The sequence below is a fragment of the Phascolarctos cinereus genome, unplaced genomic scaffold, assembly GCF_003287225.1.
Source record: "Phascolarctos cinereus isolate Bilbo 61053 unplaced genomic scaffold, phaCin_HiC Scaffold_9;HRSCAF=440, whole genome shotgun sequence".
Classification (NCBI taxonomy): domain Eukaryota; kingdom Metazoa; phylum Chordata; class Mammalia; order Diprotodontia; family Phascolarctidae; genus Phascolarctos; species Phascolarctos cinereus.
Window position 1 is genome coordinate 264,285,107 of NW_027556402.1, and position 70,344 is coordinate 264,355,450.

General features: G+C 50.7%; 1 protein-coding gene across 1 annotated transcript; it reads right to left on the bottom strand.

The window, feature by feature from the left end:
* Positions 1-18,443: 18,443 nt before the first annotated feature.
* On the bottom strand, positions 18,444-53,483 carry LOC110197177 (mucin-5AC). Its single transcript, XM_078148896.1, has 45 exons — positions 53,399-53,483; positions 52,863-53,127; positions 51,634-51,748; positions 50,645-50,735; positions 50,371-50,480; positions 50,012-50,225; positions 49,769-49,894; positions 48,895-49,012; positions 48,180-48,318; positions 47,187-47,297; positions 46,598-46,667; positions 46,316-46,453; positions 46,065-46,229; positions 43,794-43,888; positions 42,633-42,759; positions 42,030-42,285; positions 41,888-41,940; positions 41,297-41,397; positions 40,082-40,233; positions 39,481-39,619; positions 38,800-38,913; positions 38,375-38,557; positions 37,361-37,600; positions 36,929-37,085; positions 36,452-36,580; positions 35,386-35,530; positions 34,574-34,617; positions 34,283-34,474; positions 32,426-33,533; positions 29,785-31,985; positions 29,131-29,405; positions 28,314-28,491; positions 27,313-27,563; positions 26,540-26,723; positions 25,852-26,062; positions 25,035-25,213; positions 24,213-24,309; positions 23,853-23,965; positions 23,483-23,517; positions 22,138-22,260; positions 21,942-22,040; positions 21,333-21,452; positions 20,857-20,911; positions 20,463-20,580; positions 18,444-19,480 (listed from the first exon to the last, which is right to left on the bottom strand). Exons 1-45 carry the CDS (start codon positions 53,481-53,483, stop codon positions 19,189-19,191), a joined length of 9,513 nt encoding a protein of 3,170 aa, XP_078005022.1. The 3' UTR covers positions 18,444-19,188.
* Between the last annotated feature and the right edge of the window lie 16,861 nt (positions 53,484-70,344).

The window sequence follows — 70,344 nt, forward strand, 5'->3', positions numbered from 1 at the left end:
ATTTAATGTAATCAAAATTATCCATTTTGCTTTTCATAATGTTCTCTATCTCCTGTTTGGTCATGAATTCTTCTGTTCTCCATAGATCTGATAGGTAAACTATTCCTTGTTCTCCCAGTTTACTTATGGTATCAGCCTTTATATCTAAGTCTGAACCCATTTTGACTTTTTTTGGTATATGGTGTGAGATTTGGGTCTATGCCTAGTTTCTGCCATACTCTTTTCCAGTTTTCCCAGCAGTTTTTTTCAAAGAGTGGGTTCTTATCCCAGAAGCTGGGGTCTTTGGGTTTATCAAATAATAGATTACTATAGTCATTGACTACTGTGTCTTGCATATTTAACCTATTCCACTGATCCACCTCCCTATTTCTTAGCCAGTACCAAGCAGTTTTGATGATTGCTGCTTTATAATACAATTTAAGATCTGGAATTGCTAGGCCACCTTCCCCTGCATTTCTTTTCATTAGTTCCTTTGATATTCTGGACCTTTTGTTTTTCCAAATGAATCTTGTTATTATTTTTTCTAACTCTATAAAATAATTTTTGGTAGTTTGATTGGTATGGCACTGAATAAGTAAATTAGCTTAGGTAGGATTGTCATTTTTATTATATTAGCTCGGCCTACCCATGAGCAACTGATGTTTTTCCAATTATTTAGATCTGATTTTATTTGTGTGAAAAGTGTTTTGTAATTGTGTTCATAGAGTTCCTGGGTTTGTTTCAGGAGGTAGACTCCTAAATATTTTATAATGTCTACAGTAAGTTTAAATGGGATTTCTCTTTCTATCTCTTGCTGTTGGGCTTTGTTGGTAATATATAGAAATGCTGATGATTTATGTGGGTTTATTTTATGCCTGCAACTTTGCTAAAGTTGTTTATTATTTCAAGTAGTTTTTTACTTGATTCTCTAGGATTCTCTAAGTATATCATCATGTCATCTGCAAAGAGTGATAGCTTTGTTTCTTCTTTGCCTATTCTAATGCCTTCAATTTCTTTTTCTTCTCTTATTGCTAAAGCTAAGGTTTCCAGTACAATATTGAATAACAGTGGTGATAATGGACATCCTTGTTTCACCCCGATCTTATTGGAAATGCTTCTAGCCTGTCCCCATTACATATAATGCTTGCTGAAGGTTTTAGATAATGCTATTTATTATTTTAAGGAAGACTCCATTTATACCTATGCTTTCTAGTGTTTTTAATAGGAATGGGTGTTGTATTTTATCAAAAGCTTTTTCTGCATCTATTGAGATGATCATGTGGTTTCTGTTGGTTTTGTTGTTGATATGCTCAATGATGCTGATAGTTTTCCTAATATTGAACCAACCCTGCATTCCTGGTATAAATCCTACCTGGTCATAGTGTATTATTCTTGTGATAAGTTGCTGCAATCTCTTGCTAGTATTTTGTTTAAAATTTTTGCATCTATATTCATTAGAGAAATTGGTCTATAATTTTCTTTCTCTATTTTGACTCTTCCTGGTTTAGGTATCAACACCATATTTGTATCATAAAAAGAATTTGGTAAGACTCCTTCTTCATTATTTTCCCAAATAGTCTATATAGTATTGGAATTAATTGTTCTTTAAATGTTTGATAGAATTCGCATGTAAATCCATCTGGCCCTGGAGATTTTTTCCTAGGGAGTTCATCAATGGCTTGTTCAATTTCTTTTTCTGAGATGGGGTTATTTAAGTATTTTACTTCCTCTTCAGTTAATCTGGGCAATTTATATTTTTGTAAATATGTATCCATTTCACTAAGATTGTCAAATTTGTTGGCATATAGTTGGGCAAAATAATTCCTAATTATTGTTTTAATTTCCTCTTCCTTGGTGGTAGCTTCACCCTTTTCATTCTTGATACTAGTAATTTGGTTTTATTTTTTCTGTTTTTTAATAAATTAACCAAAGGTTATCTATTTTATTGTTTTTTATAAAACCAGCTTTTAGTTTTATTTATTAGTTCAATAGTTTTCTTAATTTCAATTTTATTAATTTTTCCTTTGGTTTTCAATATTTCTAATTTGGTGTTTAGTTGAGGATTTTTAATTGTTCTTTTTCTAGTTTTTTTAGTTGTATGCCCAATTCATTAATCTCCTCTTTTTCTATTTTATTTATGTAAGCATTTAGAGATATAAAACTTCCCCTAAGAACTGCTTTCGCTGCATCCCATAGGTTTTGGTATGTTGTCTCATTATTGTCATTCTCTTGAATGAAATCATTGATTGTTTCTATGATTTGTTGTTTGACCCAATCATTTTTTAGGATTAGATTATTTAGTTTCCAATTATTTTTTAGTCTATCTTTCCATGGCCCTTTATTACATATAATTTTTATTGCATCATGATCTGAAAAGGATGCATTTAATATTTCTGCCTTTCTGCATTGGATTGTGAGGTTTTTATGCCCTAGTACATGGTCAATTTTTGTGTATGTGCCATGTACTGCCAAGAAAAAAATATATTCCTTTCTATCCCCATTCAGTTTTCTCCAGGGGTCTATCATACCTAACTTTTCTAATGTTCTATTCACCTCCTTAACTTCTTTCTTGTTTATTTTGTGGTTAGACTTATCTAGTGCCAAGAGGGGGAGGTTCAGGTCCCCCACTAGTATAGTTTTGCTGTCTATTTCTTTCTGTAACTCCCTGAACTTCTCCTGTAAGAATTTGGATGCTATACCATTTGGTGCATATATGTTTAGTAATGATATTACTTCATTGTCTATGGTGCCTTTTAACAGGATGTAGTTTCCTTCCTTATCTCTTTTGATTAGATCTATTTTTGTTTTTGCTTTGTCTGAGATCAGGATCTAGGCTCTTTTCTTGATCATGGCTTTCAGATGGTCCAATAATTTTTAAGTTTTCTCTTCTGGATCTATTTTCCAGGTCAGTTATTTTTCCAATTAGATATTTCACATTCTCTTCTATTTTTTCATTCTTTTGGGTTCATTTTACAGTGCCTTGATTTCTCATATAGTTGCTAGATTCCAATTGCTCCATTCTAATTTTTAAGGAAGTATTTTCTTCAGTAAGCTTTCGGACTTCCTTTTCCATTTGGCCAATTTTGCTTTTTAGGGCATTCTTCTTCTCATTGGCTTTTCGGACCTCTTTTGCCATTTGGGTTAGGCTATTTTTTAATGTGTTATTTTCTTCAGTATTTTTTTGGGGTCTCCTTTAGCATTACTCTCAGTTTTTCCTCTACTTCTCTTACTTGCTTCTCAAAATCCTTTTTGAGTTCTTCCATGGCCTGGGGCCATTCATATTTTTCCTGGAGGCTTTGGATGTAGGAGCTTTGGTTTTGTTGTCTTTTTCTGATTGTATGTTTTGATCTTCTTTGTCACCAAAGTAAGATAATATAGTCTGATTCTTTTTGCACTGCTTTTCATGATCTCAGCCAATTACTTGAGTTATAAACTCTTTGTTAAGATTGGGATCTCTTTCCAGTGTGGAGAATGTAGTGTCCCAAGCTTCAGGGGTTTTGTGCAGCTGTTTTCAGAGATACTTCTAGGGACCTGTAAATTTTCAGTTCTTCCAGGGTGCTATGATCAAGAGCGAGGTGTTTACTCCTTTCCTGGCCTATGTTCTGCTCTATGAGTGACCACAAGTACTCTTTTCTGTCTTGGAACTACTAGGGGGATTTTCTCTACACAGCCACTACAAGCTCCACCGCACCAGTGCTCCTTCTTGCCCCAGGACTGTCACCCAGAACTGTGATCCAGATCCAAGCAGAGGCAGAGCAAGAGAATCCTGCATCAGCAGAGAGATCCCTGCAATTCCCCTCTGATCAGCCACTCGATTCCCTCTCAGTCTGTGGGCTGGAAGCTCAGGAAGCAGCCACTCCCCCGGGACTGAGCTTGGGGACTGGAGCTGAGACCACCCCGCTTCTCTCTCTCACTGCAGAAACAGACTTTTCCCACTGACTTTCTAAGTTGTCTTTGGTGTTCATGGGTTGAGAAGTCTGGAAACCGCCACAGCTGCCCATGATCCAGTCCTCTGAGGCCTGCTCCAGGTTCGCTGTGGCCTACATGCCCACGTTGAACTGTGTTCCTCTCCCAGCCTGGCACAATATACCTTTCTGATCAACCATCCGGTTTGTCTTGGGTTGGAAATTTGTTTCACTTTGTCTTTTTGTGGGTTCTGCTGCTTTAGAATTTGTTTAGAGCCATTTTTGTAGGTATTTGGAGAGGTTTGGGGGACAGCTCAAGCAAGTCACTACTTTTACTCTGCCATCTTGACTCTGCCTATTTTATTTTTCTGTCATATTAGCCAATCTGACAGGTGTGAAGTCATACCTCAGAGTTGGTTTAATTTGTTGTTTGTCTAATAAATAGTGATTTAGAACATATTTTCATATATCTATAAATGGCTTTGATTTCTTCATCTGGAAACTGCCTGATCACATCCTTTGACCATTTATCAATTGGGGAATGACTTGTATTCTTGCAGACTTGACTCAGTTCCCTAGCTTTTTGAGAAATGAGGCCTTTATCGGAGAAACTTGATATAAACATTTTCCCCACTTTCTTGCTTCCCTTCTAATCTTGACTGCATTGGTTTTGTTTGTGCAAAACCTAATTTAATGTAATCAAAATTATCTATTTTGCATTTTGTGATGTTCTCTATCTCTTGTTTGATCATAAATTCTTCCCTTCTCCTTATATCTGACAAGTAAAATTTTCCATGCTCCCCTAATTTGCTTATGATGTCCCCTTGTATGTCTAACTCACATACCCATTTTGACCTTATCTTGGTATATGGTACAAATGTTGGTCTATATCTACTTTCTGCCAAACTATTTTCCAGTTTTCCTAGTAATTTTTGTCAAATTGTGAGTTTGTGTCCCAAAAGCTTGAATCTTTGGGTTTATCAAACACTAGATTACTGAGGTAATTTACTACTATATATTGTATACCTAATCTATTCCAGCAATCCACCCCTCTGTTTCTTAGACAGCACCAGATTATTTTAATGATTAACACTTTGTAATACAGTTTAAGATCTGGAATGGCCAGGCCACCTTCCTTTACATTTTTTCCATTAATTCCCTTGATATTCTTGACCTTTTGCCATTTTTTTTCCTACCTCTATAAAATATTTGTTGATAGTTTGATTGGTATGGCACTGAATAAGCAAATCAATTTAGGTAGAATTGTCACCTTTTTTATATTGACTCAGCCTACCCATGAACAGTTCATATTTTTTCCAGTTGTTTAGAGTTGACTTTATTTATGAAGGAAGTGTTTTGTAATTGTGTTCATATAGTTCCTGGGTTTGTCTTGGCAGATGGACTCTCAAGTATTTTATATTGTATGCAGTTATTTTAAATGTAATTTCTTTTTCTATCTCTTCCTGATGGACTTTGTTGGTAATATGTAGAAAAATTGATGATCCTGCAACTTTCCTGAAGTTGTTAATTGTTTTAACTAGTTTTTAGTTAGTTAGTTCTCTGAGTATACCATCATATAATCTGCAAAGAGTGATGATTTTGTTTCCTCATTGCCTGCTCAAATTTCTTCAATTTCTTTTTCTTCTCTTATTGCTACAGGTGGCACTTCCAGAGCAATATTGAATACTTGTGGTAATAATGAGCATCTTTGCTTCACCTTTGATCTTATTGGTAAAGTTGATAACTTATTCCCATTGCAGACAATGCTTACTGATGGTTTTTGATAGATACTACTTATCATTTTAAGGAAAGCTCCATTTATTCCTAAGGCAGCTTGGTGGCACAGTGGATAGAGCACTAGACTTTCAATCACGAAGATTCATCTTCTGGAGTTCAAGTCTATCCTCAGACATTCACTAGCTCTGTGACCCTGGGCAAGTCACTTAATCCTGTTTACTTCAGTTTTTCATCTGTAAAATGAGCTAGAGAAGGAAATGGCTAAACCATTCCAACATCTTTGCCAAGAAAACCCCAAATGGGGTCATGAAGAGTAGGACACAACTAAAACAACTGAATAACAACAACAACCATTTATATCTATGCTTTCTAGTGTTTTTAATAGGAATGGGTGTCATATTTTATCAAAAGCTTTTTCTCAATTTATTAAAATAATCATATGATTTTTGTTGTTTTTGTTATTTATATGGTCAATTATACTGATAGTTTCTCCTAACATTGAACCAGCCCTGCATTCATGGTATAAATCCCACCCAGTCATAGTGCATAATCATCGTGGTATATTGCTGTAATCACTTTACTGGTATTTTATTTAAAATTTTTGAATCAATACACAATAGGGAAATTGATCTATAGTTTTCTTTCTCTGATTCTACTCTTCCTGGTTTAGGTATCAACACCATAGTCGTGTCATAAAAGGAATTTGGTAGGATTCTTTCTTTGCCTATTTTCCCAAATGGTTTATATAGTACTGGAATTAATTGTTTATGTGTTTGGTGGAATTCACTTGTCAATCTATCTGGTCTTGGGGACTTTTTTCTTAGGGAGTTCATTGATGTCTTGTTGAATTTTTTTTTCTAAGATAGAGTTATTTAAGTGCCCTATTTCCTTTTCTGTTAATCTGGACAATTTATATTTTTGTAAAGATATATATCCATTTCACTTAGAGTGTCTGATTTATTAGCATATAATTGGGCAAAATAGTCCTCAATAATTGCTTTGATTTCCTCTTCATTGGTTATGAATTCACCCTTTTCATTTTTGATACTGGTAAATTGGTTTCTTTCTTTTTTAATCGAATGAACCAAATGGTTTATCTATTTTATTGAATTTTTCATAAAACCAGCTCCTCATTTTATTAGTTCAATGGTTTTCTTACTTCAATTTTATTCATCTCTCCTTTGATTTTCATTATTTTCAATTTGGTGTTTAATTAAGGATTTTTCATTTGTTCTTTTTCTAGTTGTTGTTTTTTTTTAGTTGCATGCCCAGTTCATTGATCTGCTTTCTCTCTATTTTATTGATGTAAGCATTTAGAGATATAACTTCCACCCTAATTACCACTTTGGCTGCATCCCATACATTTTAGTATGCTGTCTCATTGTTGTCATTCTCTTTATTGAAATTAATTATTGTTTCTATGATTTGTTCATTACCTACTCATATTTTAGGATTAGATTATTAGTTTTCAACTAAGTTTAATGTGTTTTCAAGGTCCTTTATCAAATGTAATTCTTATTGCATTATGATCTGAAAAAGATACATTTAATATTTCTGCTTTTCTGCATTTAGTTGTGGTTTTTATGCCCTAACACATGGTCATTTTTTCTCTCTGAAGGCACCATATACAGTTGAGAAAAGGTATACTCTCTTCTATTGCCATTCAATTTTTTGCAGAAGTCTGTCAAATCTAACTTTTCTGAAATTCTATCCATCTGCTTAACTTCTTTCTTGTTTTTTTTTTTATTAGATTTATCTAATTCTGAGAGGAGAAAGTTGAGACCACCTACTAGTATATTTTTACTATTTCCTCCTGTAACTCATTTAACTTTTCTTTCAATAATTTGAATATTGTGCCATTTGGTACATATATATTTAGTATTGATGTTATTTCATTGTCTATGGTACTTTTTAGCAAAATGTAGTTTCCCTGCTCATCTCTTTTAATTCGATTTATTTGTTGCTTTTGCTTTGTCTGAGATCTCTACCCTTGGTTTTTTTTTTTTACTTCAGCTGAAGCACAATACATTCTGCTCCAACCTCTTATCTTTGCTCTCTGTGCATCTTTCTGCTTCAAGTGTGTTTCTTGTGAACAATATATTGTCAGATTCTGTTTTTTTAATCCACTCTGCTATCTGCTCCCATTTTATGGGTGAGTTTGTCCCATTCACATTCACAATTTTGATTACTAACTATTTGTTTCCCTCCATTCTGTTTTTCCCCTATTTACCCTCCTCTTCCTGTCTCTCTCCTTTCACCCTCCTCAAAGATCTGTTTTGCTTCTGATCACCACCTCCTGCACTATGCCCTCCCTTTTATCAGTACTCCCTTCTCTTATCCCCCTCCCCTCCTACTTCCCTGTAGGGAAAGACAGATTTCTACATCCAACTGAGTGTGTATGTTGTTCTTTCTTTGAGCCAGTTCCAATGAGAGTAAGGTTCAAGCATTGCCTGCCTGCCCCCACATCTTCCCTTTCACTATAAAACTCTTTCTTTCACACCTTTTTTATGTGAGATCATTTACCCCATTTTACCTCTCCATTCCCCCTTCTCCCAGTGCATCCCTCTTTCTAACCCTTTAATTTAATTTTTTGAAGTCATCCCATCATAATCAACTCACATCTATGATGTTACCGTATACAATGTTCTCTTGGTTCGTCTCATTTCTCTCCTCATTATTTCGTGGAAGTCTCTCCATGATTTTCTAAAATGATTGAGCTTATTATTTCTTATAGCAGAGTAAAATTCCATCATGAACATAAACCACAATTTGTTTAGCCACTCTCCAATTGATAGGCATCCCCACATTTTCCAGTTCTTTGCCATCACAAAGAAAGTTGGCATAAATATTTTAGAACATGTAGGTTTGTCTCCATTTTCCTTAACCATCTTGGGGAACAGACCTAATAGTAGTATGGCTGGGTCAAAGGGTATAGGCAGTTTAATAACTCTTCGGGCATAATTCCAAATCTCTCCAAAGTGGTTGGATCAGCTCACAGATCCACCAACAATGAATTAAGGTGCCAATTTTTCCACATCCCCTCCAACATTTGTCACTTTCCCATTCTATCATTTTAGCCAATGTGATAGGTATAAAATAACATCTCAAGATTGTTTTAATTTGCATTTCTATAATCAATAATGATTTAGAGCATCTTTTCATGTGACTACAAATTGTTTTGATTTTGCCATTGGAAAACTGCCTGATCACATCCTTTAACCACTTATCCATTACGTGATGGCTTGCATTCTCATAGATTTGACAAAGTTCTTTATGTAGTTGAGATATTAGACCTTTATCTGAAGAACTGTCTATAAAAATTTCCCCATTTTCTGCTTTCCTTATGATCTTGGCTACCTTTGTTTTATTTATACAAAACCTTTTTAAATTTAATATAATCCAAATTATCCATTTTACATCTCACAACACTCTCTATCTCTTGTTTGTAAATTGTTCACCTATCCATAAGTCTGATAAGTAATACCTTCCATGTTCTTCAAATTTTCTTGTATTATCTCCCTTTATATCTAGGTCATATATCCATTTTGACCTTATCTTGGTAAATGGTATAGGATACTGGTCTATGCCCAATTTCTGCCAGACTGCTCTCCAGTTTTCTCAACAATTTTTACCAAATAATGAATTCTTATCACATAAACTTAAGTCTTTACACTTTTCAAACACTGGGTTACTATATTCATTTGCTGCTGTAGATTGTATATCTACTCTGTTCTGTTGATCTACCTTTCCATTTCTTAGCCAGTGCCAGATAGTTTTGATAATTACTGCCTTATAATATAGTTTAAAATCTTGTACTGCTAAACCTCCTTCCTTTACATTTTTTCCATGAGTTTCCTTGATATCCTTGACCTTTTGTTCTTCCAAATGAATTTCATAATATTTTTCTAGCTCTATGAAATAATTTTTTGGTAATTTATTTGGAATGGCATTGAATGTATAGATTAACTTTGGTAAAATTGTCATTTTTATTATATTGCCCCTGCTGACCTATGAACAATTAATATTTCTCCATTTATTTAAATCCGATTTTACTTGTGCACAAAATTTTTATGGTTTTGTTCATGTAGATCCTGGGTTTCTTTTGGTAGATGTATTCACAGGTATTTTATACTGCCTGGAGTTATTTTAAATAGGATATCTCTAGCTATCTCTTCCTGCAAAATCCTCTTGGTGATGTATAAGAATGCAGATGATTTATGTGTTTACTTTATATCCTGCTATTTTGCTGAAATTATTAATTATTTCAATTAACTTTTTAGTTGAGTCTTTAGGATTTTCCAAGTATATCATCATATTATTTGCAAAAAGAGATAGTTTTATCACCTCATTGCCTATTCTGATTCCTTCTATTTCTTTTTCTTCTCTTATTCCTGTTGCTAGGATTTCCAGTACAATATTGAAAAATAGTAGTGACAGTGGGCATCCTTGTTTCACACCTGATCTTACTGGGAAGGTTTCTAGTTTATCCTCATTGCAAATAATGCTTGCTAATGGCTTTAGGTATATGCTTCTTATCAATTTAAGGATAAGTCCTTTTATGTATATACTTTCAAGTGTTTTTAATAGAAATGAGTGTAGTACTTTATCAAATACTTTTTCTGCATCTACTGATATTATCCTATGATTTTTGTTACTTTTATTATTGATATAATCAATGATGTTAATAATTTTCCTTATGTTAAACCATCCCAACATTCCTGGTATGAATCCTGTTTGATCATAATGTAATATATTGTAATATATTTGTAATATATTGTTGTAATCTTTTAGCTAGCATTTTATTTAGGATTTTTGTATTGCCCCAGGGGCCAAGGGGCTGGGACTAGAGCCTGAACATGTCTCTTCCAGGGTATATCCTCCCTCAATGTTCCCTGCAGTGGAGGGCAGTAGTACAGAGCCTAGTGGAGAGGTCAGACCACGGTCCCAGAGTCCCCTTGTTCTGAGGCGTGCACTGGCCTCATTTCCTAGTAGAAAAAATTGGGGGAATTGCTAGCCACTTTATCCTGGGTCATTCAGCCAATGAACACATATTAAGTGCTTATTGTATGTCAGGCACTGCCCTCCTTTCACCAGCCTGTCTCCTCCTTGTGTCTCTCCAGGTCTGACCAAGCACAGGGTCTCTGTGTGGGGGTCAGCTTGGCAGTTACAAGAATAGCTCACCCAGGGAGCAGCAGACCTAGATTCAAATCCCAGCCCAGCTGTGTAGCCCTGGACACATACGCCCACCCCAGGCTTCATCAGTAAAAAGGAAGGGCAGGGCTAGATAAGTCTAAAGTCTCTTTGGACTCTAAGAGTTCTCCTCTTGTCTCTTCTTTGTGCTTCCTGAACTCCCTCTACCCCTAGACTTCACTGCCCCCCATCCCACAGAGGAGCCAGAGTGAAGATGGGGGCTTTCTTTGACCCTGAATGCTGAGCACCATCAGTAGGACTGACTGGCTTGTTTCCCTGGGATTCTCTCATTAAACCATTAAACTCATGGGGGTTGGGCAAGCTAGGGCTGGGAGATCCAGGATGTCCTTCCCTGCTCCTCTGTGGCATGTGGCCCCATGGGACAGTGGGGGAATGGCTCCAGACCCTTGCAGAAGAAGCTAACAGGGACAGGAATGCATCTCCTCATTTTAGAGATGGAGAGACTGAGGCTTCTGGAGAAGGAGCCTCTTGCCCAAGGTCACACATGAGAGGCCAATTGTTGGAGCACCAAGAGTGGGCAGAGACCTGGGGTTGAGTCCTCTTTTCAGCAACTACTGACCATGTGACCAGATCTAATGCATGGCATCTGGGAGCCCATTTCCCCTATTCAAAACAGGGCTAAGCATTTTCCTCCTTTTTGCCTCCCAAGGCAGCACATTTAGACTTAGATGAGGCAATGCAGCGTCTGATGCTCTGGGCCTCAGCTTCCTCATCTGCCAAACGAGGTATTGGACTTGGTGACCTCCGAGGGCCTTTCCAGCTCTTGGTCTGAGGGTCCTGCAGTAGCCATTGCTAGCTAAGCTAGTCCTGCCTTCCCACTGCAGGTCCCAGGCAAGACTGGGAGAGGTCCAAGCATGGGCATGCCCTTCTCCCTTCTCTGCTTCTCCCTCTGAGTTTCCATAACTCTTCATGTTAGCTACCTATACACAAGTCATTCCCTCTTTGGGAATATGAGCTCTGTGAGGACAGGGATGTAGGTGACTCTAGTGCCTTGCATAGAGGCTTGTATGACAGTAACTGTGTGCTAGATCATTGAATGAGGGGGCAAAAGAACAGATGGATGGAGAGAGAGAGGGATGGGTTGGGTATAGAGGTGGATGGAATGGGATGAGATGCAATGGAAACCTGGACCTCTAGAGCAATCAATCAATCAGTAGACATTTATTAAGCAACAACTATGTGATTAGCACTGGGGATTCCAAAAGAGCAAAAGATAGTCCCTGTCCTCAAGGAGGTTCCAATCTAATGGAGAAAACAGTTGGAAGGAGCTGGGTGGTATAGTTGATGGGGTGCTGGGCCGTTAAAGTTGGAGTCAATAAGCCATGAATTCCAATCCTGCCTCATAAATTTCCTAGCTATGTGACCATGGGCAAGGCACTGAAACTCTTTCAGTCTCAATTTCCTTGTCTATAAAATGAAGATAATAATAGCACCTACCTCATAGAGCTGCTGTAAGGGTCAGGTGGGTTCATATATCTAAAAGTGATTTGTAAGTTTCAAAGCATTATATAAATGTAAGCTAATATCTTCATCTTCTTCTTCCTCCTCCTCCTCAACATCATCATCATCATCATTAGCAGCAGCAGTAGTAGTAGTAATATTAGTGAGGAATAGAGGGCTGGATGGAATGACAGAGGGAGAGATTGATGAGCAGAGGGAACACTGGATGGATGGACAGATAGTGAGGACTGGAGAGATGAATGGAAATGACAGATGGAAAGTTGGAAGAATAGATAAAGGAGGGATGGATGGATGGATGGGCAGATGGAAAATTGGACAGAGATAAGGTATAGAAAGATGGAGGGATTGATGGATGGAGGGAGGGAGGGAGAGGGATTAAAAGAGTGTTGGAGGGAGGGATAGAGAGATATACAGAGGAATATATGGATGGACATATGAATGGAGGAATGGATGGCTAGAGAAAGGAAGAGAAAGATGGGTGTAAGGAGGAAGGGATGATTAGAGGGAAGGATGGAGAGATGGACAGATACACAAACAGATTAATGAAGGGATAGATGGTTGAAGCAAGAAATGGAGGGAGGGAGGGATGAATAGATAAAAGGATGGACAGATGGGAGGGTGAACCAGGTGGATGGTTGGAGGGAGAGATGGAAAGATGTATGGATGGAAGAATGATGGATAGAGGGATGGATAATTGGATCATTGAGTGGACAGAAGGAGGGAGAGACATATAAAAGAAAATTAAATGGTTAAATGGAAGGAAGCATGGGGGGAGAGATGGAGGGAGAGAGGGAAGGATGGTAGGAGAGATGGGTAAAATGATGGATAGAGGGAAAGAGGTATGGATAGGAAAGGATAGATGGGTAGATGAATGAGCAGATAGATGGAAGGAAAGATGGTTGGATGAATGGGTAGAGGGAGAGATGAATAAATAGATGGAAGTATGGAGGGAAAAAGGAAAGAAAAAGAGAAGTGGATGGAGGGAGGAAAGAGGACTGGCATGGATGAAGGGAAGGATGGACAGATGGATAGATGAACAAAGGGAAAGAAAATTGGTTGGAGAGGTGAATGGACACCTCTGCAGAAATCCCCTTTGGCTTCTATCCCTTGGGGCCACCAGCGCTGAGCTGCTGGAAGTGCCCCCGAGGTCCAAGAAATCATTCCTTTGCTCCTAGCCCCAGCTCCCCTGGGGTCAGATTGCCTCATGGAGTTGCCAGTTTGTCCCCTGAATGTGAGAGGTCTCACTTGGCATTCATCCTTCCCCTCCATCTTCCTTGGGTGAGTCGTGGGTCTTGGGGGAGTTCTCCATTTTCCATTCTTTTCCTCCCTATAGTTGGGTTTGGTTTCCACAAAAAGGAGCCCTCCCATTCCCCCCCACCAATTCCTTGGTGACTCAATCTGGGAAACTTGCATGGCTCCCTCTGTGACTCAGAGGTAATCACTATGGCTAACCTTTCAGGTAATCCTCCCTGGCAGGGCTTGGGCCAGCTGCCCAGCCTTAGGGGTCAGGAGAAGAGCCTGCAGTGAGCCCAGATCAGCTTTCCACCACTGAACAAACCCCTAGATCTCTTTTTTCACTTCCTGCCTCTTGCTCCAGGACAGCTGATGAGTTTGTGAAGATATATCCTGGCCCACCTGGGCCATGAGGAGGGCAGAGGACTTTGTCTGCTCACTCAGGTCTTGGAGCAGGATGGGAGAGACCACCTGCTAAGCCTGCTAGCACCTGGTCCTAAAGGGAAGACAGTGGGAATGTCTGTTCTCTGAATGGCCTGGCCAAGAGAGCCTGGGAGCTGGTCTAGGGACTGGATGTGGGCGTGTTGAGGGGAGCCAGGAAGGCTCCAGCATAGTGACAGACTGAGAGAAAGTTCCAGACTGGGGGTCAGGAGAACTGAGTTCTATTTCTCACTCTGTCACTACTTTGCCATGTAACCTTGGGCAGGACTCTCCCCCTCTCTGGGCCTCAGTTTCCCCATCAATAAAATGGGGAAAGGCTAGACTTGATTGTTTCCCATGAAAGGTCCTTTTCAACTCTGGTGCTCTTTGCCCTAAAAATCATTGTCATCTGTCTTTGAAAGGCACAATTCTCAAGAAGGAAACTTGCCTTGGATACCTCACCAAGCTCTGTCTCAGAGCCCCCTAAATCCCTGGGCCACCCTCACCTTCATCCGGGTGTCCAGACCATCTGGCTCAACCTTCTTGGTGGACAAAAGGCAGAAGTGAGGACAGAAGTCTCACTCCTGGTCCGTGGAGAGGCCAGCCAGGATGGTTTCCCCATGGTTCATCCCCTCAGGTCTCCTTCACACCAGACCCCCCAGTCCCAGGGCCCAGGCTAAAACACGTATTTTAACAAGGCCTTCTAGAGACAGCGGCCCCACTCATGGGAGCAGTTTTCATTGTGGAAGTCCAGGGCACACACTGTGAAGGGCTGGGAGGGAGAGTTGGTGGCAGGTGGCCAAAGCCAACATGGCCTTTTTTGAGGTTGCTGTCCCTTTGACTGACCTGGGGGCCGTGGTTAAGGAGGGTGAGTGATTAGGAGGAAGGAGCCAGGTTTCCAGAGCTAAAGCCATGTGGATGGGGTTGGGGGAGGGAGGCACCAGATTTGTCTCTGTTTCCTGCAAGTCTGACTTGCGTAACTTTGGCTGGCAGGCAGAGGCGAGCTGGGGGACCTGCAGGGGCCCTCTGAAGGTATTACCTCGATCCAGTTACTCCCTGATCAATCAGATCTTTGTGTGGGCCCCAGGCTGGGCCCAGCTCTTCCCAGCTGACAAGAGGCCAATGCAAATAGCAGGTGGGGGCCCAGGCCTCTGGTTGCCCAGAGACAGCCCCTCCCCCACCCATGCTCCCCCCTCCCCGGGTGGACACCACCTTGGCACAGACCCTTTGGCACATCCTACTGTGGGGTCACAGAGTGTCAGTGATTCCATGCCCCGGCTCTCCTCTGCCCATGGTCTGGGGAGACAGAAGAGGAGACAGCGTCAGGCCTACACTGGGTCACCTCTGCATGGGGCCAGGCTTGGCAGGGAGGAGGAAGATTACCTGTTCTCTCCAGCACAGCCCCTGGCACAAGGTGCCAATCACCCAGAGGCCTCCTTTCCTAATTAATTGTAGGCTGCCTGTCTAAGGAGAGGTGTGACCCCTCCCTGGGGCCACAGGACCCTTCAGATTGCAAGCAGCCTTGGGGGAAGGGGTAAATCCAGCTGCCCTGGGCTAAGCTTCAGCTGTCTTATTCCTGAGATATGGGAGGCAGCCAGACCTTCCACCCCCAGGGGAAGATCTCTGCCCTTAAACAGCCAGGGAACACTGGGGCTCAGGCCCACAGTCCCACACTGGCTGGGCCCCCAGAGCTTTAGCTCCTCTGACAAAGACTCCAGGGGCCCCAGCCAGGGAGTCTGAGTGATTCCTGGCACAAACATTACCAGAGTAGCCTTGCTCACCCAGGAGATGGCAATGAATAAAAGACACTTCGCACCTCTAGTGGCCAGTGGGGGTCTCATGATTTCATGGGCTTCAGGAAGCTGAGGCCTGAAGTGGGGGAGGGACTTGGAGGGCAGGGAGCAATGGGAGAAGGTGCAGACGCAGAGCGCCACTTAGGATTCAGGAAAGAGAAGTGATAAAGACTTCTGAGGACAGGATGGCAGCCTTTACTGGGAGTTTACTGATTCCTCTCTTACATATAATGCTAACCAGCCCGGCTGTCTGATTTCCTAGCCCACAACAGACCAGAAGTGGCAAGCAGATGGGCGGTAGGGGGAGTCCCGGCTGCCAAATCCTGACGAGGCAGGAGACAGACCATGGGCACTCAGAGCACAGCAGCCTGGGTTACTCACTGCTGAGACAGCCCGGGCAGTGGCTGCTGTTCCCTGTGGGGACCCCGAGGTTGTGCTCAGTCCCCTCTGCTTGGGGAGGTAGAACTGGAAGGAAGCTAGGTGCTCATCAAGCCCAATTCCTCATTTGACAAAAGAGGAAACTGAGGAAGCCCCCATCACCTGGATGTGAGCCCAGTTCCTCTGTACAATACACAATCCCACCCAGGAATGAGAGACCTTTCCTCCAAGTCCTTATCCCATACCCTCAAACCCTCTTCTGTGAAGGATTTGCAACCAGACGATTAACATAAAAACCTTTTGGTGCTTAAAGGGGGGAACCTGACCCAGCCCTGGGAATTCCAGCCACGGTGACTCATTCATTCATGCATGCATTCATTCATGTTTTCATTCATGCATGCATGCGTGCATTCATTCATTCATGCATGCATTCATTCATGTTTTCATTCATGCATGCATGCACTGACTGGCCATGCCCCGAGTCCTTCTTGGGTTACTGGTCCTGTATTCTCAACTATTTAACCTGAGGGAGGTGCAGGGGACAGGAGAAGTGCTCTGGAAGCCTCTGCCAAGTCCCAGCAACAGCAGTAGCGCCCCCCACCCCGACCCTGGCCCCAGCTCAGCATTTGTCCCAGGCAGATGTAGGCAAATATCTGTGTCTTCTCCCACCTCAGAGGGAGCACCCAGCCTAGCTCTGCTCTACACTTTAGGCCGACGCTTTTCCTCGTCCCCTGCACCACTGGGACAGACCAGTGACCTATGGGAAGAGGGCCACCCTGGCCCTCCCATCAGAGCCGTCGCTGAACTCCCCTCCGGGAGCTGCTGAGAAGGAGGACTCGAGGAACAGCAGGCAGGCATAGACTCAATGACAGTGGGTCCTGTCCTAGGCCTTGTCGGTCCCTGCCTGCCTGCTACCCGGCAAGGGTTCTGAGTACTGGTGCTGCCACCCCCCAAAGCCAATGAGAGGTTCCAAGGCCCAGCTCTGAAGTCCCGGGGGTCAGGGGATGACAAGGAGGGGTGCTGCTGCTGCCCCTCCTGCTCTGGCGTCCCCCTACCCCCCACCCCCACCCCAGGTGTCAGACCATCATGCTGATGGGTACCAATCTGGCCTAGCTGGGCACCCATGCCCCCAGGGAGGGCTAAGGGACAGAGCTACCCTCCTTAACAAAGGCCGGGAAGCCAGGCCTGCCCAGGCTAACTAAGGGCTCATTGCCCTCTAGTGGCCAGTGGGGACCCTGCAGACATCCCAGGCACTGCCCTTCCAGGCTCTCACCGCCAACCGGTGACCAAGCCCCTTTCTGCAAAGGAGCTAACCAGAGAACTCTTCCCCCGAGTCTCCCGGCCCCTTTCCCCGTGGGACGCTGCATTTAAAGACTGGAAAGGCTTGGCCTGGACAGCTGGGACCTCTGCCTTCCCAGACCCAAAGGACTAGGACCCAGCCCCAGCCCTCTGAGGGCCAGGGAGTGACAGAGGGCAGAGCTGGCACCAGCAGGGGGACAGTCAGGGGCACAGGCAGAGAGAAGGCTATTGGGATGGAGTCATCAGACCAGGAGGCCAATGCTGGGTCCACACAAGCTGCCCCTTCCTCGTCTCTGAGCCTCTATTTCCTCCTTGGGCCCAGAGAGTCATAGTCCATCCCCCTCTCTAACAATTAGAGTGCTTCCTGTATAGGTTATTTGGTGAGGTAGTGAGCTCCTTGTCCTTAGCGATGTTCAAATGGAGGCTGGCTGAACTCTGCCGGGGGAGTGGGGGTAGAATTCCTGCTTGGGATGCCCTTCCAGCTCCAAAATTCTCTCTTTACTCTACAAGGGCAGATCCTCCTTGCTTTCTCAAGGGTGGGTCTCCTGTTCACCTGCCTCCCCCTCCTTGAAAGTTCATGGCTCCATCTGTCCCAAGTCCCTGCAGCTAAACCAGGGCCAGTTTCCAACCACTGTCCAGCCATGGCCGCCTGTGTGACTCAGGGAGCTGTTCACACTCTGAACCTCAGAGGCTCCAGAAGCCCTTCCCTGCTCCCCCGTGGTGCCCAGGGCTAGCAGCTGGCCTGGAGCAGTGATCCAGGCAGGGGGCAACTCACTCCTTCTCAGCTTGGGGTAAGCTTGCCCCTCCCCGCCAGACACTTTGCTGCTGTCGTGGGCATGGGCAAGTGAGGCCCTGGGTCTCTCCCTGTGGCTCCCCGGGGAGAGATGGGGCAGTGTGGAGAAGAATACCCCAGGGAGATTTGCTCACTGGACATGGGTAGATCAGGACAGGACTCAGACTGCAAAATGCCAAAGGTTTATTTCTAATCAACCAGATGAACATTTTTGGATGAGGAGAAGGAGCCTGTTGGTGCCTGTCCCCAAGCAGAGCCCCAGCCAGGCCAGGGATGAGGGCAGGGAGCAGAGCCATACCTGGCACCCCACTCCCTTGAGGAGAAAGAGTCCAGAGCCAGATACAACCCAGGCCTCCCAAAGTCTGTTCAGAGACCCCCCTACTTCTGCTACCTGACTTCAAATGGGTCTCAGAGAACCTTTCACTTTGGGCTGCGCAGACGTTGGCCAGCAGCTCAGGAATAAGGCTGGACCATGGCGGTGTGGTGGTGGGGCCCGGTACAAACAGAACAGCTGTGCACAGGTGCTGGGCAGGGGAGGGAGGGGCCGGGCCTTAGGGGCTCCAGAGGGGATTGACCAGCGCTTGTGACAGTCAGTGCTGTTGCGCCTAGTAGCGGACACATGGAAGCCCAACTGGCGAGCCATGGGGAAAGCCCAGAGCAGTGTGGCTGGTGCCAGTCAGCCGCAGACACCCAGACAGCATCAGCTTCCCCCGTCGGATGCCCAGGAAGCTAGCACACAGGTCTCATCCTGCCAGCCACTTGCCTACGCTGGCATTCTAGCCAGACAGGGCCAGCTGCAGGTGGCAAAGGGGGAAGCTGCCAGTGACTCTGGAAGCATCCGGGAGTGGTCCCAGAGAGGCTTAAGCTATGTCAGTAATGGAAGTTGAAATGAGGAGGAAACAGAGATGTCTAGGAGGCTGGGCCTGGGGGCCTGGGGGCTTTGTCCCCAGCCCTCACCCAAAGCGGTCTTGGGGCCCTTTTATCTCCGGGGCTGGGAGCTGGGTGCAGCTCTTCGCCGGTGCAGGCTCTGCTCATCCTGGTGCACCAGGGTTCCCTGCTCTTGGCTCGGGGCTGACTCATCCTCCTTGTCACTACTCTTGATGTCTAGACTGTCACACCGTGAGCTCTGGCAGCCACACTCCTCCACCTGGGTGAAGGCAAAGGCCAGGTGGGAGCCATCTGGGCAGCTCAGAGACACGTTCCTCTGACTGGTCCTCAGCTCTCGGCAGCACTGGCAGCGATGTTCCACCACGTTGGCCTCGAAGGAGTAGCTGCCGGGGAGAATCGGGAGAATGAAGCTGGGGTCCTGGGTGCCCAGGGTGGCCCCCAGCTGAGCCCTCTGAGCCAGGTCTGTGTACCTCTGCATTCCCTCCATCTTCTCTCTCTCTCTCTCTCTCTCTCTCTCTCTCTCTCTCTCTCTCTCTCTCTCTCTCACACACACACACACACACACACACACACACACACACACACACACACACACACACCTGGTCTGGCCAACATGGGGTATGAGGAAAGGTACAGCTCTTGGAATCAGGAAAGCCCTGGGTTCAGACTCCATCACTGACACCCTCTATTGTGTGCCTTCCAACCCCTTCTCGGCCTCAGTTTCCTCATCAGTAATATGGGCATGATAACAGCTGTAGCGACTCCCTCCCAGAGTTTTGTGAGGTTCCAATAAGATCATGTCTATAAAGTGCTCTCCAAGCACCACTGTGACCTCTCTCACTACAGCCACTTCTGGGCACTCTGTGTCTGCCTGCTTCTCTCCATTCCCACAACACCTAACTCCTGGGTTGAGCAGATCAAGCTAGAATTGACCTGGGAGACCACCTAGCCTAGGCCCCTCCTTGTACCAAGAATGAAACAGATCTGGAGAGGGGAAGGGACTTGGAGAGGGGAAGGGACTTGTCCAGGGTCACGAATCTGGCACCAGAGCCTCTGGCTCTTCCAGTGCCACTGTGCCTTGCTAGCCCGTGGGCTCTGACCTACCCAGGGGGACATTCGAAGCTCTCAGCCCCTGACCCCTTGCCTCCTCCACTCTCATTTCCCAGCTTCTCTCTGGCCCTTCACTCCTGTCCTCTGCCCAGGCCCTGTTTGGCCAGCCCATTAACACCCTGCAGGCCTGAGCCATCTGCTCTCCCCTCAGGTCCTGGGTGGCCTGCTACCAAGGCTCCTGGGTGACAGAAAGGGCGCCATGCAGCACAGAGCCCAGCGATGTGAAGGTTGGCAGGAAGGGCACCGGGCACTCACATGGACATTGTGTCTCCGCAGTTCCCCTGGCAGTAGGTCACTTCCAGCGGGGTGGAGGAGTTGCAGCTGCCCTTCCGGATGACTTGAGTATGGCGACCCATGGCACAAGGATAAACCTCTGAAGCAGAGACAGAACATTCGAGGTCACAACCCTGAGGAGCAGATGGGGCCGGTCAAGGGGCTGTGTCCAGGTGGACAGAGCCACAGGGGTGGGGCAGGGGCCCACTCCCAGGGCAGGCTCCTGGGTCAGGTCTGTGCTGCTCTCCTGTCTGGCTTCTCCAGGGTGATTTTGACCCTCCACCTTCCCTCCCAGCCCCTGCCTCAGCCTCTCCTGGGGGAACCCAGATTTCCAGTCGGGTGGGCAGCCAAGAAGGAAGGATCAAGGCTCACTTACGGGACGGTGATGGGCACACAAGGCAGCAGCCATCTTCGCTCCTTCTGACTTGGTCCTGTGTATGTGGGGAGACAACAGTCATTCATAGCCAGTGCCCAGTGGGACAGTGGGACAGTGGACAGGAGCAGGCTGGCCTTGCCCTCTGCTCAGCCTCCTCTGCCCTCCTCTTCCCCAGAGTCTTGGCCCTAACAGGACTTCCTTTGGCTGTCTGGAGATTCAGAAGTGAGGAGGGGAGGGGAGACCCCACCAACCTCCAGGAGAGGACAGAACAGGGCAGGCTGGGGTCTAGCCCAGCCTCCAGGGAGACTCAAGGGAAGGAAGAGGCTTCTCGTAACACCCAACTCTAGACACCCCCACCCCACTTGGCCATGACAGGACCCAGGTCTTGGGCCGAGGGGGAGGCCCTGGTCATCATCTACAGATTCCTTTGCTCCCTGGGGGAGAAAGAAAGTGAGCCCTCTCCCCCCTGAGCTTACCGGGGAGCAGAGGGTAGGGGGACAGGCCTTCTTCACAGTCACCAAAATGAGCTGGCCATTGACCTCTTCACACTCATACTGAACACATTTATTCCCAGGCCTAGACCAGGTTTTTCCTGGCTGAAAGGGACAAGAGAAGGGGCAGGGAATGACAACCCAGACTTGGCCGTACTCACACCTATCCAGTCCATAAGCATTTCTCTGTGAAGCCCTTCCTGTGTGCCCAGCCCTGGGTCCAGGGCTTCCCTACTGTGGACGGCAGCACTGGACAAGGCCGCCCCACCCTCCCCTCTCCCCTTGGGCATTCCTCTAGGGCATGGACCCTCTTCCTTCATCACCCCCTTACTGAGCCCCAACTGACTGGCTGGCACAGCACAATCGGGAGGGATTGTGGGGATGGACAGGCATGGGCCCTGGCTCAGGTTTGTGCAGGGGCATGATCGGTGGGTGGGCTTCTGCCTCTGAGCTTGGACCTTACCCGCCCTGCCACTGAAATATGCCCACCCGCAGAGCCCAGGCAGGGGAGGGCACTTCTGCCTGCAGAGAAGGTTTGCTGAGTCTACAGCTGGGGGGAGAGAGGGAGGAGTGCAGCGGGCCTGGCTCACTCACCTGGACCAGCTGCACCGAGCTGTCATTGACTTGCACCACACAGGCCACCTGCACACATTCACCACAGCACTGGCCCGACCTCTCTTGGTACTTGGAGCCCTAGGGCACAAGGGGCAAGGAGATCCAGGGTGAGATTCACCCGGCTATGACCGCTCCCTGCCCCCCAGAGGAGATGCCTGGGCAACAGGACACTCACCACTGGACAGTGGGTGTCACAGACTTTGGCCTCACACTTGATGACATAGGTCTTGGACTCTGGGTTGCTATCAGGGACACAGCTGCACGTTTCACAGGGACCAGAGGACACTGCAGCTCCAGGCTAGAAGAGGAGGCAAGAGGCAGGGCCGAGGTTAGTGCCGGTGGGCCCCATCTCTACTCTCTCCTGCCTGAGTGGGCACTGGCCAGCTGTGAGGGTCTGCAGCTTGCCAGGGGTGCCCGGCCATCCTGGAGAATGGTGCAGCCCCCGCCCACCCCATGTCCTCACGGAGGACAGCAGGTGGAAGTGGGCAGTGCCTCCAGGCCAGCCTGAAAGGCCACCGTCTTCCTTCCTTGGAGGGCCACTGTCATTTCTTGCTCTCTCCTAATTAGATTAAATGAACATTGACTGTCTCCCCTAGGCAAGGTCAGAGAGGAGCCTGGGGGCAGGTCCTCTGCCTTTCTCCAGACTGTCCTCAGGGTGCCTCAGAAGGTGGAGTGAGCCCCCAGCTCAGGGTCCTATCTGATAAGTGACTATGCAGCCTTTGCCGGCAGGCCCCCAGGGAGGGCAGCCCTTTCCACGCTGGGACAGCTCTCCGGGCTGGTGTTCTCCAGGGCCTCTCCCTGGAAGGTCCTTCCGCCCTGCGGCCCCTCCTCCCACAGCCTCCATTTTGAGAAGGACCCAAGCCAATCAGGCCTCGTTTGTCCCACGCCACACTCCTTTCTCTCAGGGCTTTGTCACTGTTTTCCCACGTAAGCACTTGCCCCTCTCAGCTGCCATCTTCCCCCCATTAGAATGGAAGCCCCCTGAAGGCAGCTTGTCTTTCTATCAGCTTGCATTTGTGCCCCTAGAACTTAGCCCAGTGCCTGACACACAGGAAGCACTCGTTGACTTGGCCTGACTCAGAGACACGCCTGCATCTCTGGCCCAGAACAGAAAGTCCCCATGGGCCAGGCTGGCCAAGTACGAAGGCAGCTCCAGAGGCCTGCACCTTCCAGATCTCTGCTATGCAAGTCCTAGTCACAGCCTGAGGAAGGCAGAACCACCGTCTCCCACACACACCCCGGACCCCTGGAAATGCCCTCATTGTTAGCTCGGAGGGCACCAAGCCCAGAGCAAAAACAATGGGAAGAGCTGCCCCGGGCGGTAGGCCTGGCAAAGGAGGCAATGCAATCTGCAGGCCGGTGATGGTCCTTCAACTCCTCCCTTATCAGAGCAGAGCAGAAGGCTGGGGCAGAGCATGGCCAGGAAGGACTAGGAGCCCTGGGCACCCAGCAGCTCCAGGCAGGAGGAGTTTCCCCAACCTTCCTTCCTTGGGCCTTCTGCCTGGCACAGAAATACTCACCTCCACAGGCTCTCCACTGGGGCCCGTGCACCAGGCTGAAAGACAGGAGAAGAGAGGCAGGCTGTAGGCAAAGGCCTTGTTTTCAGAGGGCAGCCCTCGACCTCCAAAACATCCACTGGCTTGTGGTGCTTGGGGAAGAAGAACTTCACAGAAGCACCCCAGTGGGCTAAGTGGGACAAACCCCAGGGCTGGCTGGCACACACGCCTCCTGGCCAGGGATGAGCTCATTGGCCCTCTCATGCACCCAAAGCCACCCTTCCAGAGACCAACCACCTTCTCTGGAAACCACCAGCTGGTCCAGATGCCCTTTTGAGCCCCATCTAGTTGGGATTCCAGGATTATGCCACAGGAGTGCAAGCATATCACTTACTGTGGCACTCAAGTGGTGTGGCTGGCACACAGATGTTGGAGTTGGAGCTGAAGAGTGTGGTGCCATTGGGGCAGAAGCATCCTTCTGTTAACAGGCTGATGTCATCAGCAATGCTAAGGGAAAAGAGAATCAGATCTCGACACAATCCTTCTCAGTCCTGGTTCCATCCCAGGGCCAGTGGGGAAGCCAACAGCCTGTCTGGATTATCTCGGGTGGGAGTGGGTACCAAGGGAAGCAGACAAAGGCTGACCACCTTCTCACAAACTCTAAATGGGGACCCAGGGCCGAGGAGTGTTCCACATTCGAAGTTAAAGAACCAGGGTAGAGGCAGGTGTCCATGGACCTAATTCAACGACTTACATCAGGCTGGTGTTGATGCTTCCCTGAGGATTTTGGCAGGTGTGCGGGTAGATTGGACCACATGCCTGGTATGCTTTGTTACCAGGACAGGTAAGGGCTATATGAGAAGGGAAAAACTGTACTCAGGAGGCATAGCCTTGGAGCACTAACTCCCTCAAGAGCTGAGCCCTGACTCCTTCCAAGTCCATGCCTTATGTGTGGAGCTCCAGCCCAGTGCCCTCTACCCATCCTGTGCTCTTCCTAGAAGATAATGTTCATCATGCCAACCCCAGCTCCAGAGCTCTCAACCCCAAACTTCTGCCACAGCCAGAACCCTCACTTCATTTTCTTCTCTCTACTCCCCAACTCTATGTTCAGTCAGAGAAGTATTGGGTCTGGCACTTCCTAGCCGTGAGATCTTTATTATCCCCATCTATAAAATGAGCGGGTTGGACTCTAATTTCTGATCTTGATCTTATCGCCACATCCTATGTGGTAGCCGCTGCCTCTCACACATCTCTGTGTTTTAGACTCATGTCCTTGGTAGATGCCCAGTTTTGAAGGACTAACTGAGTCAGAGATGGGGAGGCTACTGGTGTGGAACTTGGAGTCAGACAAGCTGAGTTTGAGCCCAACTTGGCTATCTAGGACCATGTGACCTTAGACAAGTCCCTTCCTTTATCTCTAAATGGAGGGGATTGGAACCAACAACCATTAGAGCTCCTTCCCCTTCTATCTAGTGATGGGATGGACTTCCCAAGCCTTCCACCTTTCCTCAGGCCCCCAGGTCAACTTCATCCCATTTCCTGTGCCGGGCCAAAGAAACAAAGCAGGATCACTCACAACATTGACCCTGGGTCTCGTGCCTCCACTCGATACACACGCCTTGTGCTGCACAGAGGGATGCATACAGCTCCAAGCCTGAGCACCATACTCTGCCTTCAGGGATGTGGCATTGGTCATACACACAACCCTCAAAGTAGGGCTCTGGTGGTATGACATGATGACATGCTTCAAAGACCCTTTAAAAATAGGAGCCAGAAGTCAGCAGTTGATGGTGTCCCAGGGGTGCCCAGGCAGCCTAGTCTGGGCTCATCTGGCCCTGGCTTGGGCCATGCAGAGGGAGCCTGGATCTCAGAGCCTTCCCACAGCCCATAGAACCAAGCCATCGGAACCAACACCTCTTGGCCTCAGTTCCCATGTGTCAGACTGACTTCAGGGTTAGAATGATGGGAACTGTCCAGCAGCACACTTCGCTCTCTTCCCTGTTCTTCCTAAGCATCTCCTCAGGACTGTCACGGCTCTCAATAAACCCTTTCTAACTTCCCACTAACACCTGGCGGAGGGCCCTGCTCTGTAAGGAAAGGATTATAGAATCTGCTACTGTGAGGCACATGGAAGCTCAGTGATCCCTATCCACCTGCCACTCCCACCCGGTGCCCAGCTCCCCTCTGCAACATCTGAAAGCTTCACCGTGGAGACTGCTGGTCACAGAGGGCTCACTCCCTCACCAGACAAATCATTCTTGTTGGGGAGCCCCAGGTTTTAGAGAGCTCCTTCCCAAGGGGAGCTGAAATTGAACCCCTGTTCATATCTCTGCCTGAGCCCACATTTAACTCTTCGGGCCCCTACTTCCTGTCTGTGCTCCTTGGTTTCTTACTTGCTCATAATCAGCTTGCAGAGAAGAGAAGGTGGGCATGACTTGGGTGTTGTACGGGAAGGTATTGTGGGGGTGGGAGTGGGGGATGGTCCATAGCAGTAAGGCTGGTTGGGCACATGGTACTTCCAGGAGCCAGACATTTGAGAGCAGGAGGACACAATCTTCCCATCAGGTAGGCGGCACTCATCTTTCTTGTCATTGGTACATGTCCCTGCAGGAGAGTATATGGTGTCACTGAGAGCTCAGGAGAAACCTACTCAGAGATGGTGGAGCATTTTTTACGAAGCCCAATCTGCTTGTTTGGAAGCTGCAGGGCCGAAGGGAGCCCTGTGATAGAAGCCAGAACACCTGGGTCATGACTCACTACCACCACAAGCCTTACGTAAATCAACCTGCCTCAGTTACCCTGCTTTATCTCTGGACCTAGAAATAAAATCAGGATAATGTTCTCATGAGGGATTCAGCTGCTAATTCCCTGAGATTTTTTGGGGAAGGTAAGGGCATGAGGCATCAAGGCCTTCCCTCAAGCTTACCTTCAAATAGGTATTAGGCCCAAGCCCATACAAGTACTCTAGCCAGCCTAGCTGCCCAAGTCCAGCCAGATCCCTCATCAGCAGAGACACCCCATGACTTTTTCTCCTTTGGGGGGTAGGCACATGGGTGAGGCCATGAGAGCCCAGGCACTTACCACACTGCCCTTCTGTGTTGTTGCCAAACTTGGTGAAAGGCACCTCAACTGAAAAGAGCAGCCCGCTGAACATGACCTGGACACCAATCTCCGGGATGGTGACAAACATCTTAATGCCCAGGGTGGAGATCACAATGCCATCTTTCTTGAACCCTGCACTGACAGTCCTGTTGTTGAAGATAACCTGGGGGCAGAGTCACGGTTAACGACAAACAATGAGTCAGAGGGATTGCACTTAGGTGTGACTGCCCCTGCTGAACACGGCTCCTATTCCAATGCTGGCTCCTTTACCTAATTCAAATACCTCCTGGGGAAAGGAGCTGGACCAGACAGCCTGGCAGGCTGTCCAAGTCAGCACATGTGAATCACTTGGTTAGGCCACCCCAGCCCTGGGGAAAGGGATCTGGGGGGGCCCTCTCTGTACCTCAGTCCCATGTGGAGCATCCTTGAAGCCATCCTTCCTCCTGCACTGGCAGAGCCTTCAGGGGCCCAAGTGCAGTTCCACCCACAAGGAGAGGGAGGAGGAGGGGAAGAACGAGCCACCATTTGCCTCTTGCTATCACCCAGCTTGTTTCTGCCATGGTGCCTGGCATGTGCCCTTGCTGAGAGTCCTGCTTGCTGGGCAGGGCTATACCCTCATTCTGTGTGGTGATCTGGGCCCCCCTCCCACCTCCCATCTGGAGTCCAAGACACCAAGAAGCAGCTCAAATGAGCAGGCTGCAGCAGGTCCTTTTGCATAGCTAGGACCTCCCAGGAAAAGAAGCCCTTCCCACCTCATTCTCCATCACTCCGTGGACCAAAGTCCGGATGAGCACAACGCGATTGCCTTTGTACTCAACAGTGATCGACCGAGGGCAGGACAGGCCATCCCGGGCACCACAGAAGTAGTTGTCAATGAGCACCCGGAAGTGGTCATAGACGGAGTGGATTTGCTGCACTAGCACATATGTGCAGTTGTCCAAGAAAGTGTAGTAGACACCATCAAAGGTGATGTAGTGAGGATCTCCCCAGCCACTGCACACACCTGGCAAGAGAAGGAGGGGGAAGGGGGCCAATGAACAGCATGTAAGCCACCAGGGACCCTTCATGATGAGGGGCCGTGGCCAGCTTGTGCTGTCCTTCAGGGGCATGAAGGATAGAAGAAGGTAGACAATTCTGCCCTCAGCCTCTGCTGACCAGTGTTTGTTACAGTGTGTACAGTGAGAATCTCATGTTCCAGTCAACTGGACTGCACCAAACCCATCCCCTGGCCATTGGCAAGGCTCTCCCCTGACACACAGGTCTTCTACACAAGCCCTTTAGCATCTCAACACAACATTCCTGGTTATGGTGAGTGCCTGTGTGCCCTATTCTTGGGGAAACTGGAAACAAGGAGCAGGTCCCCTTTCCTTGAATCCTTCCAAGATTCAGAGACCTTGCCTTTACTCTCTGCACATCAGCAAGAGCAATAACTGGAATTTTTGAACTCGGGACCTGCTTCTGACATAAATGATATCAGGCATGTCCTATTTCAGGGAAGGTGGGGAGGTGCTGCCTCTGCACACAGACACTGGTGGGTATTAGCAGGAGAGGGACAGCAGGGCCTGAGGAGGGGGGAAATGAGAGAGTAGCTTCCTCTTTGATTAGTTATTCTGGCTAATTAAGCACTAATCTCTGCTGTCTGCATGATGCTCAAAAACTGGTAGCTGCCTCAGTTCAGCATTCTGGACACATCCTCCACTGGTCTCAACTCACTGTGGAGCCATCAACTTGGGCTCCACTCTCAGTCACTCACATTGACACTCATAATGGTAGCAGCAGTGCTCAGCATCATCATAGACCTTCACAGGAGGGTAGCCATTAGCACAGGACATCTTCTTCACCGCAGGGCAGCTCACAGGTGTCAGTGTGATCACATCATCACCCTCACAGGTGGCTTTCTTGCACTTGTGTATGGACCAGGTCTCTCCTTTCTGTGAAAGAAAGGATACAGATTTGGAACTAGGGTCTTGAAGCTCAAGTGAAGGCCCAGAAGAGGGGTGGGGGAGTAGCTCCAGTGATTTCCTGATGTGATCAATTGCAGGATTCTTCTCTAGTGTGCCATTCAGAAAGGAAGGTACTAAACACATAAAGAAGTCGCCAAGTTCCTGGAGGCCCCTACAAATCCAGTTACAAATCCCATTAGTAGAACATCTCTTGTATTCCAGTAGAGGAATGGAGCCCTTTATGTGGATCAGAATGGGTCTTCCTCTAGTACTTACTCTATTACCTTGTTCGGCTCCAAGTTATGTCTGAGACCCTTTCCAATACCAACTCACCCCCTTTGGGACGATTCCAACACTTGTATCAGTGACCCTGGCATACCTCCTGAGACAACTCTTTCCCCTTGAGTGTTCACCCATTACTTCTGACTCAGCATACTGAAAAACTACCATTTTTCTCAAAGCCAAATTATGCTCTCCACTTCTCTATTTCTTGTAACGATCTTCCCAGACACCCCAACTTCAGATTCTTAAGTAATTTAAGCAAACTTTGGAAAATTCCTACACACAACTCTTGAAACTGTTCCCCCGCAAGGTCAGTCCCCGCTGTGCCAAAGACGTCCAACTAACTTTTCTGGGTGGTACTGCATTCAGACAATCTCTCGACTTTGTTGGCGTGACTGGAGAGAGAGATGAAGATGCTGATGGCAACGTGAGAGTGGATGATGATGTGGCTGTGACTGTGGCCGTGGCTGCCGATGCAGAGGTTGATGATGATTGGGATAGGACGGGAGCAGGAGCTGAAGTGGGGCAGATTGTTGCTATCCTTCTCACACTACAGTCTTTGTTGCAAAGAGCAGAGTAACAATGCCCTGTGTGATCTGTCTGGTTGTATATGAGAGTTCCTGTGGGGTAAAAATCAAGCTTTGAATGAGAGTGTACTTGGAAAAGCAGCTGGAATGAAGGGGGAAGGCTCATTTCACTTGATTTTGCTGTTATTGCTAGCGTGAATGTTTGTTTCATGCTAGTATGAATGTCAAAGAAAACAAACCAGAAAAGTCAGGAAAAGGGATTGATCACAGGCCCTCCATAAGTTGGCATAAGTCTCTATGGCCACTGGAAATGATTTTGTGGCTCTTCAGGGAAGCCATGGAGGGAAAGCAGTGCAACAAGGACTCTTAGACTCCAGTGAGGGAACGGATAAGAGGAGTGGAAGTGAAGAGATTAGGGAATATCACAAGTACAAACAACTGAGAAAGGAAATACCTATTAAAAGGCACTTACCAGACCGATAGACTTTCCCAGACAAGAAACAGTAACATGACGAACTTGATTGTGGAGACAAGGTGGTAAAGGATGTGGAAACACGTACAGGTGGGAACATACTATTTGGAGCAGAGGTTGTGGCTGATGCATTCTTGGAAATGCTTGGTGGAAAGCTTGAGCTGGACACTGCTAAAGGACAGGATTCCACTGGCTCACAGCAGAGAACCCGGATCTCATAGTTCAAACACATCTTCAAGGTTCCTTCCTGATCCTGGTTCCGGCAGATTAGGCCATAGTCAGGGTTGCACTCAACCACCTGTCCTATTTTTTCAATCTCAGTATGGGGATGGTTCTCTGATCGACACTGAAGCCTTGTAATGTATTCAGGTCTCTGGCAGATTTTCTCTCCTTTTCCGATAATGTTGTTGTAGGTTTCCACATCTCCACCATTGGGTCCCGATGAGGGGAAATCCACATCAAACCACTTGGTCCATGAGCACTGTGGCTGGCAGCTGGGAGTCGGTGATGAGCTCGCTGTTTCAGCGGTTGTGGCTGTAAGAGGTGAGGATGGCTTTCCTTTTGCGTGTGAAGTGGGAACCGCTGTTATTGTGGTTGTGGGTGAAGATGGAACCGAGTTGCTTGTGGTGGCCACAACATGGGAGGTTGTCTCAGGACTCGGCTTCGTGGTGACTGATGTGGTAATGGGAGTGTTTGCAGATGTAGCAGTGGTATTGGGGCAGTTCTTCATTGGCTCACAGCAGAGGACACGAATCTCATAATTAAAACACGTCTTGAATGTCCCCTTCTGATCCTGGTTCCTGCAGATGAGCCCATAGTCAGCATTACATTCCACCACCTGTCCTATTTTCTCAATGTTAACATGGGGATAGTTCTCTGCTCGACATTCAAGCCGTGTAATGTATTCCGGCTGGTGGCAGATTTTCTCTCCTCTTGCCATGATGTTGTTGTAGGTTTCCACATCACCACCATTGGGTCCCGATGAGGGGACATCCACATCAAACCACTTGGTCCATGAGCACTGTGGCTGGCAGCTGGGAGCCGGTGATGGGCTCGCTGTTTCAGCGGTTGTGGCTGTAGGAGGTGAGGATGGCTTTCCTTTTGCGTGTGAAGTGGGAACCGCTGTTATTGTGGTTGTGGGTGAAGATGGAACCGAGTTGCTTGTGGTGGCCACAACATGGGAGGTTGTCTCAGGACTCGGCTTCGTGGTGACTGATGTGGTAATGGGAGTGTTTGCAGATGTAGCAGTGGTATTGGGGCAGTTCTTCATTGGCTCACAGCAGAGGACACGAATCTCATAATTAAAACACGTCTTAAATGTCCCCTTCTGATCCTGGTTCCTGCAGATGAGCCCATAGTCAGCATTACATTCCACCACCTGTCCTATTTTCTCAATGTTAGCATGGGGATAGTTCTCTGCTCGACATTCAAGCCGTGTAATGTATTCCGGCTGGTGGCAGATTTTCTCTCCTCTTGCTATGATGTTGTTGTAGGTTTCCACATCTCCACCATTGGGTCCCGATGAGGGGAAATCCACATCAAACCACTTGGTCCATGAGCACTGTGGCTGGCAGCTGGGAGCCGGTGATGGGATCGCTGTTTCAGCGGTTGTGGCTGTAGGAGGTGAGGATGGCTTTCCTTTTGCGTGTGAAGTGGGAACCGCTGTTATTGTGGTTGTGGGTGAAGATGGAACCGAGTTGCTTGTGGTGGCCACAACATGGGAGGTTGTCTCGGGACTCGGCTTCGTGGTGACTGATGTGGTAATGGGAGTGTTTGCAGATGTAGCAGTGGTATTGGGGCAGTTCTTCATTGGCTCACAGCAGAGGACACGAATCTCATAATTAAAACACGTCTTGAATGTCCCCTTCTGATCCTGGTTCCTGCAGATGAGCCCATAGTCAGCATTACATTCCACCACCTGTCCTATTTTCTCAATGTTAACATGGGGATAGTTCTCTGCTCGACATTCAAGCCGTGTAATGTATTCCGGCTGGTGGCAGATTTTCTCTCCTCTTGCCATGATGTTGTTGTAGGTTTCCACATCTCCACCATTGGGTCCCGATGAGGGGAAATCCACATCAAACCACTTGGTCCATGAGCACTGTGGCTGGCAGCTGGGAGCCGGTGATTGGCTCGCTGTTTCAGCGGTTGTGGCTGTAGGAGGTGAGGATGGCTTTCCGTTTGCGTGTGGAGGGGGAACGCTGTTATTGTGGTTGTGGGTGAAGATGGAACCGAGTTGCTTGTGGTGGCCACAACATGGAGGTTGTCTCAGGACTCGGCTTCGTGGTGACTGATGTGGTAATGGGAGTGTTTGCAGATGTAGCAGTGGTATTGGGGCAGTTCTTCATTGGCTCACAGCAGAGGACACGAATCTCATAATTAAAACACGTCTTGAATGTCCCCTTCTGATCCTGGTTCCTGCAGATGAGCCCATAGTCAGCATTACATTCCACCACCTGTCCTATTTTCTCAATGTTAGCCATGGGGATAGTTCTCTGCTCGACATTCAAGCCGTGTAATGTATTCCGGCTGGTGGCAGATTTTCTCTCCTCTTGCCATGATGTTGTTGTAGGTTTCCACATCTCCACCATTGGGTCCCGATGAGGGGAAATCCACATCAAACCACTTGGTCCATGAGCACTGTCGTTGGCAGCTTGGGGTCTCTGTAGGCTTTCTTTCTGTCCTAGTTGAATGCACTCCACTTGATCTTGGAGGCTGTGTAGGAGATGTTGTATTTTTTTGCCTGCTCTCTCCTCCCGAGTGACAGAAATCTTTCTTTGAACAACACTGTATCCGGATCTCATAATTGTAGCATATCGGTGGGAGCTGATCTTTGTTTAAGCACAGCAATCCTTCTGTCTTGCTACAAGTCACATTCTGTTCCAGCTCATTCAAAGGTGTGTTGGGGAAGCTTTCAGCTCTGCATTCCACTGCTGTGGGGACCTCACAAAATTTGTAGCCTTTTGCTCTTAAATCCTTAAATGTATCAAAGTCTCCCCCATTTATATCTGACTCAGGATAACTCCCATCTATCCAGGGTGTCCATTCACAGACTTCTCGTAGACATGAATTTGTCAGTGGTAACATTGTCACCTGCCTAGGTGTCACATCAGGAGAGTGACTGCTGGTTCCCGGTGTCTCTGGTGAAGGAGAGAGTTTTGTTATTGTCTTAGTTTCCCTTGTTGATGGAGTGGCAGTTGATTTGGTCAGGTGATTCCCTGAGATTCCTTTGGGTTCTGGCGTTGTCGGTGGTCTTGAAATAGATGTGCCATGAGCAACTGTGCTTCCTGAATGGGCTGCTGTTGTGAGAGCTGTGACCTTGTGGCGAGTACACGGTTGAGAAAAGCAGCATAAAATTCTGATGTGGTAGTTGTCACATTTTCCAGACACCTGATCCGTATTGTGACAGATCAGCCCCTGGGCTCTGCTGCACTCCACAGTTTGGTTGAGGTCCTGCCATGGCACAGCAGGGAACTCTGCAGACCTACATTCTACCTCCTTTGGCGATCTGCACACTCTGTAGCCCTCTGCCCTGATATTCTCCAGAGTATCAAAATCGCCGCTGTTAGCTCCTGATCCTGGGTGGCTGACATCCAGCCAAGGGGACCAAGTGCAGACTTCATCACACGTTGTGGTTTCAGATGTCATGCCAGGTGTACTGACACTTTCAAAGGAAGTTCCTGTTGTGATACTGGTGTTAGTGGCGGAAATAGTGAATCGTTTTGTGTTCACCCTGGTTACAGTTGGTACTGTCATAGGCAAAGAAGTCGTGAAAGGTTCCACAGAGAAGCTAGTTACAGGTGTGATTTCTCTTGTAGCTGTGTGTCCTTGTGATGTAAAATGATGACCTGGGAATTTAGAAGAAGAAGAATTGAATAATGGGATGTTATTATGATACAAGTTATATGATATATGTCATTATGATATTATGAATAATGAGGATATCTACTCCCTCCTCCCCCGATCAATGTGACAGTAGTTTTGCAGAGGAAAGAAGCCTATGTGCTGTGAGGCTGGAATTCTAAGGAAGCCTTAGCATTTGGTATGTCTTGTCTCTGGCCAGGGGATCATCTTCAATGTTTAGTCCCATGGCTGTACATTGGTGTCTTCACATTTGTAAAGGAAGCTAAGGGAGCTTCCTCACATGGGAAAAGGGCAATGTAGGAGAACACATCAAGGGAAACCATGCTGCTGCAATTGCTCAGAGCAAATGAGTAAGGCACTGCCTAATTTATATCCTTCTAGAATACTGGACCTAGCAAAGGAAGCCAAGTCCTTTCCCCAGAACCTGTGACCCAGAGGATTTTCTGGTCCCTTGCCACAGGAGTGCCTTCCCTGCCCTGAAATCACTTTGAGTCTATTTCTGTGTTCAACAGAAAGGAAGCTTTTTGGGGGCAGAGATGATCTCCTTTCTGTCTCCATATTCAGTGTGTACCACAGTAGCGTGCATGTTGACAATTGCTGATGGATTAACTGCAGACTCAGGTTGTGGCCTTACCTGGTGTGGTGGTGTCAGAGAAGGCAAAGGTGGTGGAGGGAGCTGAGGTGGTGAGGGTACAGTCATGCACGGTGCCCTCAATAGTGCCATTGGCACTGCAGTTGGCAATGATGCAGCCCCCAGTGCCATCTGTGGTGTTGTAAATGATATCCCCAGGGAGGAAAGACTTTCCTTTGTAAGTGCAGATGCATGCTGGCAGCCAGAAGAGACAGAACCTCATCAAACATATGATGTGACACTCAGCTAGCCCCAACCCAGGGGGATGCCCACAAAAACTAGCTCATCTCTTACCCTTTGAGTCATAAGTGCACTTGATGCCCGCCTCGGTGCATGAGCTGAGAACAGAGAGAAAAATGGGAAAGAGAGCCAGACATTCCATCTCTTGAATATCTATAAAGGCAGGCAGCCACAATCACCAGTCTCGTTTGGGTCATCCACCACCGGCTCTGCTTTCCATTTGCTTCCATTCCTTCCTCCAGTCACCACCCCCACCCCCACCACACAGCCAGGGATCGTCGCCTCAGGACAGCACTTGGGTTTGCTAAGGACAGGTGCAGACAGGATGCCAGCCACAAACGGTCTATTTCTGTAGAAGTGGTCACCTGGGGGGATCTCTGCTGCAGTCTTCATGAGACCTCCTCTATGGATGGACTCCCCACACCACTGATGAACAAGGCTCCCCCTTGTTCTCTTTTCCGTGAATTTTAGAAGAACGGCTCCAAACTACCGGCACCTCCCTTGTTTTTTTTTAAAGCCTTTTTTTAGGCAATTGGGGTTAAGTGACTTGCCCAGGATCATACAGCTAGTAAGTGTCAAGTGTTAAGTCTGAGGCCAGATTTGAACTCTGGTCCTCCTGACTTCAGGGCCAGTGCTGTATCCACTGTGCCACCTAGCTGCCCCTGGCACCTTCCTTATGAGGGACACATCAGCCTCTGACGAGCTCTTATCCATGGACATTGGCTGGTGCCCCATGGAACAAGTCAGGGTGGAAGGTGGAAGGTGGAAGGTTGTTGGGCTTTCAGGCTTCCAGACAATCCCAATCACAGCAGAATTGGGTGGGGCAGATGTCATTCACTCACCACCCTGAGTACACCAGCTCTTACCATGATTGGCAGTTCTTGTCCGAGGGTACTGGGGAGCCTGGTGGGTAGTACCTTCCTTCGATGTAGCAGGGAGCACAGCTCTGGACACACTCCATCTTATCCTCATCAAAGATGGGGGTCTTTGGAGGGCACTTGGGGTAGCAGCCTGCAGGGCCAACAAGGGGACTTTGCTCTCAAATTGTGTTGGACCACCCAACTATTTTCCAGCCTCACCTATGACCAAAGTTTGTGGCCAGGTGATTACACCTTCCAGGTAGTTTTTGTAGCAAAAGAATTTGTGACTTGAGCAATAGGATTTGACAGGTGGATCCTGCCCAGGGATTGCTTGGAGAGCTATTGTTTGGAGCTTGGGTGGCTGTGGGACTGGGTGGGGGAGGGATAGAGACCTATGTGTGCCAGGAGGCTGCTGGGGAAAGCGGGTGCCTAGGAGTCCCTGGGCTTGGCGCGGGGTGGAGTGCACTCAGGGCTCCCCATGGTCTGAGAGACCAATCACTGACCTGGAAGGATGAGTGAATGTAGTGAGTGTGCTCTGGGGATGGATCACATAGAGACTGAGCAAGAAAGAGGGAAGTGTTTAGGGAGGGACTCCTTCTAGTCTGTGTGTGAGGGTAAATGGAGAGCACAGGAGCCTGTAGCACCCCAGCTGCCAGTGGCCTTCTAGGTGTGGAATGCATGCAAAGTGGGTGAGGGAGAGATGATGCCCAAACTGCCAGGGAACTCAGGGTCAATCTTGTCCCTGAGTCAGGGGTTCCTGAGCTCCTCCTAGCTTCCTAGAGAAGACATTGCTTTGGAGGCACAGGACAATAAGGTAAGGGGTCCTGTCAGGTATTAGATCAGGGAGACTTCAGGAGCTCACTCCTGTCTTTCCCACCCTCCTCTCCCTCCTCCCCACCCTCCTCTCCCTCCTCCACCATGTGATCTCAGACAAGGCACTTGGTTCTGGTGCTTTGGTCATGGCAAGGCCAAAGGCAGAAAGTGTTGTTAGGTCATGCCATGGGCGTGGGTAGGCACCCATGGTCTTGGGAACCCTTTGAGCTTCCTGGGGGGTGGGGTTCCACTGCTTTACCTTCTAGCCCTCGGATGTTGTGAGAGCACTTCCCACTCGGGTTGTGACAGGTCCTCATGCAGGGAGCACCACAGGGCTGGTAGTGCCACTCACAGGAGCCATTGGGATTATAGTAGTCACAGAAGAGAGCTGAAGGGGAGAACCAAAGTGTGACGAGGCATGTAAGGGCATCTTGGCATCAACCCTCCTGCTATGCCCACCTGATCTTGGGGACAATTCTTGAGAAGACCTGGGTCACCTCTGATAGACCCCAAAGGTGACAGAGACAGGACAGTGATGCAGAGAGCAGAGCTAGGGTGGCGGGCCACTGGGTGGCTCTTCCTACCAGTTCTCACTGTGCCCTGTGGTATAGCCCAACCCTGGCATGGCCTTAGACCTCGGCATCTCCCCTCTGGCTGTGTCCCTGGAGATGAACTTTGGGGGGAGTGGATCTGCAGGCCAAGCCTGCCTGAATCCTATGGGGGTGCAGAGACTCACGGCAGATACTGGGCGTCCTCCAGGAGACACAGACATTGATCTCATTGCAGGCTTGGGCATAGGCGGCCACAGCTGTGCAGAAGCACTCACAGTCTCCCCCGGTGTCACAGGCGCATGCATCTGACACACAAGCCTCATAGTATCTGGTGGGTTCAACCTATGGACACCAAAGTTAGCATCGGTGTTTCTTGCTCCCCAGCAGGACACAGATGACCCCCCAAAGTCACCCAGGACTTCATCTCCTGCCTTCAATTTACAATAAGAAGATTATGGGGGTGGGGCAGGGAATGACCCCAAGACTGACTCAGGTTCTTTGGCTGATAGAGAGGCCACATCCTCCCTGAGAAGAGATTGAGGCTCTCGTGTGCAGTTGAGTGCCAGTGATGCTGAGGGGAGGCAGGGGGATGCCCCATCCCTTGGGATCTGTCTTACATGAGGATGGCAGGTGGCGAAGATGGCGCTGTTGATGATGCTGCACTGCTTCTGGGCCCAGGCCTTGCGGTAAGGGTTGGCGGTGCAGGGGTCCCTGGTGGGGCCGGCATCCGGGCAGGAGGGGGACATCTTCCAGCTGGTCCCGAATTCCTGCACGTCGCCCACCACCGAGAGGCTCCTGGTGGTGAAGTCATTCATGCTGTTACCATCATAATTCCCGCAGAGGCCGCAGACCTTCCCCTGCCCAGAGAGAAGGATGAGGTCAGGAAGGTGGAAGAACATGACCCTAGTCTGCCTGCACACCTCTGCTAGCTCTGCTGCCACTATTCCCCACCCTGCTGGAGAAGAGTCTGGCCCACTGGCCCTGCCCAACCTCTCTCCTTTTACCCATTCTCCCCCGTTCAAATCCTCCTTGTCCTCAAATGCCTCAGGTGGTGTGGCCCTAGGGAGAGACTCCTGGCATGCCACCACTCACTGATGAGCAAAAGCTTCCTTTTCCTCATCTTCAAAATAAGGGTCCACGCTTCTGCAGCTGGAGGTTGTTGGGAGGAAAGTGTTTTGTAACTGAATCCTAGCTGACCTGGGCTGCTGCAGCTCTGCACATAGCCTGCCTAGCATCATGCTGGACACTGACTCTGTCTTCCTCATCTCTGTCTGCCCCCCATGCCTGGCACTGTAGGTATTTCAGTGTCTGAGCCCTGAACTCAGCTTCTGGCTGACAAACATGGAAACATGCACATCCATGGGCACAAACACATGCACGCATGCACACACCCATTCAGGCACACACAATGCACATGCATGTACACCTATGCACATGCACACTTATGTATGCATTATGCAACTTGTGCATGCACACACACACACACATGCACGTGCACGTGCACACGCACACACACACACACACACACACAGAGGCATTGGATTTTCCAGCAAGAGCCTGGCCGCCATTAAGCCCTCTCCGGGGCAGCCTGCATCCACGAGGTCATGGCACTGGCTGCGCAGCCATGGTACCTTGAAGTCTGGGCTGAGCTGGATGAAGATGCTGGTCTTCTTGTCCCACAGCAGCACCAGCCCAAGGTTGGTGTCCACGATCAGGTAGATGCCCTTCTGGTGGATGCTGTAAGGCGGCTCTCCCTTGGCACCTTTCTTCTCTATCACTTCTACCTTCCCTTCACTGAGTTTCAGCTCATAGCCCTGGATTAAAAGGACAAAGGCTGCTCAGTGCCTGTGCTCAGACCCACAAGGGCATCAGGACAGTGCCTGACGGTGGCCCCACTCAGGGCACAGTGGGCCTCCCACGCAGTCCTGTGACCCTTTCTCCTTCTTGCTTTGCTGGGAAGTCACGCCTAGCCAAGGCTAGCCCCAGCCCCCAGCCCTTGCCTTGGACTCTCCTTGGACAGCCTCTTTTTCAAGTCCTTCCCCAGGTAGAGACCCACCCCAAAGAAGATCTTGATGGTCTTGGAGCAGGTAGTGCCTGTGGTCCCGCAGGGAATGTTCTCTGTGATGACTCGGAAAGTCCCCTTGGCACTGATATTCTTCCCACAGCGGTCCTGCCGAGGGAAGGGCTCTCTCAGTGGAAGGGACTCCAGGGGCAAGGCCAGCCTCCCTGCCCCAGGCCTACCAGGCACCCGCTGCCAACAACCTGGGCTCTCATGCCAGATCTCCTTCCCCGATCCAGTGACTCCCCTTGAGTTCTCCCTGTCTGGGAAGTGGCAGATGGAGTGACTAAGATTGCCCTTGCGATCTAGCCTGGAATCTCACAGAACGTGTTCTAGGATTCTGCATGTGTGGCCACTCTCAAAATCTCTGACATAGGGTCCCCTACCACTTCAAAAATGGTCTGCCTTCCTCCGCTGGGGACAGGCCTCTGGACAGGAGCAGGCTGGCTGTTGGACAATCCATGTCCTGCCCAGCACAGGTCAGGACCCCAGGCAATCCCCAACCCCGTCACTAGGAGTGGCCAGAGTTCTCCTTCCACTCAGCCCTTGGGGTCAGCTGCACAGGTAGGGAAACATTGGAGGGAACCTTCAGAGGGAGGGGCTCTATGAATGTTCTGAGAAGGGTGGAAGGAAGGCAGGGAGGGAGGAAGACATGGCCAGCATGGCCTTCCCTCTTACCTGGACCAGTGTGTACTCGCAGTCTCCATTGAAGCTATAGCGCTGGCCATCAAAGGTGATGTAGTGACCATCACCATACACAGCACATGTGGCCAAGCAGGACTCATTCGTACACTGCCACATTTGATTCTTACAGGTGCTGAGGGGAGAAGGGAAGAAAGGGGGGCAGAGATGTCTTTCAGGCCCGTGTGGCACAGGCTGCCTGACAGTGGGAACGGGGGGCTGGAGGAGGAAGACCAGGCTAGAACCTGCTCCCTCCTGGGCTATATGTGGCCAGGGCTGGCTTCCTTCTTGGGGAAGGTAGAGCAGCTGTCAGAGTGCTGGCCTTGGCATCAGGGGAGACCCAGCTCAAACCCACACATACCCTTCCTGCCTCCTTTAAGCTCAGCAGGAAAATTCTTTGGGAACGGGCAAAGCACCAAAGAGTCCAAGGAGGTGCGAGTTTGGAAATCTGGCTGCATCTCTCTTGCAGGGAAAGCCCTCCCTGGACCTCAACTGGGACACCCTGCCTACAAGGCCTTCCTGAGCTGCTTCATTGAAGAAAGCTGCCTGACTGTGCGGCGGGTGAAGCCAAGGCCTCCGGGCAGCTGAGGGCACCTACCAGGTGTTGCACTCCACCTGAATGGTCTCCCCAGCATGGTATCTGGCCTCATTGTGGACACATGGGCACTGATCCTTGTGGACACAGCCTCCTTCTCCATCAGACACCAGCCCATCTGGACACATGCAACCAGAGACACACTGGCTGCTATACTGTTGTGGGCAAGAGAAGACTCATGTCAAAGGCCTAACAGAGACAGAGAGGCAGGCAGACTGACTGACAGACATAGAGGCAGACAGACTGACAGACAGGCAGAGAGGCAGACAGACACACTGACGGCAGAGAGGCAGGCAGACAGACTGACAGAGAGGCAGACAGAGAGAAAGAAAGAAAGAAAGAAAGAAAGAAAGAAAGAAAGAAAGAAAGAAAGAAAGAAAGAAAGAAAGAAAGAAAGAAAGAAAGAAAGAAAGAAAGAAAGAAAGAAAGAAAGAAAGAAAGACTGACAGGCAGAGAGGCAGACAGACTGACAGAGAGGCAGAGAGGCAGGCAGACTGACAGACAGGCAGAGAGTCAGGCAGACAGACAGACAGACTGACAGGCAGAGAGGCAGGTGTTGGGAGGACCCTAAGCAAAGACTTCTGGGGAGTTGGCTGCCTTTGCCGTCACAGGTCCAGGCTCTACATCCCACGGGTTTCCCCTTCCTGCATGTGCTGGGCAGCCTTGAAGTGGTCAGAAGGAAATGAGAGCTACTGTAAGCTCTGCAGAGGTGATGAATGTGAGCTCTGGCCTGTGTCCTGCTTTAAGGCCTGGATGCCACAGAGTGGGAAGCAGCCAGCAGCAGAGATGGAGGGGGACAGGGAAAGAAGGACCAGGCGTCTGTCTGCCCCCCTCATTCATGGCACTGTCATGAGGAAGTGTGCCAGGCCTGTCCCAGGCAGGCAAGGTTTGAGAGTGGGGGGTGGGCTGGCCACATGACCAGGCAGGGTGTGTGTGTGTGTGTGTGTGTGTGTGTGTGTGTGTGTGTGTGTGTGTAATAGTAAAAGTGTATGTGTATGAGGGTGCCCTGTGAGTGTGTCCACATACTTGTGCCCATGTACAGGGGCACAAAACCTTCTGCCTGACACCCTGATCCTACTTCTCACTCCCATTTATGCATGCACAGGGCTGGCGTGGGAGGGTGGGTGATGCAGTGCCCCGTCTTGATATAAGCACAGGGTAGGGGTGGGGTGCTCCCTGTGAGAAGGAGGGTGGTGCAAAGCTTCGTGTGACACTCACACAGTGCATGTCCAGGGTGTGGCAGCTTTTTTGACACTCAGCTCCGGTCGCTCCTGCCGAGGCCTTGCTGCAATTAAAGTAGACCATGGGGGCAGCGCAGGCTGGTAGAGAAGAGAAGTGAGCTGTGAGCAGGCCTGGCAGCCATGGACTGCCCAGCTTGTAGAGTTCATCCTTGTGGGCTGGGGCCAGGGCCAGGGCTGGAGCCAGCCTGCCATGAGAATACTGCTCTGTGCCCAGGGCTCAGAGACAGCACCTTAGCTTTCACACAGGCAGACATATTGAGGTGTAGGAATGCAGGGAAGATGCCCAAAGGTGGCCAGGCCACAGGGAGAAAGTGGTCATTCATGGAGCTAAGGAGTCCATCCCAGCTACATGACCCCCTCAGTAAAATGAGGGGACAGCCCTCAGTGGACTCCAGGGCCCCTTCCAACTCCCATGTTGGCCTAGGCCCCTGATCTGGGGACACTTCCTGAGAGGAAGCTCTTCCGGGCTTTTGGCCACCCCTGGCTGGTGGTCTGGCCGCTCGATCAGAGGGCCGGGGTGGGGCCTTCAGAGGGGCAGACCATAGCACCGAGCCATCTTGGGACTTACCTGGCTTTGGGACCTGGCCTCCAATGCAGTTCAGTCTGCCTTGGGTACAAGTGCTAGAAAAGAAGAAGCAGAGTCAGCCTCGTCCAGGGCCTCTCCTCCCTCCACACTGCAGGGTCAGGAAGGTCCAGGGCAGGCTCCTTACCACATGTCCCCATTGTCATGGACAGACTCTCCGTTTGGAACAGCAGACCCTTGGTAGTAGCATGGGCAGCTGGCCGCAGGCACACATTTGCCCTTGTCATCCATGAAGGTGCCTTCCTGGCAGGTACAGCCGTCCACGGGGCCGAACTTGATACTGCAGGTGACGTCAGGCTCACTAAGAGAGCGGCAGGTGGGCTGGCAAGTGGTGACGTTGTAGTGGTACATCAGGGACTTGGGGCATGAGGTCACGCTCTTGGCTGCAGACAAGGAAGGCACAGAGGCGGTTGGGATGTGGGCAGTGTGCCGGTCCTCCCAAAACTCTTGAGACCATGGGGACGGCTTTGGGTAAACCACTTCCCCTTTCCTCCAGACCTGTGGCCTCCCTGACTATTCCCCCACGCAGGGGCAGCTGGTGGTACAGTTGGGAATCAGGATGCAAATCCAAATCTAGCCTCAGACACGTGCTAGCTGTGTTACCTTGGACTTCACCTTTGTCTGCCTCAGTTTCCTCAACTGTAAAATGGGAGTAATAACAGCATCTCCATCACAGGATTGTCCCCCTCCCCTCTCTGTGTTGCCTTGATCGAGCCCCTTGACCACTTACTGCAGACCCCGGCCCTCCAGCCACTCAGCAGTACTCCCCGGGCAGCACAGGCTTGCACGTAGGAGGACAGCGCAGCACACAGACAGTCCTCACTCTTCTCACAGTTGCATGTGTCGAACATGCAATTCTGGGGAGCAAAAAAGGCCCTCAGTGGCCCCCATGCTGTCCTCAGTGACCCCAGGAATCCCTCAGGCCCAATTCTCTCCAGCCAGAGAACTGAGACAGGCCCAGGAGCCACCTCCAAGACTCCAGGCCAAAGTCACCCATTTGGAGGCTTGATGGGGAGAGGAAGGGACTCACATCACTCTTAACCACTAAGGAGTGTTTTCTTAATTGTTCAATTTGATTCCAAACCCTCGAGTTCATTATTATCAGCCCTGGGAGGTTGTGCAGGCACTCAAGTGTCTGGTCTCAGATCCAGGGCAGGGACCAGGACCAGGGTCAGGACCAGAGCCAGGACCAGGGCCAGGGCCAGAACCAGGGCCAGGACTAAAGCCAGAACCAGGACCAGGACCAGGACCAGGACCAGGGCCAGGACCAGGGCCAGGGCCAGAACCAGGGCCAGGACTAAAGCCAGAACCAGGACCAGGACCAGGACCAGGGCCAGGAACAGGACCAGGACTAAGGCTAGGACCAGGACCAAGGCTAGGACCAGGTTATAGAGAAGGGGCTAGGGTGGGAGAGGAGGGCCAGAGGGTCCCTGAATGGCTCCTTAGACAGAGCTGTCTGGTCACAGAGGAGAGACATCAGGCTCAATTTGAAGAGATCCCATCTGCATAGAGCAGACTGATCCAGCAGCTGTCACTTGCCCTCAGGAGCCTGCTTTGTCCCTGCATCAGTTGTCTGATCCGATGGGAAGTATTGAATTTGGGGCCTGGAGACTCATTTTAATGCCTTGATATCTCTAGGACCTTGGACAGATCCCTCTACCTCCAATGTGTAATATGCTGTGTTCCTCATGTCTTCAAACGTAATCAGGGGGTGAAAGGGCTCAGAGCCTGTGCTCCATCAGGCTGGTATGGGCAAGGAAAGGCTTTGGGGAATGTTGAAGAACTCTGCAAGTGGGGGGACAGGAGGGGTGCTGGCTTTTCTCATTGTGCCCCTCCCTCACTGCCCTCCTCCCTTTCCTCTGAAGCCCAAAGATGTCTGGCAGGTAGTTACCGAATGGTAAATGGAAGGGCTGACCACTGCATGGCACTTGGCAAAGAGTCCCTGCGTGTCGGTAAGCAGGCCACACCAGTGCTGTGCATATTTCTCTGCAGACAAAAAGGACAGGGGGCTTTTTGTTGGGGGCTGCGGCTCACAAACCCTGCAAGCCTCCCAAGGGTCTGTGCCCATGCCGGCCCCACTCTCCCAGGATCCATGCCAGAGGCCTCTCATGTAGCCTGTACCTGCTGAGAATCCCTATACACTGTCCCCAACACAGGCTTCTATGAGACCCTCCCCAGGAAGCCCCTTCCATGCTGGGGCAGCTCTCCCACCCGGGCAGTTCATTCTGACCCCGTTTTGCAGCTTCCCCCCATTGCTCCCAGGGTGGCTCCTGGTGGTACGGCCCCCCTGGGGCCGAGCAGAACAAGCCTGTACCTCCCCCACAAGACAGCCTTTCACACACATGCAGACAACACTCACATGTACCCTGGCTCTTCTCTCCCACAGCCTAAATGCCCCCAGTTCCTTTAAGTGATCATGATATCCCATGAACTTGAGACCCCTCCCCAGCATGGTCACCCCCCAGACATTGTCCGGCTTATTGGTGTGCTTCCTAAACTGTGGCCCTTGTAGCTGGACCCAGACCTCCAGATGAGGGGGCTGATACGACCAGACACGAATCCAAAGACTGGGCAGAAAGATTCCTGGAAATTCACAAACTTGGTATCGGGAAGAAGTGTTGATCCTTACATCTGGGTTTAAAAACTAGCTTCCGGGGGGGGGGTGATAGAAGGGAGGGCATCTTGGGGGAGGGGGTAATTAGAAGCGAACACTTCTGAGGAGCGAGCGGGTCAAAGGAGAGAATAGAATAAATGGGGGGAGGGATAGGATGAAGGGAAATATACTTAGTTTTCCACAGCATGACTATTATGGAAGTGTTTTGCATGACTACACATGTATAACCTGTATTGAGTTGCTTGCCTCCTCAATGAGGTTGGGTAGGGAGGGAGGGAGGGAGAAAATTTGGAACCCAAAGTTTTAAAAACAAATGTTTTCACATGCAACTGGGAAATAAGATATACAGGCAATGGGGTATAGAAATCTATCCTGCCCTACAGGAAAATAAAAGGAGAAGGGGATAAGAGGAGGGGAGAGCTAGAAGAGAGGGCAGATTAGAGGAAGGGGTATTCAGAAGGGGTGGGGGGAGGGGTGAGATGGGGAGAAAATTTAGAACTCAAAATCTTGTGGAAGTGAATGTTGAAAACTAAAAATAAATAAATTAATAAATGTTTAAAAACAAAAATTAAAAAAAATAAAATAAAAACTAGCTCTCAACAGGTTCTGGCCCAGGCAGAGAATGGAAGGTCTGCCACCTCCCAGTTCCCAGAAGCTCTGCCCCTGGGCACAGACCAAGATGGCAGCATCACACTGCCCTAGGGGCACACGTTGAGCTTGAGGGGTCCACTGTCTTCCAGATCTTTTTCAGATGAGCTGCTACGTAGTCACTCATTCCTAGTCTTATATTTGTAAATTAAGTTTTTTAAACCAAGTATAAGACATTACATTTTTCCCTATTCAATTTTTGTAATTTTTAAATAAATCTTTCTCCCCAATCCCTGGATTCTTCTCTGACCCATTGCTCTTAATTTTCTGTGAACATGCTACATCCTGGGAGGATCAGATATGCACATCACATCCCCAGTGTACAGGACCCCAGTCTTATGAATCAGCTAGACTTAGGGGAGCTTCAAGAGGAGAAGGCTCTGGGCTAGGCTCTCATCCTGCTTCCCCACTGACTTGCTGTGTGACCCTAGCCACACTCCCTCTTTGAGCTGCCCCAGTGTCCTCTCAGACAGGGAGTGAGAAGGGGGTTGACATCTATGAGGGCCCTGCTTGCCCTGAGAGTTTGTGGTTCAGTGAAATAACCAGGCCCCCCCAGGCCTGCATGCGGGGACAATGGACAGCCTGGCAATACTTCAGGAATCGGCAGCCTAGTGCAGGGACAGAAGGTTGATGCTGGTGCCAAGAAGAACTGGGTTCAAGCCTCTGACCTATGCTGACTGTATCACCCTGGGCAAGGCTCTTACGGACCCTCAGTGCTTTCAGTGTCACCGAGAAGGAGCCCACCTACACTGATAGGGAGAGTTTTATCACCCGGGAGCTCCCAGTACTAATGGAGAGCTGGTCCCTTTCCCCATCCCCCAGCTGCTCCCCAAGGTGAGGTCTGTGTGTTGGGCAATACTGTTCCCCCACCCCACCCCCACCCCTGCACAGCCCACTTACCATTCTCCACACTGAGTGTGCACGGGTCCTCAAAGTGATTCTTGATATTGGGACAGTTGGCTTGTGTCTTGTAGGTGTTGACAAAGGCGGCGGCCGTGCCTTCTACCACCCCACTCATGGTCTTGAAATCATCAGCCTGGATGCTATTGAAATTCCCACAGAGACCTGGAGGGAGTGAGCCCAGTGAGGATAAGGCCATCCATCTTCCAGGGCCATCGGGAAGGACTGAGGGGAGGGCATCCTCCACCTACCGCAGGTCAGCCCCCGCAGGGATGGCTCCAGTCTTACAAAGATTTGCATGATAGGGATGAGCTGGATGGTCAGCTGAAGACCCAGGTTGGTCTGAGCAATGATGAAAGAGGACGAAGGTCTGAAGAGGGTGGCATTGCCTGTGGACAGAGGGCATGGTCAGCATGGGACCAGGGGAAGCTCCTCAGCCAGCCACCCACCCTCACCCTCCTATGCCATGAGAGTCATGGCCCTGCTCTCCTGAGAAGCTGCTGGGAGAACTAAGGGGAAGAAGCTTCACTCACCTGCTGAGACAGGCAGCTGGCTATAAATAGAGTTCACAAACACCTCCCCAGTGGACTTGACCACGATCACCTGGGCAGGAGAGGGAGCAGGCTTATGGTGGTGAGGGATGGCCATGGGGTCTGGCAGACTCATGGCCCTCTCTCTGCATGGGGTTCTGGATAGAACCCTTCAGATGGGAACCTCCCCAGACCAGGAGAGCTTCCCCTGTCCAGGGGTCTCCAGTCAGCCTCTCAGCACATTGGTTGGCACAGGGAAGGTGCTAAATAAATGCTGACGGTTGGTTGATTGATTAAACTGATCATGGAAGGAGAAGTCAACCTTGGGGCAATCACTGAAACTGCTGGAGGCCACAGGAATGAATGTTAAAGATGCTCAGGGCCCAGCCCCCACTCCATGAGAGTGGGTTTGGGGGCCTCACTCCCCCAGAGCAGTGCTCATGCACCTCCTTCCTCCTCCTCACACCCCCTCCCCCAGAGCAGTGCCCATGTGTCTCCTTCCTCATCCTGAACCCCCCCTCCCCCAGAGGGGGAGCGCCTCCTTCCTCCTCCTCACCCCCTCCCCTCGTCTCCTCAGCTCGGGTACACTTACTGTCTGTCTGCTGCCGATGCTGAGGGACACACTCTTGAGGCAGGTCTCGCTGTCAGTCAGTCCACACTTGCGCAGCTCTGTCAGGACCGCGAAGGCCTTGTCATCGCAGGGCTGCAGAATGGAAAGGACCCCAGAAGAGCCTGTGAAAACCTCTCCATACATAGGTCCTGGGCAGCGAGGCTGGGCTGGAGAGAGCCTCCTGGCTGGTCTTGGATCCCACTTTCCTGAACCCAGCCAACCACAGGGAATGCCTCATGTGCCAAATCGGCACCGCCTTGTGAGGTTTCTGAGCAGAAACCGTCCTAGGCTCCAAGGCTGTCGGGCCCAACTCTTGTGCCTCAGACAAAGCCAACCTTAACTTGGCTAGGGATGAAGCTCCTGGAGAGAAGAGGGAGTTCTTGGGCACAGGCGATGTGGGCTCCAGGTGGAGGTGGGGCAGGGGGAGGGAGAGCTTCCCGTGTACTGTCGAATACTTCCTTTGAGAGGTCCCAGCTTGGGCGAGGGGGTGAAGCTCTAAGGAATTCACTTATGCCCCAGACACTCTTCAGAGAAGTCGCTATCTAGTGGTGTGTGCACCCCCATGCTGTGCTTGCGAGTTTGATTACTCGAGTCTGTGTCAGACTTTACCTCTCTAGATTCAGCCCAGGTGGGAGTTTGTTCAGATCCCTGGGGGCCCTGACTTCATCACCCAGCATTTTAGCTACTCCTCCCAGCTCAGTATCATGGGCAGTTTGGACGGCCAGCCATCCTCCCTGATGTCTCTCCCTCACAGAAGCCCAGGACGTGACAGCCCTGGAGACCACAATCTGGACCCTTCATTTTGGCAGTGAGGAAACAGAGCCCCAGAGAGACAAGGAAAGAGCTCACCTTTCTGTGGCTCCCTGAGCTCCACACAGCAGTCTCCTCCCACACACCCAGGTGAATGGTTAATTATCTCCAGAGGCAGGGCTTCCCCCCGGGGCGGGGGGGGGGGGGGGGGGGGGGGGGCTTTACCTTGACCAGGACATAGCTGCAGTCCCCATGGACTGTGTAATGCTTGTCATCAAAGGTGGAGAAGTGGGAGCCACCAGTCACAGAGCAGGTACCGGGGCAGGGGAGATCCTGGCAGCTCCACTGGCCTCCAGAGCAGGTGCTAGAAGGACAAGGGAGACTTTCAGGAGCCTGATGCATCTGAGGGGAGGCAGCATTGCCATCTCCCCCCACCGACCTTCTCGGTGGAGCACATGCAGACTTTGGGGAGCTCAGAGCAGACAGCCATGGCACTGGAAAGCCCAAGACCCGCCAGCTCTGGGGTCACTCTGATCACAGCTGGGAGCCTCTCAGGTCCAAAGTGCTCAAAGGCTCTCTGAGCACACACCTGGCAGGGCAAGCCTGGCTGTCCTCATTTCACAGATGGGGAAGCAGAGGCAAGACAGAGGCAAAAGAGTACTGGATTTGGAATCAGAGGGTAAAGTTGGAACCTTGACTCTGGCAGTCGCTGGTTGTGTGTCTGTGGCCCCACTCTGTGAAATGATGGTGCTGGACCAGAAGCCACCAAGGCCTTGCCATCTCTGAATCAAGGAGATGCAGGGGGGTGGAAGGACTTGCCCATGGTGACAAGGCCGGCCAATGTCAATGGTGGGATTTGAACTCAAGTCTCCAGATTCCTGCTTCAGCGAACTTCCCTGTGGCCATGGGCAGCTACTGCTGGGGACACTCACTCACTCACCAGTTGGTGCATTCGGTGGAGCGAAAGGCTCCAGGGGCATAAGACTGTCCGCTGTGCACACAGAAGCATTGACTCACTGGGACACAGCCTTGGCTGCCGATGTCATCGAAGACAGTTCCTAAAACAAGCCGAGAGAGAGGCTGCTTTGGAGCCTTGGTGCTCTGCCGCCCGGCCCCTCCTCCTTACCCTTCAGCAGGGACAAAGGAGCCCCAGATATGCCCAGCCGGCATCCAGTGCCTGTCCTCTCCTCGAGGCAAAGCCCCTAACTCAGGGCTAGTGGGATGGAAGTTGGGGGCTACTGCCCTGCAGACGCCCTTGGTGACTCTGTTCTACAGAACTGCTGACTCATTCAGGAGCAGGACATAAGGAAGGTGACCACAACATCATTCACACCATTTGTAAGCACTCAATCAATGCTCTATCTCTCTGTCTCTGTATCTCTGTCTCTGTGTGTGTGTGTGCGTGTGTGCGTGCACATCTCCTAAACAAAGTTAAAGTGAATCAAGCATCAGGGAAAATTTCGACACAAAGTGAGTTGTCCTAGCGCAGGAGGTGGTGGGTGGGCTCCCACCCTGGAGCGCACTGAGCGAAAGCTGCATGGGCATTTGTCAGGAACATTGGAGAGGGGGTTCTTGGCCAGGCATAGGTCAGACTCAAGATTCTTTCTGAAGAGTCGATGATCTCCTCAGGGCAGGATGGCCCCCACACCTCACCTGAGGGCAGAGGCAGATGGCTCCGTGCACCACAGTCCACTGCCAGCCTGGGCCCTGCCACAGTACTGTGTGAGCAGACTCACGCCTTCTTTGGCACAGGGCAATGAGGTCCTTGGCATTGTCTGTGGGGAGGGGAGGCAGTGGAGGTGACAGGGACTCACCTGAGGGACAGAAGCAGCCATCCATGCAGTGTTCTTCACAGAGTGCTGACTGGTCAGGGTTGGAGCAGGTGTCCATGCAGGGGGAGCTGCACTCATGGTATTGCATATTCAAGTGGCAGGTCTTGGCTGAAACAACACAAAAGAGGAGACAGGAGGTCCTCAACTGAATGCCCTTCCTGAGGGGCCAGGGACGGTTGGGCGTAAGGGCTCCCGGGCCTTGGGGCTGGGGGGAGAACTACTCACGGCACAGGTCTGGGGCCCTCCAGTTCATGGGCTGCCCGCCAGCGTAGGCGCACTGCCGGGAATACTCTGCAAGGGTGCTGCAGATACAGGAGCTGTGCTGGCCTTTGTCACAGAGGCACGAGTCTTGGCGGCAGGCCTCCACGTAGCTGCTGACATTTACTAGGGCATGGCAGGTGAAGAAGGGAGCACTGTTGAGGGTGGTCTCACAGATATCCTGGGGAAACAGGAAGCCGGCCCTGCTGGTGAGAGTCCCGTCCTTTTCTGTCCTCCTTATCAGCTGGTCCCTCCCTCATTCATCCGAAAGGAGTCTGGGGATGGACCAGGAGAGGGGCGCGTTCCTCTGAGAAGGGTGGGCTTACAAAGGCATCTGTGCAGTTGTGTAGGGCTGTTGGTAGGGGGTCCAGGCATTGCTCCGTGGGCCCGTCCATCTTCTGCATGTTCCCAAACTGGACTGCTGTCAGTCTGACATCTGTAGGAAGCAAGCAATGCTCAGCCTCAGTTTCCACAGAGGATATCCCTGAGCACCACCCACCATAGGAGGGCGAGGAGGGGGAGAAAGGATGTGGTCCTCCCTCCTCCCCAGCCCTTCCTGGAGCCCCAGAAACAGGCCTTGGGTCCTGGAGGATTCCTTACTATTGGAGAAGAACTCGCTGTAGGTGGGGATGCCGTTGAAATCTCCACAGAGGCCACAGGTCTGATTGGCATACTTGGCATCTAGTTCCAGCTACAACAAAGGGAGATGAAGGATGCAGGCAGGGCTAAGATCCGGAGCATCCTGCCATGGCCCGGCCTCCCTGAGAGGTGAGCCATAATAGAAAGAGAGGCTAGACAAGAAGCCATTTCTGAGGAGGGAGCCCGAGGCCCCAGGGGTGCAGACCCACCAGAAGGCTGGAATGAGTTGATGCGGCTTCCTCATGGGAGTCAGAGCCAGCTTTAGGGCCAGAACCTCCCAGCCTGGGTGGGCTTTGCCCACAAAATCTTCTGGGGTAGGAGCCCAACCTTCATCAGCCTCCAAATCACATCCCTCAGACAAGCTCCCCAGGGCTCTGTCTCTGGGCTGGACATGTGGATGAGCCACAGGGGACCTGGTGGCCTCCAGCCAAGCCTAGCTGCCCAAGCACCCCTCCACACTCTCCCTGACAAGTGGGCATCTGTCCCCTCTGTGGGAAAGTCTCCAAAGAGGAGGAGCCCCACCTCCCGCCTCACCCTCTCACTTGGAGGTGGTGGCTAAAAGTTTTGCCTTCTAGCAAGCCCAAATCTAGGCCTCTTAGGTCCTTTTCAACAAGGCCCTGCTTCTGCCCTCTGGGGCTGAGCAGAACAAGGATAATCCCTCTCCCACACACACCTGAAGGCAGCTCTCCTGTGTCCTAGCCTTGTCTTTTCCAGGCTTAGCCTCCCCACATCCTCTGACCTGTCCTCCACTGTGTCCAGACCCTTCCTTAGCACAGAGCTGCCCTTCTCTGGACAGTCCACCTCATCTTTCCACTTCCCTCCATGCCCCCAAGGGCACCATTCCAGTAAATTGCTCCTCTCTAAATGAGGTGGGTCCAGACAAGAGGAATCCCCACCCGTGAGCAGGGCCCCTGGCATCAGCAGCATGGTTGGCAGGAGGGTGCCCTTACCAGGAGCCCATCATCTTGGTTCCACATGAATTCGAGGCCCAGCTTGGCTGTGACCTTCACATAGCTGCTGCTGTTCTCGATCAGGATGCCGGATTGGCTGAAAGGCAGCTGAACCCTGTAGAGAAAGCACAATCTTCAGGAGGTAAGAGGCAGGGGAGGGGAAGGCCTGGACCCTCAGTGAGAAGGAGCCCAGGCTAAGCCTTCTCATGAGGTGCCCTGAGGAGGGGGCCCTTCTGCCCTCTGCCAGCTGGAGCCTGCAGACCCATGGCCAGGGCAGACATGGAGAGGAGGCTTTACAATTACAGACAGGAGCATTTCAAGCTAGGCTGTGGTCTGGCTCTTTCTCTGCATTTGCCACTCCCCCACATCATTTACCTCTTTCAGGGGCTAGACCAGGCCTTAGAGATCAATTAGCCCAACCTTGTTATTTTACAGATGAGGAAACTGAGGCCAAGAGAGGAGAAAGGGCATGTAGAGGTCATCTGGTCTGACCAGAAGCCAAGGCTGGGAGTAGGAGGGGGCTTGCCCAAAGACACAGAACTAGGTGGTGATGGAGCTGGGTCTCTGCCTGGGGGAAAGTGGAGGGTGGCCCTCTTCCTTCTGCAGGGGTGGTGGGGTTGCCCGGCCCCCTTCCCTATGCTGTGGGGGCCCTCTTCCCTCTGCAGGGGTGGTGGGTTTGCCCAGCCCCCTTCCCTCTGCTGGGGGGGCCCCCTTCCCTCTGCTCGGGGGGCCCTCTTCCCTCTGTGGGGGTGATGGGGTTGCCCGGCCCCCTTCCCTCTGCTGGGGGGGCCTTCTTCCCTCTGTGGGGGTGGTGGGGTTGCCCAGCCCCTTCCCTCTGCTGGGGGGCCCCCTTCCCTCTGCTCGGGGGGCCTCTTCCTTCTGTGGGGGTGATGGGGTTGCCCGGCCCCCTTCCCTCTGCTGGGGGGGCCTTCTTCCCTCTGTGGGGGTGGTGGGGTTGCCCAGCCCCTTCCCTCTGCTGGGGGGGCCCCCTTCCCTCTGCTCGGGGGGCCCTCTTCCCTCTGTGGGGGTGATGGGGTTGCCCGGCCCCCTTCCCTCTGCTGGGGGGGCCTTCTTCCCTCTGTGGGGGTGGTGGGGTTGCCTGGCTCTCTTCCCTCTGCTGGGGGGGCCCTCTTCCCTCTGCGGGGGTGGTGGGGCTGCTCGGCCCTCTTCCCTCTTCCCTCTGCCCTGGGGTCTCAAAGGAAAGGAGCCTCATGCAAGCCCGCACTTACGGCTTGCCGTTGACCAGGATGGCAGCCGGGCTCATTTCCACCACGGTCCCTTCAAGCTTCAGTGTGATGTGGCTCACAGTCGTGGTGGCATTGGGCCCTGGCGAGCGCCGCACCTGGATGTTAAAGTCTTCGTAGGCAGACTTGCAGTGGGAGGAGAAGATGTAATTGCAGAGGCCAGGAAAGCGGAAGATGTCCCCGTCAAAAGTCTTGTAGTGGAAGGCGCCCCATGTGCTGCACACTCGGCCATTGTGCGAAGGGTTGTAAGCTGCGGGGCCCACACAGGCATGAGGCCCTGGCCCTGATGCTCATCCCAGGGAGCAGTTGCCCCCTTTGTGTGGGGGAGGAGGCCGAGGCCGGGGCAGGGACTTGGCCTTGGGCAAGCTGCTCTGACTCCCTCCTGTCCCCAACCTGCAGGGCACCGGTCTATCTCATGCTCTGGGGGTTCCATAGGGCAGAAGGCCATTGAAGGAAGTGTAAGACAGACCCCCCCCCAGGCTCTGGATTTGGGGCTGCAGGGGCCTTCTCGGCCAGGACACCCGAGCCTCGCATGGGGACCAGCCCACCGACCAGACCCTGCCCCCAGGGCCCATGCTCACTCTTCATGGGCAAGATGGTGGTCATCGCTGGCATGGTGATTCGGAGCAGACTGCCTGAGGGAGCTGGAGAGAGAGAGCCCCTGTCTGCCTGGGTGCCACAGGCCCCCCATGGGCATACACATGCACATGCACACATATCACACATCACATGCATGTGCCACGTGTGAGGGTGGCATTGGCTCCCGCAGCAGACAGGCCTCCTGCTGACGTCTCTGGCAGCTGCTGGGTCTACACGGGCACCCTCAGCTCATCCTGGACTCTCAATGCATACGCTCACTTGGCCCAGAATTGCTTTAAGGGTCTCCTGATCTCAGCCCAGACTACTGCCCTGAGGCAGCTCAGAGGGCTTGGCTGGGAAGCTGCCTGTGTTAGTCCTTTGACTCCCTCTCCCCAGATGGGGTAGGCCTCCCTCCCCCGACCCCCAGCAGCAGGCAGTGGAGGCAGTGGAGCTGCGTCCCACAGATCAGGCCCAGACTGTAGAGGTCCCCCCGGTCACTTATCATCCTGCTCCTGAAGAGCGGGGTGGTAGTCACACACAACTTCTGATGCGCCCTGCTGAGATTGCCTTGAAGCCCAAAGAAACAAGGGACCTTCCTTCAGTGGGGTCCTAGTGGGGACTGGAGGGGATCTTAGTAGTCGTCCAGCCCAGCGCCCTCCTCAGACAGAAGGGACGCTGAGGCCCAAGAGGCAGGAGACTTGGCCAAGGCTGCATGTGTCCTGAGCAGCAGAGCTTCCAGAAGATAATTGTCTTCACGTAAGCTCCAAGACTTCTTCCCTCCAACTTCCAGACCCACCTCCAACTCAGCCTGAACCATCATTGGATTGGCCCAGAGAGGCCACCGCGTTGATCCCCATGGGACAGGGCCCACCATGGAAATGTGCAGTGAGAGCCACAAGGGGGCAAGAAAGGCCAGTGGCTCCCCCTCTCCCCGCCAGGGCAGAGGCTGCTCAGTGCCAGGCTGGCCTGAAAAGGGCATGAGCCACTGGGCCTGTGAAAAATGGGGGTCCAGAAATGCATGAGCTGGGATCCTGGCCCTCTCGAGCCTCCACAATGGGCTGATGTCAGGTTAGATCCCAGCTCGGCCGCAGACCTCTCGTCTGCTCTTGGACAGGCCTTCTGTCACTGTGTTCTACGTTCTAAGGTCCTTCTCAGCTCTGAAATTCACATTCCATGTTCTACCCTCCTGGGTCCCTCCCAGCTCTGACTCTCTTCTGTGTTCTATGTTCTAAAGTCCTTCCTTAGAGTGAGATCAAATGCAGATGCCACTTGTAAAGTGCTTAGCCCAGTGCCTGGCACACAGTAGGTGCTTAATAAATGCTTATGCCTTTTGCCTTCTCTTCCCTACTTTGCAAACCTTGAAGCACTGTTGATAAGCCCATGCTGACCAGAGGCACAGGCTCACAGCCTCTCCTGCCTTGGTGAAGCTCTTGCCACATGGGCCAAGCCACAGGCTGGCCTCTGGACTCTGGGGGTTCTGGGCCTGTTTCCCTGACACACTGGGGTGCACGGCCAGCCAGGCAGAGTCCCAGCAGCTCTGACAGGTTCAGAGGGGACCTTGAAGGCCAGAAAGAGCAGAGGTCATCTAGGGCAACCCGTCATTTTTCAGATAAGGAAACTGAGCCAGAACGTGGCAGGTCCCAAGCGTAGCGAGAGGTTGGATTCAAAGCCAGGTCTGGTCATTCCACATTCCTGACAAGGGGCCATCCAGCCCCTTCTTGGAGACTCCCCAGGGATGGGGAGCTCACCACTGCCCAGGCTGGGACAGCCTGACTCTGCAGCTTCTCCCTCTTCGATGTCACACCATCATAGCTCCTGCCCTGGTCTCCCACAGAGCAGAGAAACTCTCTCAGCTTCAGGAGGAGAAATTGAGCCCTGCTTCCCTGAGGTCTTTTAGAGTCAGGCAGATGTGCGGCCCCTCTCCCTGCCAGTCTTCTCCTTCCATCCCATTGGCCTAGTCCTGCCCCATTCCTGACAAGGATGGTGATCTGTCTGGAGCAGGTGCTGCCTGAGCCCTGGGAAAGAGATGGTGCTTAGCTACCATGGCCTGAGGGTTGAGGAAGGATGGTGCAGGGCCCAGGAGGGAGGGGCACTGCCCAGGGAGGCAGTGCCAGGACCAGGATGGGCACCCTCAGCCCCCACCAGCTGGTCCCTGAAAGGATGATGAGAGCCCAAAGTAGGGGCAGTAAGAGAGGAATGCCCAGCACTCTGGCCTGTTGGAAGTCACTGCAAGAGTGGGTGGGCGCCTATCTGGTCTGATTGGAGAGGCAGCAGCAAGCGTCACTGTGGCCCTGGGCTCAGCTCCTCTGGGGCCTGAAATCCTGGAGGAAGACCATCCCTTTGGCTTAGCTCAGAAGAGTAGAGCCAATGTCTCCAGAAGGCCTCCATTCAGAGGAGAGAGAGGAGGGGGCTGTCGCAGAGATTGGACGCTTGAGCAGACTGGCCAGCTGTCCCTTGAGATGGGTAGACAGCAGAGCCTGAGGGGCTGGACTCTGGGCCATCAGAGGCCAGAGATCTGGGGGCTAGGCTAGAGCAAGCCAGATAGGAGGTCCCAAAGGGCCACCCAGAGCACCTAGGCTGGGGTGCAAAGGGCACACTGACGGGGCCAGTGGTGTGATCTGCTGAGCCAGGTGTCTTCTGCTGCTGAGGGAGGGCTGCTTGTCCTGGGTAACACACACAGCCTATATGTCATACGTACACACGTGCAAGGAGTCTGTGAGCATCAGAACCTGAGCAGCTTTGGGAATCTACCTTCCCAAGGGGCAGAAACCCTCAGCTGAGGGCATATGGTGAAGGCATGGTGGGCCCCTTCTGGCTCTCAGTCTAAGGGGCTGTGGACACTCCCTAGGCATAGAAGAAATCAGCAGGAAGGGAGGGGAGGGGGGACACAGATATCTAGCCTTGCCACTCCCTGGGAGCCTCGTTCTACCCACAAACACTGGGCTGGAGACGGAGCCTTGGCCGTGCCGGTGTGGGCCTCCCGTCCCACGCTCAGCCCAGCCCTCCACCCTCCCCACCCTGGGGGAGTACTGGAGGGATGGAGCAGCCTGCCAGCCCCCTGAGACCACCTGTGGAGCCCTGGTTGGCCTGGCATGCCCAGCCTCGGGACCCACGCTTGCCAGGATGGAGCTGACAAGGGTGCCCTGAAGGATCACCTGGGCAGATGGCTGGCCCATCCCCAGTGCCTCTCTGACAAATGGAAAGGGACAAGGGCTGCAGAGACATCTCCCAGAGGAGACATATCCCTCCAGGTTGTGAGGCTGGCCAGTCAGGAGGAGATAACCCTAAGCAGGGAGGACCCTACCTGGCTGCTGCTGCTGCCTGGAGGAGGAGGCAAACAGGAGGAGGGCCCAGAGGGGCAGGGCTTGCCAGGGGCTGGCACCCATGGTGGCTGAGCTCCACTGGCCTCTGCAAAGGCAAAGCCCCAGGAAGAGCCTTATGTAGGCCCAGGAGCTGGCTCGGCCCCAGGCCAGCTCACGTGAGCTGGGAGGGAGAGGCAAGGGTGGGGCCTGCCACTCTGCCCCTCCCTCTGGCAAACAGTGGATGCTCTTGGGGGTGGGGGGCACCCAGCTGGGCATGTTTGCACACTAGGAGGAGGGTCCAAAGCAGACCAGAGGGGCTCCCTCCTCCATTTCCCCTTTCCACTCTCACTACCAGTGGTGGGACCTGGGGAGCATCTCTCATCCAGAGATTTGGTTTTCTCCTCATCCCGTTCCTGGAGACCATAGGTATCAGCTTCTTCCCTCTGGCTGCACACAAGCACCCACCACCCTCAGGTGGGGCCTGGGGATTAGCCCAAAGGCTGAAGACTGGCCCGCTCCATTGCAAGCCTGTGAAAGCCCAAGGTGGAGGAGCTCGGTGTGGCTTCAGGACCTCAGCCCTGAGGAAAGACAAGGACCTGGCAGGGAGCGAGTAACCTCTGTGGTGATCCATCCCCCTTGGGCCACCCTCTCTCCTGCTCCTCTCTCCGTGCTGGCTCAATGTGTCTACCGGCCCTAGCCACGAGATGAACAAAGCCTTCGAATAAGTCTGTCCTTCAATCAGAGGCACCATGCAGTAGTGAGCACCATGATCAGGAAATGAAGACTTGGCGCCTCACCAAAGCTACTCCTTATGGGAGCTCCCTCAGCCCAGCCCTGCAGGCGAGGCACCCCACACTGCACCATCACCCACATCCCTGTCCAACAGCCACCCTCCTGTTTGGCCAAGCATGCCTGCCTTCAGTCAGTGCTGGGGCCTTCTCTGGGGAGCCTCCTCTGGTCTTCCATCCCAAAGAGGCCTGTGCTGGACACCCTTCCCCAGACCTCCCTCTCCCACAGCCCCCACTGAACTCATCCTTGGGCATTCCTGGACAGTCTCTGCTCTGGTCCCAGACTGTATGCCCCCTGAGGGCAGGCAGACCTACACGGCACCTCCTGTGTGCCAGGCCCTGAGTTGACAGCTAGAGATGCCAAGACAGCGAAGGCTTCCCTTGCCCCCAGAGAGCTTATTTTTCACAGAGATTGAGGGAAAGGGGGAGGGTACACTCTCACACAGATCAATGAAGCCCAAATTGCCCAAAGATAATTCATTTCTAGCCACTTCCCAGACCCAAGAACAAGCCCTGCCTTGTCTGGCTCAGTAGGGGCTAGCCAGCCACCCAATCCCCTCCTTTTACAAATGAGGACACTGAGGCTGAGAGAGGGGATGGAACTTCCCTCTGGGGCAGGATTCAAACCTGGGTCTTTCTGACCCTAAATCTCATTCTCCATCGACTATCTCACCTCACTGCCTTTGCTCCAAATAGCCAATCCTATCTCAATAGTCCATGTAATATTGGACCGAATGGAATCTGGGATACATGTAATCTCACCCTTGGGCTCAATTAAATCAGTATAGAACATCCCTACTATAGTTCTTCTGGAGAAGAGGATCTGGGGGTCATCGTGGACCCTCAACCTAGTGCAACCATAGCTTGCATTAATAGAGGCATTACATCAAAGAGTAAGGCAGTACCCAATGAGAGCCCTCTGGGGCCCAGACTCGGCTCTGGCACCATAGTCCATTTCCTAGTGTCCTGAACAGGCAGATCAGCTAGGAGGAGGGCCTGGAGGTCAGACCAGACAACGATATGTGGAAGGACCTGGAGGCATCATTAGACTCAGGGTATGAGAGCTGTATAGTGTGTGAAGGTTTGGGGGGATGATCCTGGCTCCGCTCGCCTCCACAGGGCAGCTCCAGGGATGATGAGGGGAAGGCCCAGCCTTACTTCAGCAGGATGTTAGGAAAACCTTCCTTCTGTGAGAGCACTGACTGGGTGAGTTCTCCATTCCTGGAGAAGCCCTTGCGAGGGACATGGTTGAAGGTGTGTTGGCCCAGGGAGCTCCTAGGTGCCCCTCCTGACTGAAGCTCCTGGACAGCAGGGCTGGGCCCAAGCCAAGCACACTGAGGGCTGGCCTGTAGCTGCGGTGGTCTTCTCCTACCCTCTGGGTTTCTAATGGGCAGAGCCTCCAAGGGAGGTGAGGGTCCATTAGCAGCTGGACCTCCAGAGCTGCTTCCTGCTAGGGGCACCAGGAGAGGGGCAGGAGACAGAGGGATGAGCATCTCCCCACTACACTGGGAAAGAGCACACCAGGTAGGCCTGGGGAGTCCCAACTGAGCCTCAGACACAGCTCAGCTCATGCCCAGGCTCGTGAGGCTCGTAACACCGACTTCTCTCCCGCTCTCAGGGCTGCACCGCTGGGGCTTCCTGGCAGGGGTACGGCCCAGACCCAAGGGGTTTGCCAAGTGTCCCTGGACTTGCTGCCTGCTGGCCTGGTGCCCTGAAGATCAGGTACCTGGCCTCTGAGTCACCATCAGGGCCCGCTTGATCTAGGTTGAATGGGAGCAGATACAACCCTGGAGAGTTGGGGCAACATTGATAGTCTCCAGGCAACGCCCCTTCGTTACATGGGACAACTCCGTTCCCTTTGGCAGATGCCTGCCCAGAGAAGCTCCCAGCGGTCCTCTGTGGTGGTCCGTAGGCTGCAAGGGGCAGGGGCCCTCTGTCCTGGCTGCCTGCCCAGTCCTGAGGTTCCCAGCCTTCAGATTGTTTTCAACCAGGCATTTCAGGATGGGCAATGGAGACCTGGGCTGCCTAACCTTGGGAGAGCTTCAGTGAGTGGCCAGGGTCACCCTGTGGGCCTGTGAGCCCATGGTGCCAAGGGAAAAGAAATGGCTATGCAGTCAGAAAACTGGGTCTGCCACTCTCTACCTGTGTGCCTTTGCCCAAGCCCCTAGCCTTCTTGGGTGACTTCTGCTTCCTCAGCAGTAAAAGAGAAGTCAGACACCATTGTCTTCAGAGTTACTTCCAGCCCTAACCCCCAAGGTCTCTGACACGCAGCCCAGTGAGCCTTCTCCTCTGGAGGGTCTCTCCTTTTGGCCATAACCCCCCATTGGAAGCCAGATTCCTTTTGGAGTCCTTTGCTTGTGGCCTGGGACAAGAGGAATGGCCATCCCAGTGGTGGCTCGTGAGGTTGAGAAAGAACTTTACGTTCACATCTTAATGGAGGCTGTCCTAGAAAATCCAGGATGGTGAGGCCTGAGGCTCTGGCTCAGCAGTTATCCAAATCTGAGGATGGCCGAGGGCTTCCTTCCTGAATCAGAAGAGATGGCCTTTCTGTCCTCCCTTGGGGTCTCCAGCAGACTCTGCTCACCAGGCGAGTGAGTGAGATCAGCGGTTCAGGGTCAGAATCTCCATGTGATGGTGAGGAAGTGATTTGTCCAGGTCACAGAACTAGGAGCCAACTCAGACCCCAAATGAATGCCTTTCCACTCTTCCATCCTGCCAACCAGGGATACGCCAATGAGGCCCAACTATACATGCGAGCACACACACACACACACACACACACACACACACACACACACACATGCCTGTCACAATCCTGGTCATGGAATCTGTGTCTGCTCTGTCGTAAGTAGACAATGTAGGATTAAAGGGATGGCGAACAGATAGTTGGAAAAGGAAGCAGTGATCAAGCAGGGAAGGCCCCCTCATTTCTTGCACCCCCTCCTCGTGCCTGGAACGCTCCTTCTCCTTATCTCCACCTCAGCTTCCTAACCCTCCTTCAAGGCTCAGCTCAAGCCCCACCTTGTCCACAAGGCCTCTCCAGCGCCCTGGCCCACCCCTGCACCCCCAGTGTTCAGGTCTTCCTCTCTGAGGATGCCTTTTGTCTACTCTATTTGTCCCCACATGTTTGCATGTTGTCTCTCCTTTGCATCAGAAGCTCCTTGGGGGTGGGGAGAGGATTGCTTTTACTTTCTCTTCTCGTCCCCAACACTTATCATTAATGCTTGGTCATTGTGTCTTGGTGGACTGATTTTCTAGCTAAAGCCTACCTACAGCATTTGATAAAGTTTAGAGGAGGTTTCATTTTTGTCTGTGTGTCCACAGTGTGTAGCAAGGTGCTAGCACATAGTAGGTGCTTTTTTGGCTAGATGATGGGGTTAAGTGACTTGCCTAGGGTCACACAGCTAATAAGTGTCAAGCGTCTGAGGCCAGATTTGAACTCAGGTTGTCCGGACTCCAGGGCCGGTGCTCTATCCACTGCACCACCTCGCTGCCCCAATAAATGCTTTTTGAATGAAGGAATGAATATTCTTGTGAAAAGTCAGAGGAATGTGGGCTAGATGATAACGTACTCAAGTGGATTTGAGTCTGGCTGAGCGGACAGAGCAGTTGTCTATGATTCAGTGCCAGCTCGGGAAGAAGAGCTCTCCAGTAGGAAGCCCTAAGGGTCTGTGCTTGGCCCCAGGCTGGGTAACATTTTTATTGATGCTTAGATAAAGCGGCTCATCGCATTTGTGGATGGCCCCAAGCGGGGAATAGAGCTACAACAGGGGATGGGGGAGAAGCTACAAAGATCTTGACGGGATGGTCTGTTGGGCTGGATCTAATGGGATGGAATTGAAGAGGGACCAATGTGAAGTCTTACGCTTGAGCTCAGAAGGAAGGAGGTGTGCCCAGACCAAAGATGCAGGGGGTCTGGGGGAGAGTGAACAGCACACCAAAGATGGGGGGAGGGGGGAATGGAGGACAGACCAAAGATGGGGGGAGGGGGGAGGGCAGATCAAAGATGGGGAGGAGGACCATCCTGTGGTAAGGAAGCCAATGCAGAATTGTTTTGTAGTGAGAGAGGCAGAGCTGCCCCAAAGCCGTAAGGAGGTGACAACGTAGCTGTCCTTTGCCCTGATCAGGCCACTCCAGAAAGAGCAGGCTCAGTTCTAGAGACCCCATTTTAGGAAAGACATTGATGCCCTGAAGAGTTTCCAGAGGATGGAGGCCAGGGTGGAGAAAGTTCTGGAGACCACATCAGGTAAGGGTCATTTGAAGGAACCAAGAGCATTTAGCCTGCAGAACAGAAGACTTTTTGGAGAGGGAGACTCACCATCTGAGGGGGATGAGCAGAGCTGTCTGGGGCCCGGGGAACAAGGAGCCTAGGGGGGATATTGAAGTGGGTCAGGAAAGCATCCCGGGTTCTTGCTCGTATCCCCCAGTGGAATGAGCCGCTTGGCAGGAGGAGGCTTCCCCCCTCCATGGGGGGGGCGTCCAGCAGAGACTCCTCTTGGGGATGGAAAAGGCAGAGAGCTGAGCCCCACCCCCCAGAGCCCTCCACAGTGAAGCCCACACTTCTTCCTTCTGTCTTAGCTCAGGCAACACCCCCTCCAGGAAGCACCCTCTGATCCTTCCAGATGTTAGCCTTCTCCTTCTCCTGAAATTATGTTGTGTTTCCTTACCTATGGACATGGCATTGCCCCTGCTCCAGGATGAGTGGGGACAACTCCACTTCGGTATTCCCCCTTCCTGGCACAGACCAGTTCTTGGTGACTAACTGAATGACTAGCTGTCCAGGATACATCCTTCAGTGAGTGTCTGCCCCAGGCCTCTGAGGGCTCCATCGCTAATTCTGGTCTGACAGCAAGAAGCTGGTTTCCTGGTTGGGAAACAAAGACATCCGGGGGGCAGGGGGAAGGGGAGGGGATCATCAGCCCCCCACCAATGGCTCCCCAGAGTGATGCCAGAAGGGGTGGCACCAGCGGGGTCTGAGGAGTCTGGACAAGAATGCTGAGCAGCTGGAAAAACCAGAGCCAGTTACTCTGATGTCAGAGAGCACCACTTCAAGCTGCCGCTGACTGTTAAACCAGACCCCCCTCCCCAGCCATGGAGCCAACTCTAGAAAGCCCAGCTTTGCCCTGGTGGTGGCTAGCACTGACTATTTCAGGCTGGAGTGAGGCCTGGAATCCAGCGATGAGGCCCCTGGGACCCTCCCAGCCTAAGAGCAGGGGCTTCTTTCCCTCATCTGCTCTGGGGGATCCAGGCTACCAGAAGCAAAGGCCTAGACAGGGCATTAGCAGCTGAGCTGCCCTCGTCCAAGCCTACTGGGTCCTCCCAGGGCAACTGGACCCCAGGAACACAGCGATGCATGTGTCCGAATGAACAGACAAAGTAGTGAGAAAAGAAACAAACCCATATTAAGGGCTTCTATGTGCCAAGCCCTTCTCCCCGTGTCTGGTTATTTACGTGTGTGTGTGCACACATATATGTGTGTGTGTGTGTGTGTTTATATATATATATATATGTACATATACATATACATATACATATTTGGCGGGGGGTTGTTTGCTGGGGGCACCACAGTGGATAAAGGAAGACTCATCTTTGTGAGTTGAAATCTGGCCTCAGACACTTCCTAGCTGTGTGACCCTGGGGGGGAGACATGCTTCAACAGGGTGAAGAATCACTTTTCCCACTGCAAGGCCAGTTCCCAGACCAAAGGCCAGAGCACCATCATTGTGCAAAAGGAAGGCTTTGTGGGCTTCAGGGAGCCCTGGCAAGCCCTCAGCCCTCAGCACTCAGTTCTAGGAGTAGCTCACCTGCACATCTGGGTGGGTGGACTGAGCTGGCGGGGTTAATAAGTTACCCCTGAAATTAGGAAGCAGAGTGGGCGCCGGGTGGAGCAGTGGCCAGCAGGCCAGAATGTTGGCCCTGCCATTCCTGAATTCTCTGAATGGGGAGGCTCTGGAGGCCAGACCTGCCAGGCATCCCTAACAAGTGATCCTCCAGCCACTGCCTGAGCCCCCGGGAGGGAGTGTCCACTCTCTCCACAGGCGGCCCTTTCCATGCCAGGACAGCGCCACTTGCTACAGTTTAGATCAGTTTGTTTCCTGATTTCAAACCTGAATTCACCTCTTTTAAATTCTTCTCCAAGCACCGAACAAAATGAGTCTTCTCTCTGTCTCTCTCTCTCCCTCTCCCCCTCCCTCCCTTTCTCCCTCTGTGTCTCTCTGTCTCTGTCTCTCTCTGTCTGTCTGTCTCTCTCCCCTCTCCCTCCCTCTCTCCTTCTGTGTGTCTCTCTCGCTGTCTCTCTCTGTCTCTGTCTCTCTGTCTCTCTATCTCTCTGTCTCCCTCCCCCCCATCTCTTCCTCCTCACCTCTCTTCTCTCCTCCAGCATAACTAGCCTTAGTGCCTTCAGCTACTCTTCCTATTTATCACCTTTATGACCCAGGCAAGCCCTTCCCCTTCTCTTGGCCTCAGTTTCCCCTTCTGTAGAAGGAGGAGGTTGAGCCAGGTCACATCCTGCTCTAGACACTGTGATTTTGTTTGCAGTGCTGAGGACCCACCAGGGCACATAGCTAATGGGGGAGGAGAGGGGAGGCCTAGCTCTCAGTTGCTTTCTGGAGTAGCTGGACCGCTGCACAGCCCCACGATGTGCTTGACTTCCCACAGCCCCTCCAGCACTTTTGTAGCCAATTGGAAGGGCGAGAGGTGGATCCTCAGGGCTGCTTTAATTTGCATTTCTCCAGTTACTAGTGACCACAATCACCTTTCATGTGGCTGTCGACTGCTCGCATTTCCTCTTTTGAAAATGGCCCCTCTTACCCTCTGACCCCTTATCTACTGGGGAATGGGGTTCTTGTTTGCATTCATCCACATATGTTCCTTGGATATCTTGGAGATTGGTGGTGATCCGGAAAGACCATCAAATGCCTGGCATCTGCCCAAGCAGGCTTTCCTTGCCAATGGGACCCACAAAGGAAGGAGAGTCACAGGTTTGAGGAGCTGGGCTTGGCACAAGGCTGAGAAGGGCTCAGAGTTCATGAGGAGCTCCTGGTGGTTCAGAGGAGGACCGACACCTAGGAAGCAAACAGCTATGCTGGAATTTGAACTCAGGTCTTCTCACTCTGGACGCTGGCTTCTTTCTAACCCATCACAGTCTGCATGCTCCTGGGTGGGACCCACCTGAAAATCTGTCCCAAGGCCAGTAGTGAGGCTGTGTGTCCCTGCTGACCACCACCCTCTCTTCTGCTTTCCAGGCATTCAAATTTGAACATGCTGGGGATGGAAAGATAGGACACTGTGGCAGTGGGAAGAGCTCTGGATCAGGTTGGCAGAGGCTTTGAGGCCTACCTCCTCACAACTCCCTTGAAACAGAATTAGCCCGGGATCGATTGTGAAACAGCTGTTCTGACCAAGGCTGTGGGCCACAGGCAAGCTGTCCTACCTTGACCGTACCAGGATGGGGAAAGAAGAACCAATGCACTGGGGCATGTGCCCAGACCTGGGAGCTGATGGTTTCTTTCCCTTCCTCTGCTCTGCTGCTCACACTCAGGGGCTGAGGGATTTCTGTGTCTACACTTCCTCTGCAAATTGTTCAAGGGTTGTGCCTTCTAACAGATGAATGGATTAGTGCATGCGTATACAAGTGAATGAACACGTGTAATGTGAAGGAGTCTGCATGCACGTGTATGGAAAAGTATAAGCATTTGTGAGCATATATGGTGTTTGTGCACACATGTGAGGGTATGTATGTTTGGGGGCAAGGGAGAAGAGCAGGGAGGGCTGGCTCTGGGCACAGCCCAGGAAGCTCTGGGAAAAGCCGCCAGCTTAGAAAAGGGGGAAAAGCTTAGTCCCAATTCAATAATTGGTTATTAATATGAGAGAAATAATCATTTCTCTCACGTCAGAGAATTCATTCTAGAGGACATACCTCATTAATATAATCAATATGAGAAGTGTTCAGGTTAAAGCCATCCCTTATTTCCCATCAGAATTCACATGAGATAGAAACCACATTCCCACAATGAGTGTAGAAAGACATTCAGATGGACTATAGAGCTTGTTAGACATCAGAAATTTCACCTTTTGAACAACCCCTATCTATATTCATTTGCAAAGGTCTGTAGCCAGAGATCATCTCTTCCTTTGTATCAAGGATTCTTCATGGAGAGAAGACATGAATGTGCTCAATGAGGACCTGCCTTTTCTTGGAAGATGCAGGTCACTAGACACCACAATATTCACACTGGAAGGAAGCCTTATAAAAGCAGTAATTGTGAGAAGGCCTTCACCTGGAGTCCATATATGTATGTACATATGTAAAATATATAGATAAATCTTATGGATCTAAGTAATGAGGGCAGACATCTCCCTGAAGCACAGCCTCAGGAGACATCATGAATCTCGTACTGTGCATAAAACTCTGAGAATGGGTTGAATTTTGCTCTGAAATCCCAACGTTTTTCCTGACTCTCAAAATATTCCATGGTGCCCTAAGGTGAAGCCTGCCTCTAGCTTACTCACTTAACTGCACTGCAGTTGCATCCCTCTGCAGTGAGACAGACTTTATAAGGCATCATCAGACAGCCATTTTGCTTCCTTGCCCTTCTTTTTCTTTGGAATAAATTTAGTTGAACAATATTAAGAACCTCTGTCCATACTTCTTCAGGCACTCTTACCTACCAGATTTTCTCCCCTAAATCTGTGCATCACTTCCACTTCCTATTCATAAGCAATGTTATTTAGGTCACATCTGTAGGATTTGATGGGTTTCTCCTATTTTCTTCAACTTGAGTCTAAGTTTTGCAGTAAGAACCTCACGATCTGAGCCTCAGTAAGCTCCAGGTCTTGCTTTGACTGATTGTATAGAACTTTGACACCTCTGCCTTTTTTTCCCTAGGAAATGTGTTAGGTTTTCATAGAACTGAGCAACTTTGGGCTCTTTGGAATCAGTGATTGGAAGATAGACTTGTTACTGTGATGTTGAATGATTTGCCTTGGATTTGAACACTACTTGACTATACATAGGAAAAATCTTGCTTGAGATAAAACTTATGGATCTAATTAACAAGGTTAGGCCTCTTGCTCAAGGCCTCATTAGATTTCCCAGTATAAGCGACCTCATTAAACATCCAAAATTACTTACTGTGATTAAACTCCTGTAAATGGCATGGCTTTCCCCCCTGAAATCTTGATATTTCTCATTACTCTTCAATAATATTCCTTTGAATTCCTATACTGTGTTTTCTTTATTCAGCAATTGGTAGATACTCACTTTGTTTCTTGTTCTTTGCTGGCACAAAAAGTTCTGGTATAAATACTTTGATAACTGACTGCAATCAGTCTAGAGTATTAAAATCATAGCTGTACAAAGTGATTTTCTATGTAAGACAATTTGGAAAATATATTCAACTGAACTGATTCATTTGGTTGGCAACAAGATTTTGTTTTAAATCTCTTGTCAAAAGATTGGTTTGAAATCTGTAATATTGCTTTTGTTATTATGCTTAAATTTTTTGTGATTTTGGGAAATTGTTTCATAAGAAATGTTAATTTTAAAAATGATACCTAGAGGGTGATGCAATTGTATTCTTAGGGAATCAACTTCTCTCTTGATCTGGGTGCTGTGAAATGATGAACTAAACTGTTAGAGAATATGGTTATAATGTTTAAAAACTGCTGAGTATATCATTGGATATATTTGGCTTTAAAAAGAAAAAAAATAATAACTTACCTTTTAGGAAAAGTAAAAAAAATATATATATATATATATATATAAAGAAAAGCTGCCAGCCTTTGGGGATCTCAGGTTATTGGCCCTTCTCTTCTTCTGCTAAGAATTGGGATGAATTCCTGGGTAAAGGTCTGGTAACTGAGGAAGATCGGGAAAGAAGCCTGAGTGTGTCCCTCTGACCCTAGCTAAAGCCAGGCAAAGCCAGCCAGGTATCCCCCTCCTCCTATGGCTCTGAGTGCAGATCAGGGAGCCTGAGGAAAACCCCACCAGGTGAAGCCACCATTTTTATCCCAGATGCCTCAGAGGAGTAAGGGTGAAAATGCACATTTACATGTAAACACTTGGAGATGGCACACAAGCCTGGTTTCATCCCATTTCATGCGGAGCTGGGAAGGAAACTCATTTGGCCCAGATATCTCTCCTCTGAAGGTCCACCCTTCTCTGACTTCTCAGTGCCAACTTTGGGCCAGACAATGTAAACCCAGCTCTTCTTCAGGGAGCACAGCAGGTGCCCAGCCTCATCCTGGGCCTCTGACAGCATGGCCAGAGGGGAAGGGAAGCCCATGGCCTTCAGGCAAGTGCTAGGACAGAGTGGAGTAGGGCATACACACACACACACACACACACACACACACACACACACACACACACACACCCCTCAGTACCCCAGGCATCCTCCTTTAAAAGCGGAAGCAACAGCTAATGCCATGCCCACCCATTGTCCTGGGCTCTGAAAGCCAGCTGAGGAACAAAACCTGTGGCTTGGTTTGACCCAGTCATCAGACAAGACCCTCCAGTCCAACCTATACCTGACTAAGGAGCCCCTCTGGCCTCTGCTGGGAGACCTCGAGAGGTGAGTCACTCGCTGCCTCTCTGTACAGAATATCCCACTTTTGCCTGTGTGTCCATCAAGGACCAGCCTACTCCCCCGTATCCATAGTCATCCAATCAGCATTTGTGATGAGGAGTTTTCACTTATGAAAATAACAGTGATTTTTGCAAAGTTGAACATCGTGCTCTGAAAAAGAAAATGGCTGGAGGCTAGAGATGACGTCCCCAAGGGACAGTGGCATTGTGGCTGACAAACCCCACGGGTGTTATCATGGATTAATATTGACAGAAGGGGCAGGGCTGGAAGTGGATCTTATCACTTCACCCACCTCCTTGACAAACACGCAGGTGGCTCAGATTTCCCCATTGTTCCCAGTACGGTTACTGAGAGTCACTAAGGGATCAAGGGTCAGGGCCCAGGGTGGGGGAGAGCCCCCTCCGTTCAACACAAGACAGAACCTTTATCCATGGGCTACAGGGAGGGAGGTGCAGTGATTAGTGCAAAATCCCCCAAAGTGCTGGGCCCCTTGCTTCAACGCAGGAAGAACAAGCGGAGAGTAAATTTGATTTTCTGGTGGGGTCTCGCTGATTTGAAACACCCTCGTTACGCAGGTATTTTCTCTGAGTCATACAGCAAACAGAATTCCTTCCAAGGCCTGGAATGGATTCAGCAACTGGATCCTGGAGGTGTGACCTCCTAAAGCCATACAAGCCATGAGACCCTGGGAAGCCCACTCCCTTCCTCTCTAAACTCTATGGTGAAGGCTTTTCTTGATCTGGCATTATGCTGGGATCATCCATCTCCTGAAACATCTCCAGTGAGTCTTCCTGGGAGGAGGATGGACTGACCTGCCTCCCCATCAGTATTGCTTTGGAGCCTGGCTCAGACCATGTCAGTCTCTCATCCAGAGACAAAGCAGTGGGCCCCACATTGAATGTGGTAGCCTGTGCCATCTTGGTGGAAGAGGATCAAGAGCTTACAAATGAACAGGGAGCTCCCATTTTCCCATGGGTCCTACCCAGGTCCATCCTCAGTGCCCAGGACTATTAATTGTGTATGACTTCCCTCTTGCTCTGTTCCCCTAGGGAGAGAGAAAAGCTCTTTGACAGCACCCAGACAATGCCCCTTCCTGTCCTTGCTATGTTTTATTGACCAATCATCCTACCCACCCACCTGCTGGTTGTCTGGCCTGCCTTCTCTGACTCCAGCTTATTTCTATTATCTTTCTCCCTAGACTCAGCTCCCAGCTCTAGACTCAGCCAGCCCTCTCCCCATGTCACACAGTTCTTAATTAGAGCCTTCCTATAGCTGTCCTCTGACTTTCCCATGTGAACATCTAGCCTTCCCAAATAGTCCTTGAACCTTTGGAAGGTAGGGCTACACCTCAAAGCCCTGCTTACAATGTCTTCCCCTTATTTCTTCCCTAGTCTGTCAATAACAAGATCATGAAAGCTTCCCCAAATAATTTCTACCTCAATGGACATCTCAAACTGGATTCCTGTAGACATCTTAAACTCAGTATGCCTAAAATTGGACTCATTATCTTTCTCACCAAGCTGTCTCTCTGCCTAATTTTCCAGTCATTGTCAAGGACATCACCATCTTTCCAGTCCCTTAGGCTCTCAACATTGGTGGTATAGGCACAACATTGACTCTTTACTCTTTCTCTCTCACCCCCAGATCCAATATGTTACCAAGGCCTGTGGATTTCACCTCTGCCACATCTCTGGCTGATTTCAGGTCTGCTACATTTCTTGTCAATTTCACCTCTGCTGCATCTCTGGTCAATTTCACCTCTGCTGCATCTCTCCAAATTGCCCCCTTCTCTCCTCTGACCCTGCCCCCCACCCTGATGCAGACCCTCACCACTTCAGGCCTGTACTATTTCTATAGCTGTCGGAGGTCTGCCTGCCTCAGATCTCATCCTCTATTTAATTGCCAAATAGGTCTTCCTAACATTTTCCTATTCAATAAATTCCATTGACAACTTATCACCTCCAAGAGCAAACATAAAATCTTTATTTGACTTTTAAAGCCCTTTATCACCTGCCTCTTCCTATGTTTCCAGCCTTCTTACATCTTACTCTACCTCTCCCCCGGAATCCAGTGACACTGGCTATTTTGCTATTTCTTAAACAAAACCTTCACTCTTTCAACTCCAGGCATTTTCTGTCTTCCATGCCTGAAATCCTCTCACGTAAGCACTGAATTATCTTGTTATATATTTCAGGACTGTTAATCTCCC

Excerpts from the sequence above, each read along its gene's own strand:
- LOC110197177 (XM_078148896.1), bottom strand. The coding sequence starts at position 53,483 with ATGACCACCATCTTGCCCATGAAGAGTGAGCATGGGCCCTGGGGGCAG. Across the intron at positions 41,941-42,029 it reads CATGACAATGGGGACATGTG|CACTTGTACCCAAGGCAGAC; the intron begins GTAAGGAGCCTG and ends CTTCTTTTCTAG. Across the intron at positions 22,041-22,137 it reads GTGACACCCACTGTCCAGTG|GGCTCCAAGTACCAAGAGAG; the intron begins GTGAGTGTCCTG and ends CTTGTGCCCTAG.